This window comes from Anabrus simplex, chromosome 6 (genome assembly GCF_040414725.1).
Source record: "Anabrus simplex isolate iqAnaSimp1 chromosome 6, ASM4041472v1, whole genome shotgun sequence".
Taxonomy (NCBI): domain Eukaryota; kingdom Metazoa; phylum Arthropoda; class Insecta; order Orthoptera; family Tettigoniidae; genus Anabrus; species Anabrus simplex.
Genome location: NC_090270.1, coordinates 183,177,474 through 183,249,562, shown reverse-complemented (window position 1 = coordinate 183,249,562; position 72,089 = coordinate 183,177,474).

Genomic DNA, 72,089 nt, shown 5'->3' with positions numbered 1-72,089 from the left:
CGTACTGCTAAATTCACAGACACGAGACTGGTCACCTTCAAATACCATCGGACAGAGCTGGGATCGAACCCGCCAACTTGATCTCAGAAGGCCAACGCTCTGCCATAACGGCAACGGACTGTTTATAGGCCCTATGTGTACATACATACAGCAATTACTGGTTCATATTTAATACTTTTTTTTTTCACATTTCCGATCTTGACTTATCACTGCCTTTTAAAAGGTTATAGGCCTATGTTTAACTGTGCTTTTCCGTAACGACACTTTCCAGACTCTAACAAGGAGACGCTCAGACGTTCCGATCACCGAAAGTTTTGAAAATTCATGTATCAGCAGAAGTCTCCATGTATAGTCGCTCAAAAAAATGTGAATCCCTGGTACTGTATACATTCTTCGCAAACAATACTTTTTCTCAGAAACAATTAAACCTATAGGCCCTAGATATAATGTTTGCTGTGGGTACCTGCAAGAATTGTACAATATCTACATGGGGGGTAAATTATATTTTGATAATGATAAAATCTGATAAAAATCACTTAGTGCGAAGAACATACAATATCATGCGTTCATTCTTAATAATGTTATTTATTTTACGTCCCACTAACTACTTTTACGGTTTTCGGAGACTCCAAGGTGCCATTATTTTGTACCACACGAGTTCTTTAACGTACTGCTAAATCCACAGACACGAGACTGGTCACCTTCAAATACCATCGGACAGAGCCGGGATCGAACCCGCCAACTTGATCTCAGAAGGCCAACGCTCTACCATGTGAGTTACTCAGCTCGTTGCCCTCAATCTTTTTTTTTTAGCAACTGTACATCATCGTTTTAAATAATAAAGTGTATCTCTCAACCAATCATGAGAAAATAGTGATTCACATTCAAATAATACATTATAGGCCTATTAGCTTAGTCTAGTGGGTTCGAACTCCACTGTTGACGGCTCTGTAGATGGTTTTCCGTGGTTTCCCATTTTAACACCAGGCAAATGCCGAGGCTGTACCTAATTACGGTCGCGGTCACTTCTTTCCCATTCCTAGCCGTTTCCTGTCCCGTCTTCGCCTTAAGATCTATCTGTGTAAAGCCAATTATATAAGAAAAGTTTAGTATAGTAGGGTAGGAACTAGGTTTAGATTTCATGTTCCTTGCGTATTTACAGTAGTGATTAAGAGTAAGACAGGAACAAGCATCCCTAACTTCGCCAGCTAAAATAAACTATTTATTTATTTATTTATTTATTTATTTATTTATTTATTTATTTATTTATTTATTTATTTATTTATTCATAGTGCTCACGGCAAGTGCACGTTTGCGTATGATAAGCATTTTTGCCTGTGCATCTTGCGGTAGCTGGTTCGAATCGCGGTCTCAAATGTTTTATTTTAAATGTCCACTTGATTACAGCTTTGGTTCTATAAATGAATATGTACACACGAGTACAAAGAAATGAAATGTAAGAAAAAATCTTCCGCGACCGTGATGCGATCCCGTTGCAGCAAAATTCCAAGTTCATAGTCACGTCCCTGTGGTTGGATTTCCACAAAAAACTGAAGGTCCTGTGGATATGAACACGATATTATTAGTCTCGTAAAAATACAATCAGCGAGCTCGATAGCTGCAGTCGCTTAAGTGCGGCCAGTGTCCGTATTCGGGAGATAGTGGGTTCGAATCCCACTGTCGGCAGCCCTGAAGATGGTTTTCCATTTTCGCACCAGGAAAATGCTGGGGCTGTACTTTAAATAAGGCCACGGCTGATTCTTTTCCACTCCTACGCCTCTCCTGTCCCATCGTCACCATAAGAACTATCTGCGTCGGTGCGACGTAAGGCAGATTGTCTTTAGCAAGACATTCGCCTTTCCATGGATGCGACAATGGACCCTCTTCATGTTGCTCAGGATCTTCCTTTCTATATAAATTTTGTAACAAATCTTGTAATTTCGTCAATCGATCACATCGCATCGCATTTTTTTTGCTTCTACTAAGAAGCGCGCTGGCACAGTGGTCTAGTAATTCGTCTCCCGTACTAAGTATGTCGAACTTGAATACCGGTGACTTCTGGAGGGATTCTCGATAGAATAAATGCGTGGTGATAGGAAGGGCGTCCGACTTAAAAACACAGCCAAGTTCTAATGTAAGCCCAGGCGCTCCACTGATCCCACGAAAGCGTGGGAAGTTGACGTTCTGAGAAAATATAAAAACCCTACCACCATCCTAATATTGCTAGGCAAATTTCTCCCGAACGGCATGGTTTATGATTATCAGCCGCAGAGGGACGGATGTTATTTTAGCAGGCCTTTCTTATCCATCTTCTTCGTACCTTTATCACAAGTTATTGGTGTTGGCTTTCTGATGTGGATTTGGTCCTGTTTTACGGTGGAACACCCTTCCTGAAACCAACCGTGTATGGAGGAATGTATTTACTATTACGTGTTTCTGTGGTGGCTGGCAGTGTGATGTGTTTAATGTAAATGAAGAGAGAAGCTAGACAAGCTTGGTGCTATACTCGGGAATTAAATACGGCAATGGTCGGGGTAATTGTGCTTGAAGTGCTCATTTCTTAAATTTAGAGCTCTATAACAGATCTTGAAGGCCCCTTAAAGAAGACTACTCAAAGACTTAAGGAATGGTTCTATCGTTGTAAGGAACACGTCATCCAGGATAGCTGCCGAATTTCATCATAGCGGCCGGCTAAGGACTATATTTTTTATAACTTTCTGTATGACGCACCGACACAGACAGGTCTTATGGCGACGATGAGGTAGGAAAGGGCTAGGAGTGGGAAGGAAGCGACTGTGGCCTTAAGTAAAGTCTGGTGTGAAAATGGGAAACCACCGAAAACCATCTTAAGGGCTGCCGACAGTAGGGTTCGAACCCACTATCTCCCGAATTGCAAGCTGATAGCTACGTTACACAAACCACGCGGCTACCTGCTCGGTGCTACAGTTGGTAAGGCGTTTGCCGACTGTACTGAATGGCAGCGCACCTTGGCATCATAGATTGACATTTATGGGTCCTTAAATGCAAGTGAACTGTACGATTTCGAACGACAGCGATTGTTGTTTTAAGAAATGAAATAACAGACTTCTTAAAGAATCCATTTTCAAGGTGACTTAAAATCGACATTAGTTGAAGAAACTAGGAACTTTTAGCTTGATTGTAGAATTATGTCGCCATGTATTTGGTTCTAACTACTGTCGTACCACTAACTAGGTCTTCCTTAAACAACCATGGCTGCACTAGTGTTTGTATGCGTAAGTTTTGAATAAATATTTAACTAACACAGTCATACGACGTTGAGGGCATATGGGTCGTGTACTACATTCTCATACTGATTTTCAGATGGAAGCAATTAGATGACTGTTAAGATGAGCTAAACGTGGGGACAGCATGTCCTTATGAGCGAACACAGCCTCGCCATGGCAGCTTCCTGCTATCACAGTTATTATCCTGGTTACTTAACCCACTAGTAACCAGTAATTTAAATTTAATTAAGATTCTTTCAATACTTGTTTATTTAAAATATTTTCTTTAGCATTTTGATCAGCTATTCATTGATATGAAGTCACTTAAGCATTAGCCCGTAAAAATGAAAGGCCGAGCAAGTTGGCCGTGCCGTTAGGGGCGCGCAACTGTGAACTTGCATTTGGGCGATAGTGGGTTCGAACCCTACTGTTGGCAGTCCTGAAGATGATTACCGTGCTTTCCCATTTTCACACTAGGCGTATGCTGGGACTGTACCTTAAGGCCACGGTCGCTTCCTTCCCACTCCTAGGCCTTTCCTATCCTATCGTCGCCATAAGACCTATTTGTGTCGGTGCGACGTAAAGTAACTTGCAAAAAATAAAAACGCCATATAATTTGGAAAGGTTTGATTCCTGTACTAATATGAAAGCCTGTCTTCGACAGTCGAAATTTCTCCTTGAAGAGTAATTGAAAATTTGTATACGACCATGCTAATTTATTGTATCTTATAAATAAATCTTGCAATTTTCATGTTACATACACATCAATTGTATAGAATCAGAACAGGTAATATAACATATCCTTAAAAACATTTAGAGTAAAATTGTAGGTGGATTTAGCTATGCCGAGAGTACGCAGATGGACAAGAACAATGCTTATGTCTAGCTTCAGTACAGCCAATCTCGTTCCACAACCAGCTTTGGTATTTAAATAAGAAGAAAAATTACGACGCATCCAACCACTATGAGGTTTGTCTGAAGGATGAAGAGAGTGTGACAAATTCAACAGGATAATGTACTACCATTAACATCATCGCATTCTGCGGAATCAAAATGTTCAGATCTCTTGTTATTTGTTGGCATTAATGTAAAACTGCTGTTTTAGAAAAATTTAATTCTTGATTGGATCCAAAGAGGAACCTGATAAATCTTGTACAACATGAAATCTGATTTTGTGGAATTTTGATAATATATTTTTACCCTTATTCTCTCTGTTGTCGAGTTTCTATGTACTTCATTCTTCTTTAGTTTAAAAATAATTACGGCCGAAAAGTAGAATATTTGAAACTTGACTGAACAGAGTTCGAAAACAGCCTAGATCTAAAATTCTTCTGGCTCTGAAGTTTGAATTCCTTTGAAGTGGTTCAAAACTCGTGTAATTAATTTGATTTTCAGTGTCATTTTCCTCATTTATACATACATTTCTGATTTCGTTTCCTGAGTGCATCCCTTCACTTCTGTTCAAACTGATTTTAACATTTAAATAAACTCACATCACAACGTAGAATTCTCGTGTTAACTTAACACAATTATATAGATAGCAACCGGTCTCTAATGTTCTAGTCCAAGCAATATGGCGGCCACGAGTTGGCGGGTGTGCAAAGGACCGATGGCCACGGATCTACCGTGGTTCTACACCTCTGTATTCGGGAGACGAAAAGGGGTTAGTTCCCACCGTCCGCCATACTGAAAATGGTTTTCCATTCTCCTCCACCAAGGTAATTCCTAGCACAAGCCACGGCCACACCCACCTCACGCTTTTCCAAATCACAAATCACCGTACCACATCTCCTGGCCAGAGAGAGGACGGCACCCTCTAAGATGCTCGACGACATCCTCGAGTAGTAGTAGCAGCCACGCGTGTCCGTGGGCTTAGATTCTGGCAGCACAATGGAAACTCTTTAATTTCAAAGGTCGGGTTGAGGGACGGCTGAGTAGCTCGAACGGTAGTGTGGTGACCTTCTGACTCCAACTTGGCAATTTCGATTCTGGCTCAGTCCGGTGGTATTTGAAGGTGCTCAAATACGTCAGCCTCCTGTCGGTAGATTTCGGCACGTTAAAGAACTGCTGCGGGACAACATTCCGGCACATCGGCGTCTGTGAAAACCGTAAAAGTAGTTTGTGGGACGTAAAAAGAATAGCACTATTATTATTATTATTATTATTATTATTATGATTATTATTATTATTATTATTATTATATTCTAACTTCAAAGCAACCGACAGCATGGAGTTCACTCATATGCCAGTAGATGATGTTACTTTTGCCACCACGTGCAACAAAAAATTATACTGTAGTTTGACCTTGCTGAATGAGAGGTATTTTATCCAAAAACAACGAAATATGAGAAACTTCTACCTCACCCACATAATATATCTGAAATGGAAATATGCTACCTACAACGAATCATATACCATCAAAACTTGCTAGATGTCATTCCCCAATATCAACGGTAAGAACTCGATCTCTTGCTTATAGGCGGAAGTACTAGCAGTATCACTGTATACGTCAACACGACGAAGATTATTCATTCTCACTGATCAAGTGGCTGCGCGGTTTGGGTCACGTAGCTATCAGCTTGCATTCGGGAGATTGTGGGTTCGAACCCACTATCTTCCGGATTCAAGCTCACAGCTGCGTGCCCTTAACCGCACAGCCAACTCGCCCGGTCTCACAAGTTTCAAGACATACCATCAGTCACCTCTAAAGTTCCTGGATTTGACCTATCTTGCTGTTTCTACTATAGCACTGTAGGTCACTCATTCTTCTTATATATCCCGAAACCTGCCGACTTCTATTCTTCGGAACTTTTTACTAATCATTAGGGTCCGAATACTTATGTAATTACGTATTCCATTCCTTTACTTGTAGACAACTAAAAATAAAATATGTCAGCGAATTGTGGTTTTGATATGCTTATATCTCTGTTTCATTTTCATATTCTTTTACATATTTTGTGAGGAATGCAAAAGTTTTGTACATATTTACGTACCAGTAATTACTAAAAGACTTCAAAAATTATGCCAGATCGTTTAATTTTTAGACTAATAGCAAAATAATTGGCGAAATTAATTTCATATAGAATATATTTTGGTTGCTAAAATTGGCTTTGAAATTCCTTTTGAAGTTGGGGTTTATAACCCTTTGTGCGTGAAATGCAGTAGGTCCGAGTGTCTCAGCTGCATTCAACAACACTAACCCTTTATCAGAATCTGGGATAGCTAGGTGCCTTTCAATTGGTCAGAGTTTCTAACAAACTCTATGCACACACACACACACACACACACACACACACAACTGATCTGCATTTAGGGCAGTCGCCCAGGTGGCGGATTCCCTATCTGTTCTTTTCCTAGCCTTTTCTTAAATTATTGGAAAGAAATTGGAAAATGTATTGAACATCTCCCTTGGTAAGTTATTCCAATCCCTAACTCCCTTTCCTTTAAACGAATATTTGCCCCAATTTGTCCTCTTGAATTCCAACTTTATACTACTTTTTCCTACTTTTAAAGACACCACTCAAACTTATTCGTCTACTGATGTCCTACCACGCCATTTCTCCACTGACAGCTTGGAATATACCACCTAGTCGAGCAGCTCGTCTCCTTTCTACCAGGTCTTCCCAGCCCAAACTTTGCAACGTTTTTATAACGCTACTCTTTTGTCGGAAATCGCCCAGAACAAATCGAGCTGCTCTTCTTTGGATATTTTCCAGTTCTTGAATCAAGTAATCCTGGTGAGGGTCCCATACAGTACGTTGGAACCATACTCTCTATCTGCTTGCAAAATCATTAGTGTCGAACAAGAAGAGCCCTCAGAAGATATCTCACCCTGCTAGTTTTATTTTTTAAAATATACACCGGTGAGCTCCTGCAATGCTGAATGGTCCTTCTCAGCCTAAAATATTTTTTTTTATCGGATCAGCGTGAAACATCACAATGAAAATCATGGAAAAGTACTTGGTAACACACTGCGCATAGCGATATAAATGTTAGCGTACTATTTGTGTTACTTAATAGGGGTTTCAAGACAGATTCTAAATTAACTTTTTGTGTGTAATTTTCAGGGCATGAGGACAACAGGAAAATAGTTACAACAAATTGTGTAATATACTCCGCGATTTTGCATAGCACTATTTTTAAATACTGTATTTGAAGTATTTTGAATGTGCCTTTAATTTGATTATTTAATGCTGTCAAAATTAGAAAGCAGTAGATTATACACATTTTCTAAAGCGACAGCCGTAACTGGCATAAAATATGGAGATATTTAAAATTACTTGTATTGTATCATATCATAAGTCGTGGTCCGGCTCCATGGCTAAATGGTCAGCGTGCTGGCCTTTGGCCACAGGGGTCCCAGGTTCGATTCCTGGTAGGGTCGGGAATTGTAACCATCATTGGTTAATTTAGCTGGTACGAGGGCTGGGTGTATGTGCCGTCTTCATCATCATTTCACCTTCAACACGACGCGCAGGTTACCTACGGAGCTCAAATCAAAAGACCTACACCTGGCAAGCCGAACATGTCCTCGGACACTCCCGGCACTAAAAGCCATACGCCATTTCATTTCATTTCATTTCATATGTCATAATAAAAAGTATACGAACATTTTTGTAAATTTAATGCATTATTAATATTACATATTTTCTGAATTTCACATATTTCACTGATATTTACTACAGTTTTATGTAAATATTTCGTACTTTGGTATTACATAAAAATCCGGGCTCTCCTAATCATATATCCATCGTGGTGTGGGTTACTATAGTCGCATCCTAATACGTGAGCCATAGGAAATGGCTGAGTTGCTTGATTAAAAGGTCCTGAGAGGCGAGGTATCAGCAACTATTTTAATCATCATGAAGGCCCTGGGAGGGATGGAAAGTAAAGGCTTCCACTATCCGTAACCTCGGCATTCGGAGGAGTAGAATAGTTAGCTCTGCGCCCGGCCAACTTTGTCCCTAGGAATTATACTCATTTTCCACTTCCGGAAGTGGAAATCTCGTTTCTTAATTTTTTTAATTCCTGATGGGGAATCGAACCCACGTGCATTTTGTTGAGTCGAGCACGCATTAGTGCTTCAGCCAGTCAGCCCGTTTCATCACGTATAACACACAACACTTCATGACACGCCAACAAATTTCGAATAGGAAGTTACGTTTGCATGATTTCCTTTCAGAAACACACTTCTTGGAATAATTATTCTGATTTTTGCATGATTTCCTTTCAGAAACACACTTCTTGGAATAATTATTCTGATTTTTGCATGATTTCCTTTCAGAAACACACTTCTTGGAATAATTATTCTAATTTTTGCATGATTTCCTTTCAGAAACACACTTCTTGGAATAATTATTCTGATTTTTGCATGATTTCTTTCAGAAACACACCTCTTGGAATAATTATTCTGATTTTTGCATTATTTCCTTTCAGAAACACACTTCTTGGAATAACTATTCTGATTTTTGCATGATTTCCTTTCAGAAACACACTTCTTGGAATAATTATTCTGATTTTTGCATGATTTCCTTTCAGAAACACACTTCTTGTAATAATTATTCTGATTTTTATTTTATCGTAAAAGATGGAAACTACAAAACAGTGTGGGTGGGGTGGGGGATATTTTATCAGTGACCTATAAAGGGTTAAAGCAATACTCTCTACTACAGGCTCCGAAATAACTCATGTTATCCGCTTTAACTCTCTCGAGTACACAGGGCAGATGAAACACAATAAGCTATCGACACTAACTATAGAGTCTCTTTGCTCTGCATTGCGGCAAAATTCAAGTCGTATACAATTTCCTCTTCCTTTTTTCAATATTAGAGGAAAAGCAAAAGTCATTGATGACTGGCAGTTCTCTTTGGAGCAGACTGATGTCTCACAAATAGACTGTGTGACTCTGGACTGGAGCAAAGCTTTTGACCAGGTGTCACATCAAAGACTTCTGTTAAAACTTAGCAACTACGGCATTCAGGGTAAACTGCTGTCATGGTTGAGGTCATTTTTGGTGGGTCGAACGCAATGTGTTGTGTACGGAGGAGCCAAATCAGACCAAACCACAATTACTTCTGGAGTAATTCAGGGCAGTGTGATAGGGCCCCTCCTGTACACGATTTATGCTCTCGACTTACCGGATTGTGTAAATTCAACCATGGCGCAGTATGCCGATGACACAGTCATTTACAGAGCCATGAAAAACAGTGGTGATATTGTACAATTCCAATCGGATCTGGATAGTATAGCTCTGTGGTGTGAGGTAAATAGATTGTATATAAATATTAAGAAGTGTAAATATATAAGACTAAGCAGAGCTAAACAACCACTCCAGAACCAACCTACTCTATGTGGAATCCAACTGCCGACTTCTAACTCCATCAGACTGCTCGGTATTCACATTACGGACAATCTGAAATGGAATAAACACGTGGAGGAAGTGAGGTGTAAGGCATACCGGGCGCTAGGTTTCGTCCGTAGATGTCTCTCGGGAGGAAGAAGTAAAGCCCTACGAACGGCTTATATTTCCCTTGTGCGGCCCATACTATTATATGGCCTTCCTTCCTGGCATCCAACTACAACGGAAAATATGAGGAAACTAGAAGGTATCCAGCGACGAGCAGAACGTTTAATTAACAAACACATCCCCTTAAACACAGCCAGGTCATTGCCACCAGTGAACTCGTTATGTACACAAATAGATGTAGCCTTCCTTAGGAAATCCCTGACAGATAACACACACCTCTTCCCTTTCCACCGCCTGCAGCTCAATTACCGCTCTGTTAAAAGAGGCCAAGGAGTTACTCTTGTCCCTCCCTTCGCTAGAACAACCTCATATTTAAATGGGTTTTACTCAAGGGCTGCTCGTACGTGGAACCTTATACCATCTGAGGTAAAGCTACTTCCTCTTCCTCACTTCCTCCGCGAAGTAAAGAAAATGTATATGTAAATATAAACCTATATGTGATGTATATAACTTGTATAAATTAGAATTGCAAGAAGGATGGGTGCAAGTACAGGTGTATGTGGGCGAATGTGTATGCGTGCGCGTGTGTGAGTGGTTGTGAATGAGTGTGTACACAGGGGTCTGAGTGAGAGTAAAAATGGCTGGGTGTTCTTACTCTAATATTTTCAGGATAAATCAAGATAATTATTATTCTAAGGGTACAGTGTTTGTAGTGTAAATATGTAAATTTAAAATTGTCTACATAAGTTTGTATGTAAATATTCAGTAGAGTTTATGTACACATGTGGAGATGGAGGCACTTCCGTGTATGTGGGGCTTGCCCTTTCTCCATCTACCACCCCTAAATTGTACATGTACAATTTAAGGAAAATAAATAATAATAATAATAATAATAATAAAGTTTAGCAATTGCAACCAAGATAAACCAAGAGAAAATTTCTTGAAGGGCTGGCTACAAAGCGGTGGGGTTAGTAATCACTAGGGGGGGGGGGGGGAGCGCAGCTGCGCAATTGGTTTATCTTCGGCGCTATCGCTGGTTGGGACCAAATTACGCGCTCCACCCCGCAAAAGGGATTTCTCTCTTCGTTAAATTCAATTCTGGTAGTGCCTTGCTCCTCGAGTCAAATCACAGCTCTCTCTCGATACTGTCCCCACAACGGGACAAGTCAAATACTCAGCAGAGCAGTGATGCTAAAGGCCAACTAATTTTGATTCAGTTAAATAAAATGAACCTCTACACAAACTAAATTAGAACACCCATCCATCGCGTTGATGGAGGATAATTAATACCGAATAATGAGGGAATTAGTTTCTGAATTATGGCTGCTAATTAAAACAAAAGATATATTCAGATTAACTGTAAAAGCGTTCAGACATATAAAATAAATGTACGGCGCCAGGAATATAAATTTCCCAATAAACATGAATTCAAATATAAAATACAATTTGTCACAATTTAAAGTTAATATCTTAGACCTCAGGTCATGTCCATGATTCGGGAATCCATTTCTCATGCTGGACCTTACCTCACCCACACCTCAAACCGTGAGGGTCTCAGCGGGTGGGTCAGCTAGGTCCGAGTCTACCAAGAAATATGAGATTTTTAAGTATCGAAAGAAATGTAATACTAGAAAAGTTTAAGGACAATAGAAATCAGACAAAAGGACACTAGTACGATGATAATGTAACAATGTAATTTCACATTTTGGGGGTATATTCTGCAGAAAGGCTAAGCGCTTTTCCCAGAATACAGGTATACACTCTTGAACAATTGAATTAGAGATAACTGGCTAGTGGCGTGTAGCATCCCCTTTTGCCCTGATGACGGCGGTGATACAGCGTGGCATGGACTCAAGACATGGAAAGAGTTGTGAAAACATAATGATCCATGATCGGGTGCACAGCCTCCCATAATCCACGAAGATGGTTGGCGTAAAGTGCAGGGCACGCACGTTCCTCTCGACAGCATTCCAAATGTGCTCAATGGTATTGAGATCGCAGCTCGTCGGGGGCCAGGCAAGCATCTTCACATCCATGGTGCTCATCGAACAAGTCAACTACAATTGGGGAACGATGGGCTGGAGCATTGTCTTGTTGTAGGTACAGGTCACCTGCAGGGGGCTGGAGGCGAAAGAAGAGGTGAGCATGATCTGCCGACAGATTTCTGCAACGTTCTCCGGTGAGGGATGTTAACAGATATACCAGGGTTCCCATTTTATTCCACGTGGACAGTCTCCATACGAGGATTCCACCACCACTACAGTGACTAGAGTCACTGTAACCACCACCAGCCTGAACTGCACCCTGCTGGCAAGAGGGATCCGTTGTGTCAAGTGGTTGTCGATACACTCGTACCCAGCCATCGGCGTGCACCAACTGGTACCTCGACTCAACTCTCCAGGCGACCTGGTGTACCTTTGCCCATCTCAGTCGTTGTGCCTTGTGACAGGTACTGAGCAAAGGTACCCTCGTGGGACGCTTGAATTTGGACCGCATGGTGAGGAGATGATCCTGGATGGTATAGTTTGCTCACATGTCGTTGTCCAGCATTGAATTGACGACTGATCTGTTATGCTATGGCCTGTCTATCCGCTCTTGCGATCCGAGCTAGCCGACGGCGACCTCTGTCCTCAACGCGTCGTACACCACTGCAGTCGACCCTGGCGGTCATAGTTTTTCAAGCATCCACGTATTCACGGTACCCCCTTCACGACTTCTGAGATGGAGTAGACCATACGTCTGGCACCGACAATCAGGCCGCAATCAAATGCACTGAGGTCTCGTGTTTGACCCATCCTGTAATCAACTGTTACTCGTATAGCTCATACGAGATCTAACATCCTCGCCATACATGCCACGCCCACCATTACTTTTGCTGGGCCGAGCACAGCGACATTTCAATGCTACGAGTACATCCTGAAACAACTCCGCATCAAAACAAGGTTGTCGACATTTATCAGCCAGCTTGAGTGGAGCTTTTAAAAACTAGTAAAGATCGTTATACGAAGATCGAGTTAAATTCAGCAGGACAAACTGGGACAAGTATTCATTCATAGGAAGAGGAATTAGGGATCAAGTGAGATGTTTTAGAAATTTCCACCTTCTTTGAAAGTTTTTAAGAAAAGTCTAGATAAATAATTGAGAAAGAACCTGCCACCTGACATAAATGCTGATCGGTGGTAAATGTACATACTATACTTCATACTGAACCAAATGCCATTATTGACGCGTTCGCCTCATATAAAGCATCCCGATTTCACTGCACCATATCGCATGAACATATGAATAACAAATGTATTTCATAATTAATTTACATTTTTATAATACACCATAATCATATTATTTGTTATATTTTCAAAATTAAGCAATGTGTTATTTATAAATAATCTGAATCATTGTGTTGAATATTCGAACAACGTGAACACATTCATGCCATTTGGAATATTACAAATATTTTGAATATACACGTAACCTTAAGTATGCCCCACCCTCCCAAATATTTATCATCGACCGCCACTCGTCAGAATGTGCTTCTGAGGATAGGTAAACTGGTTTCTAAGCAAGTAAAAGCAACAGAATATCCACTCTACAGTTTATACAACAAAATAACATTGACTCGATTAAAGTGACTAATATGCTACTAGGTACTTGTGACTTGGTATGAAGATTTACAATACATAGACGGTAAATTAATTGTTCAGCTCCTTGGCCGAATATTCAGCGTTATGGCCTTCGGTTCAAAGGATCGCAGATTCGCTACTTGGTCGGGCCGAGAATTTTGACTGCGTGTGGTGAATTCCTCTGGCTCGGAAACTGGGGGTTTATGTTGGTCCTAATACCATATTATTTTACTTACAACACAGAACACTACCAACCACCACAGAAAAACGCAATAGTGAAGGCATACCTCTACATAAGGTTGGTGCCTAGAAGGGCATCTGGCCTAAAAATTGGGCCAAATCCATACGAAGGGCCGAGTCCAGTAAAACTGGGGGAAAAATTCCGAAAAGAAGAAGAGGTAACTGACTTCAGTTTCAGCGAAAATAACACTGGTAGTATTGCACGAATAGGAAACACATTTTTTCAATTTGTTTTACGTCGTACCGACACAGATAGGTCTTATGACAACGACGGGATTGAAAAGGGTTGGGAGTGGGAAGGAAGCGACCGTGGCCTTCATTAAAGTACATCCCCAGCACGTGCCTGACGTAAAATGGGAAACCACGGAAGACCATTTTCAGGGCTGCCGACCGTGGGGTTCAAACCCACTATCTCTCAGATGCAAGCTCACAGCTGTATGTCCCTAACCGCACGGCCAACTCGCTTGGTGAAATACTCTTTTGCATTTTTAAATATTATATTTAAAGTTCCAGTAGAATTGTAGCTTGACTTACAAATTGATTGTCATTTCACCACTTGATAATCTCGTTGTCTAGTAGCCAATCAATGATATGTTAAAGACATGTAATTATTGAACATTCACAGGCTGTAAGTGCTTGAATTTTTGCCCTTTAACACAGCATACGAGAAGTTTTCTTAATCTAGAACCTTAATAGAAATATTTCCGCGTACTTCAAGCAAGCACTAAGTGGTCATTCTCTCTACAGCAAGTGTGAGTGACCCAGATAAGATAAAGACTGTATTTCAGTCGAGTAAAAGTAACTATGATGAAGTTCTTAAAGTATGGCTTTTCACGTGAGCAGCATACCATAGTGATATTTGGGACGTGCGTACTCATGATGGAGTGCAAGGACCTGACCGATCTCCACCGTAGTTTCACATTTCGTGGCACCATGTCCCTCAAACTACGAGATAACGACCAGTCACTCGACCTCGTTTTCCGTTTCAGGAAATAATTTGGTCCCTTTTATTGTTTTTAACAGTAAAACTTTGTTCTAGTTATTTATTAACTTTTCATTTACTGAAAATGAATTAATTTTTTAAAAAGCTCTTTTAATCTAAATTACGCGTTAAGTCTTTAAATCCTTTAACTACGCTGCTGAAATAAAACGTGCAATATCCTCAAGGACAGTGTTCAGTGGCACCAGGGTATAATATGTGCATACTGAGGGGTTGTTGTAGTAGTGATTCATTTGTCACGGACATCGGCCTGTCTGTGCGCATTCCGTTTTGACTCTGCAGGCAGTAACTGTGCTGAGGTTAGAGGTGACCAATATCTGCAACATTCATTCTAGGGTACAGCCATGCCCCGCAGACGAGTATGTGCTCCTGTTGAACAACTGAAGCCATTTGAAATGGATCGCATTGTGGGCCTGCGGGAAGCTGGGTGGGCGTATCGATGGATTGCTGCACATGTTGGGCACAATGTATCGGGGGTGTGTCGCTGCTTTCAGCAGTGATCTGTGGAATATTCCCACACCCGTAGACCAGGCTCCGGATTGGTGGAGTACAGACGTACGTCAAGATCGACGCATTGTGCGAGCAGTGGTGGCCGACCGAACATCATCCAGGAACTAAATCCGGTCACGTAATTATTGCACCTGCTGTGTCACCAAGGACCATTGAGAACCGTCTGCTTGCAGTAGGATTACGATCACGTGTGCCTCTGGCCAGACTGCCACTGACACCACGACACCGTCAAGCACGGCTGCTCTGCTGTCGTGAAAGAGTCGACTGGAGTGGGGAATGGCGCTCTGTTGTCTTCAGTGACGAAAGTAGGTTCTGTCTGTATGCAAGTGATGGACGTACACATGTACTGTGTAGACCTGGTAAGGGACCTTTTCCAGAATGCGTTCGCCCACGACACCAAGGTCCCACCCCAGGCTTTATGGTGTGGGGGACCATCAGCTACAATTTGCGGTCACAGTTCGTGTTTCTACAGGGTAAAGTAACCAGTGCCCGCTACCTTGCACAGGTTGTTGTCCCCGTGCTACTGCCATTTATTCGAAAGAAAGGTGGTGTGCTTTTACAACATGACATATACAGCTGCTGCGACGCAACGTGCCCTACTTAGTGTACAACAACTGCCCTGGCCAGCAAGATCGCCGGATTTCTCACCAATTGAATACGTATGGAACATGATGAAGCGGAAATGTACGCGTTTTTCATAGCCTGAAAGAACTATTGCCGAATTGTATCAAAAGATGCAAGATGCTTGGGACAATCTATCGCAGGATGCCATTCGGCACCTTTATGATCGTTTGCATGCGCGAATACACGCCTACGTTGCCGCCAGAGGTATGTACGCTAAGTTTTTCAGGCAGTGTATTTTTATATGGACAAGTTCAAACCAAACCCCATGGTACTAAAGCCCTTCAAGGGCCTTGGCCTACCAAGCGACCGCTGCCCAGCCCGAAGGCCTGCAGATTACGAGGTGTCGTGTGGTCAGCACGAAGAATCCTCTCGGCCGTTATTCTTGGCTTTCTAGACCGGAGCCGCTATCTCACCGTCAGATAGCTCCTCAGTTCTAATCACGTAAGCTGAGTGGACCACGAACCAGCCCTCAGGTCCAGGTAAAAGTCCCTGACCTGGCCGGGAATCGAATCCGAGGCCTCCGGGTAAGAGGCAGGCACGCTACCCCTACACCACGGGGCTGGCGGAAAGTTCAAGTTTTACATTTTATTTTATCTTTTAACATTTTATAGTCTACTATATACGAGTTTTCTTTTACATCAATGTCTTACTGAACTGAACTTTTATTTTATTTTAATGAAAATAAGGCATTGGGAGTCTGATCCACTGATTATTTTAAATTCATATACATATGCATTATAGTCAGTCGTAGGCTATCAAGGAGAGCAAAAATGTGAAAGCAGATGGTTTAGACGACATCCGAATGGAACAAATTTTGCCCCATCAACAAGAGCTTTCCAATGTCTGCATGAGCAAGTGCCAAATACCGAAAATCTGGCGAAAGAGTAGAGCGATAGATGTCCTGAAACATGGCAAGGAAGCAAATCATCCCAATCACTACAGACCCATTAGTCTATAAACTGTTTGAGTGTATGATTCTGAATAGGATCCTGCCTGTAATCGACCCTCTACTCATACCCAAGTAAGCAGGAGTTCGGTTTAAGGAAAGCTGCACACGCCAACTCTTGAATCTCACTCAGTTCATAGAGGATGGGTATGAAACTCACCAGGTGACAGGGGTGAGGATCTAACAGCTTCGTATGACACTGTTAATCACCGATTATCCCGTGTCAAGTTGTTCTATCTAACCAAAGACTTCCATCTAATCAAATCAAATCACCACTCTACTTCAAAATCTCAGTTTTTTTTGTTGACTTCCAAGGTCAACGCTGTCATTGGAGAGTACAGAAAAATGGCCTATCTCAGGGGAGCGTATTGGCTCCAGTTCTCTTCAACATCTATGACAACGTCCAGGTGTTGACCCCATACACAGAAAGCCTTTTATATATGCAAATGATCTAGCTCTTAGTGCACAAGGCTCAAGCTTTGAATCCGTGGAGAGAAATCTGACAACTACCCTTATAAATCTGTCAAGGTACCGTACTACAATCAGAAGCAACTCAGACCCAATCGTTCTAAGACACAAGTATGTGCCTTTCATTTAAGGAACAGGGAAGCTTATCGTGAGTTGCGTCTAGAACGGTCAGGTATCCAATTGTAACACTGTCACACTATAAAATATCTGGAAGTGACCCTTGATAGAGCTTTTACATTCGAATCTCATTGTAAGAGTAAAAATATGAAAATCTCCACACGAAACAATCTTATTCGCAATTTGGCAGGGTCACAATGGGGATTCCATCCTCAGACAATCCGAACTTCAACAATGGGACTGTATTTTTCTGCTTCTGAATATGCTTCCCCAGTCTGGTACAGTTTATCTCATGCCAGACATGTAGATACGGTCCTCAATGAAACCTGCATGTTGATTTCAGGTCGCTTAAAGACTACTCCGACAGATAAGCTCCATTACCTGGCTGGAATAGCGCCACCCCTGCGTACGTAGAACAGTCACTTCTAACGGGGAGAGGCTTAAAGTTTAACAGAACAGCCCCCACCCGCTGTATGGCCGGCAAGAGCTGAGATTCTGTAAGAGCTTCTTGAGGACATCTGAGGTGCCTCTGTTTTACCAGAGATGGCAAGCTGGAGCGGTGGACGATGAAGATCCCTCACCTCCGCGAATGGATGCCAGCAGCTGAGCAGTTACCACCTGGACATAATGAAAGCTGGCTTGTGTGGAAGTGCTTAAATAGGCTACGATCAGGAGTGGGGAGATCGAGGGATAACTTGAAGAAATGGGTGTTCAGTACAAGTGATACAAGGCGTGGATGTGGACAAGAACAAACCACGAGCCATATGTTTAGTGGCCTCTGTGACCAAATTCTTGCACATAGGAATTGCCACTCCAAATGCGCTGGACATTTGCATGATACTGGGCGTGTGTAATATGAAGATCTCACATGTTATGTTTTGTGTACTTAAAACTGACTTGTAAATGTGTATATTTATGACTCGAGAAAATAATAATAACAATCGTAGTCATTGGATACATTTTTAAACTCTCATTTCCTGGCATCAGAAGCCGATGACCTAGAAAGGAACTATCATCATCATGACAGCTCCTTTCAGAGCACAAAGAGACGCCAAACCCTCCTAAATCTTATTTAATTTGATGCTACGCCACAAACTTCCCAAATCCTGATATAATCCATATCCTCAGAAGGCAGGATGTTTAGACCTTTACCGAGCTCGATAGCTGCAGTCGCTTAAGTGCGGCCAGTATCCAGTATTCGGGAGATAGTAGGTTCGAACCACACTGTCGGCAGCCCTGAAGATGGTTTTCCGTGGTTTCCCATTTTCACACCAGGAAAACGCTGGGGCTGTACCTTAATTAAGGTCACGGCCGCTTCCTTCCCACTCCTAGCCCTTTCCTGTCCCATCGTCGCCATAAGACGTATCTGTGTCGGTGCGACGTAAAGCCAATAGCACAAAAAAAAGTTTAGACCTTTCAACTGTCTTTCACTCGTTATTTGAGGATGGTTGCCTAGTTGTACTTCCTCTTAAAACAATAATCACCACCACCACCACCACTCACTCGTTATTTCCAACGAACGTGATTACTTCTACTCTACATTTCTTGTCCTTGTCCTTTGCGATACACCAGGGGTATTGAACATTCCTGTCTTAAAGGTTACTAAGCGATGTTTTGTTACTGAGACTTCGTTTTCTTCTTACTCGACAGGGTATTCGGGTACAGTACGGGGGCTTGTTGACCACAATAACATACAAACACAAAAAAGAAATAAAATAGAAACACACCGAGAGTTGCAGATCTTATTGCCGCACTATAACTTGGTAATCGACAATTGGTGTAAACTGATTTCCAGCATCAAATGTTATCTACGGGCCAAAAATTTCAGAAATGGATTCATCATATGCAAGAAAGAAAAATAAGTAATATTAATATGGCCCAGAAAATGCTTAACTTCTGAGTTAACAGTTTGCCAAGTATGAACTTAAGTGTTGCTATAGTAGGTTCGAATCCCACTATCGGCAGCCCTGAAAATGGTTTTCCGTGGTTTCCCATTTTCACACCAGGCAAATGCTGGGGCTGTGCCTTAATTAAGGCCACGGCCGCTTCCTTCCAACTCCTAGGCCTTTCCTATCCCATCGTCGCCATAAGACCTATCTGTGTCGAAGCGACGTAAAGCCCCTAGCAAAAAAAAAAAAAAAGTGTTGCTATAGTTTCATTGGCCGTAACCGTATATGAGACACTGATATAGTATAATGTGTATCTAATAATCATAGTTTTACGTCCCACTTCCTATATTTTTATGGTTTCCGGAGACTCCGAATTGCCAGAATTTTGTCCCGCAGGAGTTCTTTTAGTGCGAGAGAATCTGCCGTCACGAGGCTCACCTTCAAATACCACCGGACTGAGCCAGAATCGAACCTGCTGAGTTGGGGTCAGATGGCCACTGCTCTACCGTCTGAGCTATCCAGCCCGTCTAACGTTTTTCCCTCTTGGTTGAACTGAACGACGCTGTATCAGCCTTCCGGGAGTGAACTGCGAAGCCTTTCAGACAGTAAGAGCTTCGTGATGAATGAATGAGCTTGTTCGGAAGTCGATAAGGCGACAAACCGAGGCTTGTTTACAGACGATAGACATTTTGAATATTGGATTTAAGGAATGATACCGAGCGAGTAGCTGCGCTGTTTGGGTCACGCGCCTGTCACCTTGCATTCGGGAGATATTGGGTTTGAACCCCAGTATCGGCAGCCCTGAAGATGGCTTTCTGTGGTTTCCCATTTTCACACCAGGCAGTACGTTAATTAAGATCACAGCCGCTTCCTTGTCTGTCCCTTACGATTTTTCCATCCCCTCACAAGGTCCCTGTTCAGCATAGCAGGAGAGGCTGCCTGGACGAGGTACTGGTCCTCCTCTCCAGTTATATCCCCGACCCAAAGTCTCACACTACCGTTGAGGTAGAGGAGGGATCCCTTTCTGAGTCCGAGGGAAAAACCAACCCTGGGCGCTAAACTGATATAGAAAGAGAGAGAGAAAGAAAGAAAGAAAGAAAGAAAGAAAGAAAGAAAGAAAGAAAGAAAGAATTACTAATATATTTACTTTTCGTAATGATACAAAATAATAACATTTTTGTAGTAATGTTATGCACTTTGAAGGATGATTACATTAAGCAATTTTTGTGTAGCATCGTTGACTCGTTGTCATAATGTATATCTTCTTTATGTGTTTTATGGTGAAAATTTGTATTAAGGATACAGATACATTTTAAGTCGATTTTATTCATGCACAGTTAGATGTATAGGCATTACATATGATAACTCAAGAGAAGATAAGTGCCGCTAATGGTAGCGTGTTGCATAATTCCATAATATGATAAGTGTTCTTGATAAACGTAGGCCTTGAATTATATGTGCTTTCCCCGCTTCATACTATTGCTATTTTAAATACAAGGAAGAAACGCAAACACTGAAACTGATTCTCTTCAAAATACCACAACTCTTCATCGTAACTTCCTGTTAATAGCCCATTCACCTGCCCTGTAAGCCTACACCTCAATAATATTAACCCTTTATTGCATGGCTTATTTCTATTTGTGTTTGCTGAGAAATATTTTAGTTATTAGTATCTTTATCTTTTAACATTCAAAGATCTATCATCAGTGCCTACTGGCCATGGGCAGAACACTCTACGATGGAACGACGAAGTCAAAGTGGGTTGATTCGTCATCTGACCACGATGATTATCTGCAGTTTCATTTGAGTTTTTGAAATCCGTTTTATGGATATGCCGATACCATCTTATTTCAAGGCAAGGAAAAACCTTTAGTGACATGTCATTAATCTCATAATAGAACCGTATTGAAGATAGTATATTAAAATTATAAAATCTTATTTACAACCACCTATTCAATACAATACACTCATTTAATTATGAAATATTATTTAAGACACTTCATGAATATTTCATAATTCAATGAGTGTGTTGTATTGAATAGGTGGTTGTAAATAAAAGGATTTTATAATTTTAACCTTTCGTGACCTTATTTAGCATATAGGCCTGGTCCAAATAACACAATTATAAATTCTACTGTCGAAACCACAATGGTGTTGGTTAATGAAAATAATTCTACAGAGATTATTAATAGGAATATACCTTAGCCTTTGGAATGAACGAATGAACGGGCTTTAATGTTCTTATCCAGAGTTGTTCCTCAGAAAATATAGATTAAGTGCTTATCAGTCTCACCTGGACAATCTGATCTTGCGAGGTTCATGTACTGTATATTTTCCAGTGGTTAACTGGTTAACTCAGATGGTAAATTCAGATGGATACAATTAAATTGATTAATGGTTACAACTTTGCCCACCTCTGTGGTGTAATGGTTAGTGTGATTGGCTGCCACCCCCGGAGGCCCGGCTCTATGGTGTAGTGGTCAGTGTGATTGACTGCCACCCCCGGAGGCCCGGCTCTGCCACGAAGTTTGAAAAGTGGTACGAGGGCTGGAACGCGATCCACTCAGCCTCGAGAGGTCAACTGAGTAGAGGGGGGTTCAATTCCTACCTCAGCCAACCTCGAAGTGGTTTTCCGATGTTTCCTACATCTCCTCCAGGCAAATGCCGGGAATGGTACCTAACTTAAGGCCACGGCCGCTTCCTTCCCTCTTCCTTGTCTTGTTTATCCATTCCGATCTTTAAATCCCCCCGCAAGCCTTTGTTCAGCACAGTAGGTGAGGCTGTTTGGGCAAGGTACTGGTCCTCCTTCCCAGTTGTATCCCCAGATCCAAAGTCTCACGCTCCAGGACACTGCCCTTGAGATGGTGGGGGTGGGATGCCTCACTATGTCCGAGGGAAAAACCAACCCTGGAGGGTAAACGGATTAAGAAGAAGAAGAAGAAGAAGAAGAAGAATATTTAAATTTTATTCACTAAAGCCAACCCTACAATCTAGGAAACAGTATTAAATACTGTATTCACATTATTTAATAAGTCTCTTGATGTCTCAGTATGAACTATTATACCAACTCTTGTATCAATGTCCGTTTGCTCTGTATGACAAGGTCTGGGATTGAAAGGTGTCGAAGCCATGGATTCAATTTCCTAGTTCCATGTGTGGAGAAAATTCTCCATCAAATGCCACCTTATTATCATTGTAGCCTTTCCGGGATTCCTCCTAACGTACAGTATGTAGAACGCATTTAGAAGACTAAAACCTGCTACGTGTCGGGAACGAATTTCGAAGTTGGAGGATCTGAGCAACGAGATCCATAACCATCAAGAACTGGCACAACAGGCCCAGAATGTTTCATGATAATACAATAGTCAAGAAACTCTGTAAACTGTTCCCATTTCATATAACCGGACACAGAAAGAAATACTTATGTTCCAGGAAGCTTTCCAGTTGTCCCCTCATCACAATAAAAGGCGGTATGCTATTTCCTGCAGCAGAAACGCAAACCTTGACACTGACGGTTTCCCCAGTTGTCCCCTCATCACAATAAAAGGCGGTATGCTATTTCCTGCAGCAGAAACGCAAACCTTGACACTGACGGTTTCCCCTTTCTCACAGTTCGTTTGACAAACATAACCTTTCTTGCCATATTGAGATTTGACTTTCTTTCGCTAGTAGATTAATTGCAAACCTGTTTCATCGCAGTTGAAAGTGTGTCCCGGTTTATTTCAAAAATTATTGTCTTACATACGTTGTTAAAAAATCCGTTTCTCTTCTCCTTATTCATACCTTTCGCCTCGGCAACACGCGCGTTCACTTTTCTTACGACGAGAAATAAACCAGCGTTAACTAGTCATTCCCAGCCATTTGCTCTTCATTATTAATTAAACGGATGTCTAGTCCCATTTGTATGTATGTATGTATGTATGTATGTATGTATGTATGTATGTATGTATGTATGTATGTATGTATGTATGTATGTATGTATGTATGTATGTATGTATGTATGTATGTATGTATGTATGTATGTTCAGTCGTCAGCCCTAAGGTTGGTTGGATCCTTAACAGCTCCGCCATCAGCTATCATAGACTGCCTAGGCATCACTGAAGAGGTGTACTAGGGAAATGAGGAGTGAGGTAGTTTCTCGTTGCTTTCCTCACTGAGCCAGAAGTTGCTATTACATATCAGCCTGGCAAGCCCACTGAAATGCATGCATCAACTGACCCTATGAGCAACATTTTCACACCATTCATAGCAGGGACTGGCTGCATAAGGAATGGCATTACTAAAATCACTCATACCTCAGTCACTTTCATATTGTCAAAGCCAAGGATACGACTGAGACAGGTCAATGAAAGTAACAAAATTGCTCTAGCCTATACCAGAAGACACAGTGCACTGTAAACACTAGGTCCCGCCAGCAAAGGCATTAGTCCCATTTATAAACGCATAACGGTAAACCAAACGAATTTCTGTGTATTTAAGACCATGCCCAATTGAATCATGCGTTAGTGGTGTATATATGTGTTCAACTAGCTGTTCTTCAGTTACCTTACCGAACACAGTGCGTTGCGCAATATTAGGTATACTCATTTTTGACATTCTTCTTCTTTTTCATCTTCTTCTTAACGTATTCATTGTTTCAGAAAGTGTTTTTATTGCTGTAACTAACGGCATGCCATCAGTTATAAACACTTTGATTGCAGACTCCATATTGTCATTTGACCAAAAACAACAGCCTGTCACTCGTTCGCGGTAACGAACCGTCCTGAAATACAATACTTTAGATACACTTATCCGTATGCTTATACTGTATTACGCAATAACCGGGCGAGTTGGCCGTGCGGTTAGGGGTGTGAAGGTGTAAGCTTGCATCCGGTAGATAGTGGGTTCGAACCCCACTGTAGGCAGCCCTGAAGATGGTTTTCTGTGGTTTTCCGTTTTCTCACCAAGCACTGAGGGCACGGCCGATTCCTTCCCACTCCTAGGTCTTTCCTATCCCATCGTCGCCATAAAACCTATCTGTATCGGTGCGACGTAAAGCAAGTTAAGAAAATATTACGCAATAAAATATTAATTAAATTATCTTCATAAGAATAATTATAACCTGTACTAAATGAATTATCTTTACCTGGCAACACATTATTATACTGAAAACGTTTTCTTTTTGTTTACAGAAGGGTCGGTAGGACGGTAGCGTCCCTGAAGTTAATTCCATAAATTGTCCACAGATGACAGGAGCGTACAGACACCTTTATCACCTGCACGCTACGCCATGTCCTTGCCCACGTTCGTTGCACGCGTTTTTTATTCCTACACGAATCACGCTATCTCTCATTAATAAGATTTTTCATCCTGTTATTCACAGGCGATATGTAAGCTCACCTGAAATAGTTTTCACCGCAGATACTGCTTGCTTCTCTTTGAAATTTATCGATGTACTTTCCATCGACAAACCCATACACTAACCTTCGAGAACTAGCTTGTTCTCCAGCGATTAAAAAAAAAATGCTATTTGTTCGGGGCGTCGACCTAGAAGGATGTTTTGCCCCTACTTGCACCACATATTAGGAACCTGCGTGTATTTGGAAATTGCGGAAGTGTAAAGTGTTGAAAGTGAGGAAAGGAACGTTAAGGACGACACAAACACCTAGTCGCCAGGCCAGAGATATTAATCATTTACAATAAAAAAGCCCTGACCGGGCGGAATCGAACCCGGGTCGCCGGGTGACAGGTGGACTCGTTGTCCCCTACACGGCGGGGCCGGACTTCTCCAGCGTTACTAATCTTTGCTGAAAAGATACACTAAAAGGCATGTCCGTTTGATTCCGTGTCCGTCTGGGCCACTTTCACTCAATAATAATAATAATAATAATAATAATAATAATAATAATAATAATAATAATAATAATAATAATAATAATGTCGTATGAGTGGTTCAGATAGTAAAGCACTGGTCTATTGAATCTAATTTGGCAAGTTCGATCCTGGCTCAGTCTGGTGGTATTGTAAATGTGTCAAATACACCAACGTCATGTCCGTAGATTTATTGGTATGTAAAAAAAGAGCGGGACAATATCTGAAACCTCGGCGTCTTCGAAAGTCATAAAATAAGTTACGAAGACATAAAACTAATAACATTCTTATTGTCTTACATTCTGAGTTGGCTTATATGTTGCGATTTGATTTTATTATCTTTGTTTAATGTAACGTCCTTGTGGCAGTCAATTTCATCTGGGATCGAATCTGTCATCTTAAGATAATTTATCGGAAACTCTACAGCTGATCGACCGAGATAAATATACTTTTTTTTTGCTAGTTGCTTTTCGTTTTATGGAGACGATGGGGCAGGAGAGGGCCAGAAGTGGGAAGGAAGCGTCCGTGGCCGTAATTAAGGTACAGCACCAGCATTTGCCTGGTGTGAAAATGGGAAACCACGGAAAACCATCTTCAGGGCTGCCGACAGTGGGGTTCGAACCCACTATCTCCCGAATACTGGATACTGGCCGCACTTAAGCTACTGCAGCTATCGAGCTCGGTGACAAATATACTACTACTACTTTTAGTGGCTTTACGTCAATCAATCAATCAATCAATCAATCAATCAATCAATCAATCAATCAATCAATCAATCAATCAATCAATCAATCAATCAATCAATCAATCAATCAATCAATCAATCAATCAATCAATCAATCAATCAATCCTGATCTGCATTTAGGGCAGTGGCCCAGGTGGCAGATTCCCTATCTGTTGTTTTCCTAGCCTTTTCCAAATTATTTCAAAGTAATTGGAAATTTATTGAACATCTCCCTTTGTAAGTTATTCCAATCCCTAACTCCCCTTCCTATGAATGAATATTTGCCCCAGTTTGTCCTCTTGAATTCCAACTTTATCTTCATATTGTTATCTTTCCTGCTTTTATAAACGCCAGTCAGACTTATTCGTCTACTAATATCATTCCACAGACGCAGTAGTCGTGCTCCGAATGTCATCACTAGAGGGCGGATTTTGGCATACTTGTATATAATATGCCCTTAAAGGCCATTCATACCATTTCAAATCGAATGGCTAAGTTTTATAGTGCATAGAAATGCATATATACAGAATGCGAGCATATTCCTGACATACGTGCATATACATGTATAATTGCTGTTTTTATTATTATTTGGTATAAAACAACATATATAGTGATATTCAAATCGGTACAACAGTGCAAGGAAATGAATATGTAATAGAATCCATTCGCATTTACAATGTATTGTTGACAATCAACAATATTAACGAGAGGTTGACAATAGATATATTTTCGACTAGCAAATGTACCCGTGCTTCGCTACGGTGTTCAACATTGTATTCGAATATCGAAGTAAACAGTGTACATGCAGTAAATAAGATTGTTTTAAAATTGCATGTCTCTTAGCGTTATCCGAGAAAGAGCATGGGGATGTCCCCATACGTTGTTTCCAATGTAAAGTGTTTGTTACGGATTTGTGATATAACGGCAGGCTCACTTGTCTACTGCCATTCACAATCGAGTTGGGAAGTTTACATTATAATTGGAGGCCCCATTGCCTACTGCGCGGTCACAATCAAGTTGGGAGTGTTCGTTACAATGGCAGGCCCCATTTCCTATTCCCAAACAGATTACAGTCGAGGAGATTTTCTTATAATGGCAGGCAAATTCCCTACCACCATTAAAATTGAGTTGTGCCGTTATCATTATAATGTCAGGCCGATTTTCCTACTGCCAGCCAGCTTACTGCCAGTCACACCAAGTTGGTGAGTTTCCATCAAAATAGCAGGCCACTATGCCTAATGCCAGTCACATTTTAGATGAGGACATTTGTTTATAATGGCGGGCACCCTTGCCTTCTGCCAAACACAATCGGGTAGGGAAGTTTTACACAAAACTGCATGCTCACTTGCCTTCTGCAAGTCAAATCGAGAAGCGAACTATTCATTACAATTGTAGACCTTCCTTACTAATGACAGTTACACAGGAGTTGGAGAAGGGCCCCTTCATACAGCCAGTCAAAGTCGGTGTGGGGAGTACTCATTACATTAGCAGACCCACCCTTTCTCGATCGCTACAAATCGACATCAGTGAATATATATAGATCGACATACGAAAGTATATGCGTGTTTACAATATTGAAGACCTTCATTTACAGATTAACTGCTACTAAACGTACGTCATATCGACAAAGAATTATACTATAAGACACGCCGGATTTAGTGCCCTAAATGGCTGGTCCTATGATATGTCATCTATTCTAGGGTCAGATTGAGTTAGAAACGTGGAACAGGGTAACGTTTTTGTAAGATTATCTCACATTACATTACTTTTCGGATAATTATGTGACAGCTACATACATAGAATTTGGCTCACAGATGGCTACTGGGTGGGCCAATTTTCGTGAAGAGTTTGATGATTCTGTATTTCATATAAGTAATCGAAAGTATGAATTATGCTTGTGAAAATTCCAAACTGACTTAACATCGATTAATAGAGAAAAATCAAGCGTAAAAAGGATACAGATACGGCAAAAAGTCATAAGACCAAGGTTGTAGACCATTCCAAATTGAACGGAGATTGTGCAATCCGTTATGTGATAGGAATTTCCGAAGGTCTGCACCATCATTAAAATTGCCTGCATATTTCGATATTCTTCGGGGATAAAAAGTGAAAAATGTAATAATCTAGGATGTTTTCCGTTCGTTACAGGCTAAAACGTATAATTTTTTCAAATTTCAATTATCTTCTTTTTCTTCTGGCAGATTATGCCACAATCTGGATTTTGGGCGAGGCGGGTAAAAATTAGGACTTTCAGGAAACTAAACCAAAAATTATGGAGATGATCATTATTACCCCTTAAACGGAAAGCTGTACGAAAATTTCGCCAAAATAGTCAGTGTAGAGGCACACAGTCGTTACGATTTGATTTATATAGATAAGGAATCTGCTCCATGTAAAACACCCTTCGGGCTATGTGCGCTGGACTTAACATGCAAAAGTGACCATTCATGATATCTCCCTTATTAATCCTACTGACGAAAAAATGCATATGAAAAAAAGGGTTTAGAGGTGGAATTCTATCACGTTTGGTCGATTTCGTCAGGTTGGTCTTGTTCTGTATATATTGTGGAAGAGTAAAATAACCATTTCGGTTCCCTATAAACCGCCAGTCCATTCCGGAACATGAAATGTTATTTAAGTTTAAAACCTACCTTTGGACAGGTGGATGCTAAATACAAAGTTTGGTTCGAATGTCTTCAGTAGTTTTCAAGTTGTAAGGAATACGCTTTACACGCACCCGCTCGTGAGTTAAGTCCGATGGGACTTGTACAGAAAAACGATCCGTTAATGATATCTCCCTTATTAATCCTCGCATCGAAATGATGCACATGAGGAAAAAGGTTTAGAAATTAATTTCTACCAAGGTAGGTAGATTTAAATTAACGTTGGTTGTGTATATTTTGTGGAAGTGCAAAATCACTGTTTCGGTTTCGTATAAACCCCCAGTCAGTTCAGAGATTTAGAAACAATATTTGCCCAAAACCTATCAAGGACAGGTGTATTCTAAATGTGAGTCTCGGTGGAAATACATCCAGTAGTTTGTAGCACACGCGTACATACGGCGTAATTAAGGAAGAAAATAATACAGTTAAGAAAGTTGAAAGTAATAGAAAATGGATTATAACTGAGGACAGCCGGATAACGACAAATATGTAAATGCCAAGTGAATGTATTGGAAAATCAAATGCCCCTCAATAAATTATGCTAGTGTGAGTTATGGATATAATAAAGCAGTAACAGAGGAGAAATTTAGGTCCAGTGATTCTTAGGTAAACAAATAATAAGAAGATGACTAATGGTGTTATTACTTAATCTATTCGAGGGCGGTTATAACATCCAACGATATTCCGCCAATATCCCGCAGATAGGCCGATTGACGCCTCTCTTGCCTTCTACCCAAGGAACAACCACGAATTTAAAAGCATGATGAGGTAAATGGCAATACGTTACTTCCCTGCTGGCATGCAGTCAGAGACGTTGCCATGGTAACCTGTAGGTTCGTTGTCGGTCTGTCGGTCACTCAATGCAGAGCATGATACCAGCGGAAAATTGTAAATTTCTCCGTCATGTGAAGAGTAAGGTAAATTATGAACATAACGAAAGTTGTTTATAATGAAGAGACGTTTCACGTACGGTAAACTAAGTTTACAGAAAATCAATAGTATAAGAGAAAATGGAGGAAAACCATTCTGGTTTTCCTATAAACCCCCCGTCTATTCAAGGATTTTAAAATAATATGCATATCACATCCTTCCCCGGGATGAATATACTCTAAATATGAAGTTTCGTTGAGATCTATCCAGCCGTTTCGAAGTGATGGTGGAAAAACCATTCAGGTTTTCCTATAAACCCCCGTCTATTCAAAGATTTTAAAATAATATGCATATCGAAACCTTCCCCGGGATGAGTGTACTCCAAATATGAAGTTTGGTTGTGATCTATCCAGCCGTTTCGACGTGATGGTGGAAAAACCATTCTGGTTTTCTTATAATCCCCCGTGTATTCAAAGATTTTAAAATGATATGCATATCGAAACCTTTCCCGGGATGAGTATACTCTAAATATGAAGTTTGGTTGAGATCTATCCAGCCGTTTCGACGTGATGGTGGAAAAACCATTCTGGTTTTCCTATAAACCCCCCGTGTATTCAAAGATTTTAAAACGATATGCATATCGAAACCTTCCCCGGGATGAGTATACCCTAAATATGAAGTTTGGTTGAGATCTATCCAGCCGTTTCGACGTGATGGTGGAACAGACACACAGACAAACAGACAGACAAACAGACAAACAAACAGACACGAAACGTAAAAACCACCGATTCGGTCTTGAGTTGACCTAAAACGGATAAATATCTGAAAAATTGGCAAAACAGAAGAAATTACAGACAGCGGACCCCCTACAATTTTATTTATATAGATGGTGTTTTGGTATTCGGTTCGAATGTTGGAATGATTGAAACGTAATGTTTTATGACACCTGAAGTACTATACACGAACCTTTTCTTGAGCCCTGAGGCTCCCTAGTGCTGAATCGGTAGACCTCGGTTATCTTCGACATCCATATTGGCAACCTTTGAAACACAAACTATGAAGCGCTTATTCATCGCTGTGCGATATCTGGCGTACACTTTACGAACTAGTACTGTTGTTGTTTACACAGCAAAGCCAAACTATATAATTCATGCTAGTAATAAGATTCGCATCGAGAAATGTTATAGAATGTTAAATAATGTATGTGTGACACAGTTGTTGACGTAAGATAATAAATGTTTAGAAAATTCATATCGATCGTTCATATTATCGATTCAATTCAGATTTAATTTCCATCCAGTTGTCAGTATAACCGGAACCGGCAATGCTCCCTCCTTACCCCTCACCCCGTAAAAAACGGGCTCAAGAAAAGGTTCGCGTATAGTTGTAGAGAGGAGAGACCTTTCCTCGATGCTTGGCAGGGACCACCCTAATACTAATCTCATGGCACTATAGCCCTGAAGGGCTTTGGCCTACCAAGCGACCGCTGCTCAGCCCGAAGGCCTGCAGGTTACGAGGTGTCATATGGTCAGCACGACGAATCCTCTCGGCCGTCATTCTTGGCGTTCTAGATCGGGGCCGCTATCTCACCGTCAGATAGCTCCTCAATTCTAATAACGTAGGCTGAGTGGACCTCGAACCAGCCCTCGGACTCAGGTAAAAATCCCTGTCCTGGCCGGGAATCGAACCCGGGGCCTCCGGGTAACATGCAGGCACGCTACCCCTACACCACGGGGCCGGCTAGGAACCAACGCGCCCTCCCCTCAAAAATATATATTCTTATATAGAAGAATTTAAAGAGAGACAGCCTGATACTAAATAATGCCACCATTTTATTTGTTCCTATGATCTTGTCACTAGCAGGCCTTAATCCAGACCAAAGGTCTTGTCTTGCCGTTCATCTTGTTAGTATCTGTGGATAATGCGCCGACGTTGGCAAACCTATTCAGTGCATTGCGAGCTCGTCGGAGCCGCCGCTAGACCTATGTTGGATTTATAACCTATGCTTTCATTTCTAAGCACTAGACATCATGTCAAAAGGAAAAAAGAAACAGATGCGGTATATGTCTTTTACTTCAGCATTGGTTATTTGGAGAACCAACTTTATACATCGAGAAAAAAACACGTATTTTGCAAAGTATGCAATAGTGCATATATATATATATATTCCTGTTTTCTAGTGCATAGATGCATAGTTTGTCGTTTAGAGCATAAGAATCCGCCGTGTAGTCGTTCTATACAGTCACAGCCATACAGATTGACACTCCAGTGAAATGAAATGTCGTATGGCTTTTAGTGCTGGGATATCCCAGGACTGGTTCGGCTTGCCAGGTGCAGGTCTTTCTATTTGACACCCGTAGGCGACCTGCGCGTCGTGATGAGGATGAAATGATGATGAAGACAACACATACACCCAGCCCCCGTGCCACTGGAATTAACCAATTAAGGTTAAAATCCCCGACCCGGCCGGGAATCGAACCCGGGACCCTCTGAACCGAAGGCCAGTACGCTGACCGTTCAGCCAACGAGTCGGACGACACTCCAGTGGAAGCTACATATTGTTATAGCCTGTACCTAGAGACAGATGCAAAAATAAAGCATCCTTCGACAGAGCCACATGTGGAACTATGTACTGTACGTATAAAATTAAAATTCATTAAGGTCAATTAAACAGAACTCTAAGGGTCACATCCTCATTTTCATTCCTGAAAACATACGAGGAAGAGTGATAGACCACTTATGTATACATATACATAGCAAAATATAACCATTATCCCGAATGAGGTTAGTTCTAGAATATATTATATGCTCGACAATCAAAGTTGTCTGTACAGCCACTGAAACAATCTCTATCTGTGGAGAAAACAGGCTTTTTTGATATGTTCCGTTGTCTGATACGAAGTTCCACGATTGTGAGTGGCTAAGATCCAATCTGTAGGAATGATACACAGGTGAGGAAATTAGTCCTAAATAGGAGCGTATGGGGGATGTTGAATTGTGCCCACAGTCAGTGATCTCCATAAAAAGAACGGGTGAGTTGGGCTCATGGTCAGCTCGGAGTGAGGGTCCAATTGCTCGCATGAAACTGCCCCAAGTAATCACAAATTTTGGAAATCAGTTAAAATATACAGTTAAAATAAGTTAAAATAGAGCCTCTACTCAAAATTAGGTTAGGTTAAGTTATTAAGTAATGATTTAACCACAAATTAAAATTTTAACTTATTTCATATTTGTTAAAAAGACGTTTTAATGAAGACATTATGGTAATCATTAAATTGGGATGTAATAACTTCAATAACTGAGTGCCTCCGTGGCTCAGATGGCAGCGCGTCGGCCTCTCACCACTGGATACCGTGGTTCAAATCCCGGTTACTCCATGTGAGATTTGTGCTGGACAAAGTGGAGGCGGGACAGATTTTTCTCCGGGTACTCCGGTTTTTCCCTATCATCTTTCATTCCAGCAACACTCTCCAATATTATTTCATAGCATTTCGTTCGTAATCTGTTTAACCTCCGGGGTCGGTTTTCCCCTCGGACTCAGCGAGGGATCCCACATCTACCGCCTCAAGGGCAATGTCCTGGAGCTTCCGACTCTGGGTCGGGAGGATGACCAGTACCTCGCCCAGGCGGCCTCGCCTGCTATGCTGAAAAGGAGCCTTGTGGGGGATGGGAATTTTGGAAGGGATAGACAAGGAAGAGGGAAGGAAACGGCCGTGGCCTTAAGTTAGGTACCATCACGGCATTTGCCTGGAGGAGAAGTGGGAAACCACAGAAAACCACTTCCAGGATGACTGAGGAGAGAATAGAACCCCCTCTACTCAGTTGACCTCCCTCGGCTGAGTGGACCCCGTTCCAGCCCTCGTACCACTTTTCAAATTTCGCGGCAGAGCCGGGAATCGAACCCGCGCCTCTGGGGGGTGGAAGCTAATCACACTAACCACTACACCACAGAGTTCATAGCATTTATCAGTCATTAATATCACCTTGGGAGTGGCGACTCCATTGTAACACTAGTCTATATCTGGTTCATTCATTACATCCCTGACCCGGTCAAAGACTGGAACACAGGTTGTAGGTTTTTCAATTTCAATAACTGTCTTTAATTGATATTAAAATGTAGTTTTGATAATTGTTAATATTAAGGAGGACATTCGAATAAAAACGAGCAGCCGACATGAACAAATGGAGAAGCCTACCCCACTGAACAGGGGCGCAACTAGACTTCGACCCTTCGAGGATCGACCGTAATCCGCAGGGAAATGTCTTGACTGTGGACCCTACTTTAACGTGTCCCCTTTCTAAAGGCATATTTACGGTGCCAGCTGACCTGACGCCATGCCACATCTAAAGAAGACAGCATCTTGCCCTCGTTTCGGCTAATTGAGAGCAATAGATTATCTGCAGGAGGTACAAATTAGTGTCTCTTTGTCTGTTTACTAAAACAAGCCAGCTTGATGCGTAACTGTGTGATTTATGAGTTCAGAGGCTCGGTAAAAAGAAATAAATAAACACAACTCCTGCGGGTGAAGATGAAGCCCACACGGGCATGACAATTCAAGCTTCCGCGTGTTCAACACAAAATTAAAACTTAACGAATTGGCTGCGTGGTTCAGGTCACGTAGCTAGTTGCCCTCTGGGCATGGCGGGTTCAAACCTCATTGTCGGTAGCCTGCGGTTTCCCATATCACACCAGGCAAATGCTCGGGTTGTACCTTAATTAAAGCTACCGTCGCTTCCTTTTCAGTCTTAGCCCTATCCTATCGCATCGTCACTATAATACCTGCCTGACAAGTGAAGTGTATGGGCTGTAAGTTGACCAGCTATACGAAACTTTTCTTGTAGAAAGCAGGCACATAATACACTCAAAGGTGAAGCCCTATTCGACTGATTTACAAAGTATTATGCAATACTGCTCCTTAAATTTGCCCATTGTAGCTGGATAATGTGTGTGTGTCTGTATTATCCTGATTTGATTTTGAGTATGTAAATGAATAGCGTGCCCATGACTGTAATAATAATAATAATAATAATAATAATAATAATAATAATAATAATAATAATAATAATAATAATAATAATAATAATAATAATAATAATAATAATCATAATAAAATTATGATTATGGTTATAAAATGATCATTAGTCTGTTATTTCATGTGGCTATTGTTGGCCTGATTTATAGGAAATTTCGTCTTATTGTGGTGGAGGACAGTGTTGTGTGTAGTGTACGAGTTTCAAGGAGGTTGTGGACAGCACAGACAGCCAGTTCCCGAGCCAAGGGAATGAACTGTTTAAGGTTACAATCTCCGATCCGGCCGGAAAACAAGCCTGGGACTCTTTGAACCGCTGGCCATTCAGCCAAGGAGACGGATATGATTGTGATCATCACAAATAATCATAAATTAGGTCGATTTCACTCTCTTTTGATAGTAACAGTGATAACTGTGATATTTGTGAAGTTCCGGCCTTTGTATGATCTGCTCATTGTACGAATTCTTATTGTTATCATCATGCTGTCATTGATTTACACAATTGTAAATTGTAATTTAAAACTGAAGACATGCAGACTACTTCATTTTTTAGCTCATGTCCATATGAAGCCTTATAAATGATTCTTCGACGTATAGAGATCAGTCGAAGCAGACTTCGTTTTAGACAACCCACTTATGTGCCTGCTTTCCATGAACCAAGTTTCATTAATCTACTCAAATTACATTCCGTACACTGATTGAAGTAATAACATTAAGTTATTTATTAGACCACCTAATCAATACAAAATCGTCTTGGATGATTTACATAAAGACGATTTTGTATTGATTAGGTGGTCTAATAAATAACTTAATGTTATTACTTCAATCAAATATCATCAATACGGACCAAAAATGATATTTATTACATGTAATTCCGTACACTTTCCATGCGAGTCGATGCGACGTGAAACGTATACTAAAAAAATAAATACATTGGAAGTCCTACATCTCCATTGATTCCCTTTGTTCTTAAACACTCCAAAATAATTTTATTCACTGTTGAATTTGTCCACTACCTTGGCTAGTAATTACTTTCTTCTACAATGAGAGATTCCCCGTCGAAGTGATGGATTCCACAGCAATTAATGTAAGTATATGGCCATTGTCAGGTCTGCAGTCTAGAGGTAGCTGACGCTTGCTGGGACGCTCCAGCTTCGATTCCTAGGCAGGTCAGGGTTCTTTTCGGGATCTGAAGGCCGATTTGAGGTCCGCTCTGCTGACTCGGAAGCAACGGATGAGCCATCTGATGGTGAAATAGCGGTCGCGATCTAGAAAATCAATGAGGGGATTCATCACCGCTGACCACGTGTTACCTCGTAATCTGTAGGTCTTCGGGCTGAACAGCGATCGCTTTGTGGTCCAAGGACCGTCAGGGCTGTAGCGCGATAGGGTTTGGTTGTGGCTACCTGGTCTTCATTATTCTTAGTTCCATCGTGGCTGAGTGGCAGATGGTCAGCCTCAGGATTCAAAACTCGAGAATTATTATTATTATTATTATTATTATTATTATTATTATTATTATTATTATTATTAATAATAATGCTATTGGTTTAGCGTCCCAGTAACTACTTTAATAGTTTATTGAGACACCAAGGTGTTGAGGTTTTGTCCCATAAGAGTTCCTTTATGTGCCGGTAAATTTATCGACACGAGTTGACGTTATATCAGCACCTTCAAAATAACATCACCAGAATCAACAGGGATTGAACCCACCAATGTTTGCTCAGAAGGCCAGCAGTCTATCATCTGAGCTGCTGAGCCCAGCAAATTAAGGGTTCTAACTCGACAGAAGGTAGTGAGAATTTTTAAATGGCAAAGAAAGTTTGCACGGTGTCGACATATAAAAGACATATTCATGACAACGTTTACTGATACTCACCAATAGGTCGCCCACAAGGGTTCCTGTTCCTCTGCCATCTGGTAAAGTAAAACGGAACGTCTGTGTTGACTCACAGATAGTCTAAATGGGGTCAAACAAAATAGTCTGCACACTTTACCTAATCGTACTCTGGTAGTGCAGATGTACTGGATGCGTTCTACATTTGCTTTAAAGTTTAGTTTGTACATTCTTAGCGTGCTTTGTGTTTCTTCAGAGCTGACGCGATGTGGTTATTAATATGATCGACGTTTGTGGCTTGTATGTCCTTCTTACACAAACTTTGTCAGTCGCTTTTGCCCACTGCCCTGGTCTTTCCTTTGCACCTCTTCGATGGCGCGATAGCCGTGTGTTACAGTCATCAACGACTGTAATTCAAGTCTTGGCCAACGTGTAGGATTTTTTAAAATGAGAATTCACTTCCTTGTGGCTCGGATTCCACGAAAAACCAGATGTCCTGTGGCTATGATCTCGATATCAACAGCGACATAGAACTTCAAACTAGCTATGATTCGCCTTTGCACCCCTCTACTTCTTAACACATGGACGATCGTTGCCTACGTGCCTTTTGGTGAGACACGACTTTTCGTTTCAATTCTTCTGGAAGCTGGCACACGTCTGTCCGCCTCCACCAAGAACGTAAATTGGCACACGGCCTCTATTCTCCGAGCTGATTGTTTTGAGTATACTGCCTAGCTGATCATCAGTACTTCCTATTAGAACACGTCCATTCCTTTCCACTCTGGTAGCTGTTGATAATACCAAGGATCATATAAGAGAAATAGATCCGTCACTCCTGTATAATAAATTCAACTGAGGAAACAGGGTCATGGAAGCTATAGTGGCGTCCGTATCTCCGCCAACATAAGGAAATAAGTACCTCGTAATAAACTTGATAATGACAGTTGTTACTTTGTTAAAATTTTAATTGTGATAAATAGACAATGATTGCATTTCGGTAGGAAAGTTGTATCTAAAGCTTCTCTCGTGTATTTACTTGAAAAGTATATTGCAATTACCGTATTTGTATGTTGGCGATACTGTTATAACACTAGCTTGTATCGTTGTTTCACCGTTCGCATTTTAATGTAAATTTACACCTATTAAATAATAAATGAAACATTGATTACTGAAAATGTTAATGCAATTCATATAAAACCCCAAAACGCCCATACTTGCCTAAATCACGATCTAACATAACCTCATTCTTTCGTTCGTTGAACCCTTCCCACGACTTTTATGTATGGGAATGGAAAACACGAGAAGGAAAGGAAGAAGTAAAACACAGCATAATGCACACAGTTTATATTTTGAATTTATTTATTCCAAACAGCAGATAAGAAGCACAATCACACAGACGTTTACTCGCAACAGCTAGGTAGTTCAATGTGAAGTACGTTCATCATCAGAATGCTAATTATTCACACTAAGAACGCGTATAATTATAATTTCACACCATACTCTCAAAAAACTGGATCAAAAATCTCGTTCAGAGGGAATGAATCTCAATAAATTTTCGTCTAACCGTACGACCCAGGTCCCTTCGCGCGCAACGATAACGGTGTTGTGTTTTGAATTTGCTGTACCACACAACTGAATGTGTAATGCCAAACTGCCTTCTAAATTAACTCTCTAAAAGAGAATTTTAGTTCTCATTAGTTGGCGGAGATTGAGTGGCTCATCTAGGAACTGCTTCGGACGCTCCCTAAGTGTCACCCCCCTGGATAATACCTTACAGTACAGTACACTATGCACACATTCACTCTGGCACCTGTGATCTCCGTCATGTTTATTGTTAACACACAGCCCTCCGTCGTTGCTTGTTGTTCCATTTAAATCCCGCCCGTTTGTTGAACAGATTTCACACATCTTCAAGAGTACAAACTGAAGGTCCTCGTCTATTATTTTCCTAGGTATTCTCCTCCTCCATTCACTTCACATGACCCCACCACTGAAGCCGTTTCATGCCTACAGCTTCATCCATCGAGTTTATTCTCAACTCAGACTTTTATCTATTCATTCTGAGTGCCCTCCCACCATTGTTCTCACCTGTTTGTATCAGCAGTTATTCTCGTTACTTTCAGATTTGTTACTTCCAGTTTATGAAGACCGATGGAAAAACAGTTAGCTGACTTCTTTTTTAAAGCTACATTTGACCGCAAATGCGATCTCACTGCATCAACTTTGCTGCATCTTGATTTAAATATTGTACAGTTTTCAAATATGCTCTGTATTACACACTGAATTGAATTACCATTTGTGAACTTGTAAATCGAAATGTAAAAAAAAGAAGTACTGTATTAGCCGCAGTTTTTAATTAATTTAATCTGGCGTTAAATTAGCAGTTTAGCCGTGGGGAAGTATATCACGGCCAATTTTAATTATTTTTAAATCTCCTAGTCTTAACTAACCGATGGAAAATGCGCTCTGTATAAACCAGTTGGTGGTGGTGGTGGTGGTGGTGTGATCATTGTTTTAAGAGGAAGTACAATTAGAAAACCATCCTCTATTAACACTAATCAGAGAGAAAAAATTGAAGGGGTCCGACATTACGAAAAATGAAGGTATCGACCAAAGGCAAGAGCCTCGAAAGGCGTGAAAATTAAAGACTCCCTTGGCCTCGAATGTTCTACTACCGTCGAGGTCGGCAAATAACAAGAGTTGACCAAATGAAGTCCGATAGGATAGATGAAAGTGAGGAGCCTGGCACAAGTAAGTGGAAGCAATGCCAGGACTCAGCTAAGGGCCACATGGAGGCCAATCCACGCGCCCAAGTTAAGAGCCCCTGGGCCCCCTTTTAGTCGCCTCTTACGACTGGCAGGGGATACCGTGGCTGTTATCCTACCACCCCCACCCCAAGGGGGTTATGAACCGGTTAGGTCAACTGCTCGCAGTTGAAATTTTGCCTAATGCCCTGGAGGAAATTGGAGTAGTAAAGCTGTAACATCAAATTCCGCACATAATAATAACTTAATATTTGAGTAGCGATAATGGGTAGACTATTAATGGCGGGTGGGCGGTGTCTGCTGTGAGGTGCTGCGTGTGTGTGTTGTGGAGGGAGGTGTTACGTGCGAACTGTAAAGAAGAGTGTACAGCACAAACACACAACCCTCGCACCATAACAGTTAACACCTTGCGATTAAACCTCCACAGTCCAGGGCCTTATGAATTCTTTACTTGATTATTTTATTACTATTAGTTCACGTTTTAGTCTTATAATGTCAAATAATGACTCAAATACGGGTTTTAAGGAGTCTAGAAGTTAATCTGGAAATGTTATTTCGTAGTGATCAACCTTTTGATGACTCAAAAGCCGAAGAAAACGAAATGTTGGAACTGAGCCATATCTTGAGTATCCAGAACAGGATCAAATGCTCTGAGTGCCTCCAGAAATTCTATGTAATTTCCCTTGTTGAAAGAGTCGTCTGAATCATGACTTTACTTGATTAGGCAAGAAGCAAACGGTATCAGTTAATCTCTTTACACCGGGCGAGTTGGCCGTGCATCCGGGAGATAGAGGGTTCGAACCCCACTGTCGGCAGCCCTAAAGATGGTTTTCCGTGGTTTCCCATTTTCACACCAGGCAAATGCTGGGGCTGCACCTTGATTAAATCCACGGCCGCTTCCTTCCTATTTCTAGGCCTTTCATATCCGATCGTCGCCATAAAACCTGTCTGTGTCGGTGCAACGTAAAACAAATAGCATAATAATAATAATAATAATAATAATAATAATAATAATAATAATAATAATAATAATAATAATCTCCTTAGCATCTCTCTCCTCTTTTATACATCCTCATTGTGTTTATCTGCATTGGCTCTGTGGAGGGAATCAACAATAATGTCAGTTCACTGTTTCTCCAGAAATTTGCACATGCGGGCAAGGAACGCGTATGCTTGCTATTATAGACGTCCTATGCGATTTTTTTCCATTGTCGGATAATCGGTGTCGGTGCGGTTATACATATTATTTATAGACAGTCTGTACAGAGTTATCCTCCATTTACAACAGACATATTAATGGACTGAATAAGTGAATGAATTAATGGATTGAATGAATAATTGGTTAATGTTGCATGACTGAATTGTATTCTAACGGCAAACGGAAAACAGTTATATACATGTCAAGCCTTGGCTGAATCAGCGTGTCTTGTCGTCCAACTCGAGACTTGCAAGCCTCGACCTAGAACAATTCATCACCCCGTCCTTGAACCATATTTCACTGATTCTCGACAAGGCTACATGTTCCCTGTCCTGACCTGCCTCACTGTCATGCGCAGATCTCTGTCGTTATATAAGATCACTTGCTGATTCAACCAACTTCCCTCCCGTATGTTTGCTGAGCCTCGGTGCCCTATATGTTTCATTTCATCTTACTTTATTTACCCGGAACCAAAAATATCGAACAACAACATAAAATATCTAACAACACAAAACAAGAAAAATAAGGTGAAATTCTTAACGTTTCGCAGAAAACTGTGCTCTGCGTCCTCAGAAGAATTCTCGACTGTCCACGAGAAAGGCTTCTTAAATAATGACACTTTTGAATTTGGAACGTTATAATAGAAGTTAGAAGTGGAAATGGCACGTTCATTCACCACCAGATGGCCCCCAGGAGGTTGCATAACGCTTGTGTTCGAATCGGAAGCTGACCGAACCATCACAATCAGACTAAGCGGTTCACATAACGTGTTTGCGTAACATATGACAGGTGTAAGACATAGACATAAGCCTGGAATGAAACATCTGGCGACGAGGAACGTACGAATTTGGAAAACACCGAGAAGAAATAACAGTAGTGAAGGGGCAAGGAAGGGAACTACCTACGTAAATTCTTAATGGCTGGCAACCAGGTATTACTTAATTGATAGCCGGTGTCCCTGTTCTATTATAACGTTCCAAATTCAAAAGTGTCATTGTTTAAGAACCCATTCTCGTGGACAGTCGAGAATTCTTCTGAGGACGCAGAGCACAGTTTTCTGCGAAACGTTAAGAATTTCACCTTATTTCTTTGACATGGCCCAAGCCCAAAAGCCTATACAATATCATGTCTATAAGTACGGGCCTTGAAAGCATTAATGGCAACACAAAACAAACAGACCCCTAGGTACAAAGACAAAGACACCTCCGTACAGGCCGTGAAGGCCTCTGGAGGAGTGGAAGGTAAAGGCTTCCACAATTGTTAACCGCGGCACGTGATGGGGTAGAGTGGTTAGCTCTACACCCGGCCGCCTTTGCCCCCAGGAATTAACCTGGTACTCATTTTTTGTGTAGGCTGAGTGAACCTCAGGGCCATATGCACCTCCGGAAGTGGAAATCTCGTTTCCTAAATTTTACGACTTTCTGACGGGGATTCGAACCCACGTCCTTCCGGGCGAACCGAGCACGCCTTTACCGCCTCGGCCAGGCAGCCCCTTCCCGTAGGTACACTACCATTAAATATAATGTCATCACTGCATTAATAAAACCGCAGTACTCACATACGATAACTTCCCTCTTTGTCCAAGTGTCTCTTGCGTATTAATCACACGCCCATTTCATTTATTTTCTTTACACGTAGTTTCCTCACGGCACTTAAATACAAACTTAAATTACCTACCCTTTTCCACTCTTTTATCACCCACCCAATAATTTTCTGTTCATTACCAGGCTGTTTCAACAATTCCCGTTGATTCTCACTCAATATTTTCCCTCTCACATTTTGCGTTTCTTTACATATTGATAACAAATGCAGATCTTCCCTCACATCACCACACAGTATGCATAAGGTATTGTCCTTTTTCCGGATCCAGCCCTTGTTCTTGTGTAATCCCAACATCCACCATAATAAACCTCTTCTCGCAGCTCTATCTACATTACTAATACTTACCCTCGTTACTTGGCTTATCCTATTAAACATACTTAGGGTCGCTCTCCTCTGACATTCCTCCATCTAAGTTTGCATTTGGATGTCCTTTACCCTCTTTATAATAATTCTCCAAAACCTTCTTACCCTTTATCCTAATCCTCGTACCATATGTACTCTAGTCCCAGCCTTTCCACATTCGTTTTGACCTTCATCAACCAGCTCTCCCCATACATACTTTTGAGCTGTTGCTGATAAGCAGCTTGTAGCAGTATGCCCCCTTCTCTTCTTTTTAATATCCAGTAATTAAGTACTCTTCTAATCTCATCCAGTAATTAAGAACTATCTTCACAAATTCCACTTCCATATACTCCCCAGACATTACTGTCGCCCCCGCGTTAGCTATGGACTCAGGAAGCCACATCAACGTCTTAATAAATTTACTAGTTCAGAGTATCCCTTCCTTTCTCCAAACCCCACAATTCAGCTCCGTAGAGTACTCTTTTTAGCACCAAGGTTTTGTATACCACCTTTTGTATGTTATAATTTATTCCAGGGTATTTGTTCTCCAAAATCTTAACAAACTGACCGCCATCCCCTTCCATTTCGCCCTCTTAATATGACGTTCCCATCCCCTTTTTTGTATATAAGAACCCCCAGATATTCCAACTTTTCTGTCACTTCAATAATCTCCCCCTGGACCACCCATTTCCTTATTTTCTTTCTCGTTCTGTTCTTTCGGCCTACCATCACTTTCATTTTATTAGAGTTAATTGTCAGGGACCACTTACTCTCATACTCTGAGAACGCATTTAGAACTTTGTAAACTCCACCCTGTTAGTCATTATCAGCACATCGTCAGCAAAAGTCAATCCTGGGATCCCTTGATCGCCTAAAACCGGGCAAACCCATTTATCCCCTCCATGTCCTTACAAAATATCATTTATAAATTATAAAAATAGAATCGGAGATAGTTTACAACCCTGCTTCAAGCCAATCTTGCATTCAATCAGGTCGTTTACTACACCTTCTTCCAGTTTAATACAACAGTAAACTTTATCATATATGGCCTCGATCGCAAAGATCATCTTTCGTGAAACCCCCACCCTTCCTTAATTTTGCTACTAACGCGCTTCTACTCACTGTGTCAAAAGCCTTTTCGAAATCAATGTCAACTACACTGACTGACAGAGCAAATGCAACACCAAGAAGGAGTGGTTCGAAAGGGATGAAAGTTGGGAAAAAAACAGAGACGGCACGGACGAATAATTGATGTTTATTTCAAACCGATATGCAGGTTACACAATGCGCATGGCATCGACTCAGTAGGATATAGGACCACCGCGAGCGGCGATGCACGCAGAAACACGTCGAAGTACAGAGTCAATAAGAGTGCGGATGGTGTCCTGAGGGATGGTTCTCCATTCTCTGTCAACCATTTGCCACAGTTGGTCGTCCGTACGAGGCTGGGGCAGAGTTTGCAAACGGCGTCCAATGAGATCCCACACGTGTTCGATTGGTGAGAGATTCGGAGAGTACGCTGGCCACGGAAGCATCTGTACACCTCGTAGAGCCTGTTGGGAGATGCGAGCAGTGTGTGGGCGGGCATTATCCTGCTGAAACAGAGCATTGGGCAGCCCCTGAAGGTACGGGAGTGCCACCGGCCGCAGCACATGCTGCACGTAGCGGTGGGCATTTAACGTGCCTTGAATACGCACTAGATGTGACGTGGAATCATACGCAATAGCGCCCCAAACCATGATGCCGCGTTGTCTAGCGGTAGGGCGCTCCACAGTTACTGCCGGATTTGACCTTTCTCCACGCCGACGCCACACTCGTCTGCGGTGACTATCACTGACAGAACAGAAGCGTGACTCATCGGAGAACACGACGTTCCGCCATTCCCTCATCCAAGTCGCTCTAGCCCGGCACTATGCCAGGCGTGCACGTCTATGCTGTGGAGTCAATGGTAGTCTTCTGAGCGGACGCCGGGAGTGCAGGCCTCCTTCAACCAATCGACGGGAAATTGTTCTGGTCGATATTGGAACAGCCAGGGTGTCTTGCACATGCTGAAGAATGGCGGTTGGCGTGGTGTGCGGGGCTGCCACTGCTTGGCGGCGGATGCGCCGATCCTCGCGTGCTGACGTCACTCGGGCTGCGCCTGGACCCCTCGCACGTGCCACATGTCCCTGCGCCAACCATCTTCGCCACAGGCGCTGCACCGTGGACACATCCCTATGGGTATCGGCTGCGATTTGACGAAGCGACCAACGTGCCCTTCTCAGCCCGATCACCATACCCCTCGTAAAGTCGTCTGTCTGCTGGAAATGCCTCCGTTGACGGCGGCCTGGCATTCTTAGCTATACACGTGTCCTGTGGCACACGACAACACGTTCTACAATGACTGTTGGCTGAGAAATCACGGTACGAAGTGGGCCATTCGCCAACGCCGTGTCCCATTTATCGTTCGCTACGTGCGCAGCACAGCGGCGCATTTCACATCATGAGCATACCTCAGTGACGTCAGTCTACCCTGCAATTGGCATAAAGTTCTGACCACTCCTTCTTGGTGTTGCATTTGCTCTGTCAGTCAGTGTGTATATACTTTACCTCCTTCCTTATTCAGATATTTCTCCAAGATCATCCTAAATATTAAAGTATCAGACGTCCTTCTGCCCTTTCTAAAACCACCCTGGAAAATTGACACCATCGATCGCTCTTCAGCCCAGTTCCTCAGCCTGTTCGCTAATATAACCGTATAAATCTTACTCAAGAAGCCCAGTAGAGTTATTCTTCTATAACTACTCGTTATATTTCTCTCTCCTTTTTTATTGTAGATTGGGTATATAATCCCAATTTGCCACTATTTTCTGAACCTACCACACTCGAAACTCTTGTTCAGCAACTTTACTATGTCCTCCATCATCTGTCTATATTTTCCTATTTGTTCCCCAAAATAAATTATTAATTCCATTTCTTCCTCCAACTGAACTGGTCCTCAGTTTCCGTATCACCTCCATTACCTCCTCTCCTGATATATCTTTATCCAACTCATAAATACGTACATCTACTCTCCTCTGTCTGACCTTCTCCCCCCTTGTTTCTCTCCACCTATCCCTCCCTCCTAATAATTTGCGAAAGTACTCCAACCATGAATCATGTTTAATTTTCGGTTTGTTAAACCTCCTCATCCCTTGCTAATTGTATTCAGTCTCTCCTACACCCTTTCAGGTTGCTCCATTCTACACTCCCTATTTATCGCCTCTGCTTGCGCCTCAGCGACAATTTCTTTCTCCCTGCAATTTTATCCCTATATTCTTTCTTTAATCTACAAAAATATTATCTTTTTGCACTTCCTCCGTGCTTTTAGAGCCCTTATGACTGCTTTCTTCATTTCCTTGGACTCTTTATTATAGCATCCGTCTTCCGCTCCCTTCTTTCTTTTCTTAAATATAGCTATCTCAGCTAACCTCTTTATTGCGTATTCAATTAACTCCACCACTCTATCCACATTATCCTCCCTTAAAGCTATCTCCCATCCTGACGAAATACATTGCAAGTTATTTTCTATAAGAGTGCCTAATTCCAATTTTACTTCCTCTGACCACTTATATTTAATATATCTCCTACACTTTTCTGTACCCCTCCTTTTCTCTCCTTCCTCTTTCCCTCTCTTCTTCCTAGCTTAACATTTACCGGGGCATAATGGGTTTAAACACAGTCCGCTATTTCTATCCAACATGTCCTCCCAACTAACTACAAAGTCTATAACACTCCCCCTCCCCTGAAATGCAATACACGTCAGTTTCCCTTCCCTATTTCCATCCTACCAGCCGTCTAAAATATATAGGTTACCTGCTGCACCTAATTCTAGCAATATTAACCCATAACTATTCCTTTTCTTATATTCACTACGCCTCAATCCCCTAAATCAATCAATCAATCAATCAATCAATCAATCAATCAATCAATCAATCAATCAATCAATCAATCAATCAATCAATCAATCAATCAATCAATCAATCAATCAATCAATCAATCAATCAATCAATCAATCAATCAATCAATCAATCAATCAATCAATCAATCAATCAATCAATCAATCAATCCTGATCTGCATTTAGGGCAGTCGCCCAGGTGACAGATTCCCTATCTGTTGATTTCCTAACCTTTTCTTAAATGATTTCAAAGAAATTGGAAATTTAATGAACATCTCCCTTGGTAAGTTATCCCAATCCCTAACTCCCCTTCCTATAAATGAATATTTGCCCCAGTTTGCCTTCTTGAATTCCAACTTTATCTTCATATTGTGATCTTTCCTACATTTATGAATGCCACTCAAACGTATTCGTCTACTAATGTTATTCCACGCCATCTCTCCGCTCACAGCTCGGAACATACCACTTAGTCGAGCAGCTCGTCTTCTTTCTCCCAATTCTTCCCAGCCCAAACATTGCAACAATTTTGTAACGCTACTCTTTTGTCGGAAATCACCCATAACAAATCGAGCTGCTTTTCTTTGGATTCTTTCCAGTTCTTGAATCAAGTAATACTGTTGAGGGTCCCATACACTGGAACCATACTCTAGTTGGGGTCTTACCAGAGATTTATATGCTCTCTCCTTTACATCCTTACCACAACCCCTAAATACCCTCATAACCATGTGCAGAGATCTGTACCCTTTATTTACAGTACCATTTATGTGAATTCCCCAATGAAGATCTTTCCTTATATTAACACCTAGATACTTACAATGATACCCAAAAGGAACTTTCACCCCATTAACGCAGTAATCAAAACTGAGACGAATTTTCATATTTGTGAAACTCACAACCTGACTTTTAACCCCGTTTATCAACATACCATTGCCTGCTGTCCATCTCACAACATTATCGAGGTCATTTAGCAGTTGCTCACAATCTTGTAACTTATTTATTATTCTACACAGAATAACATCATTCACAAGAAGCCTTACCTGTAGAGGCGCGCGGCTGTGAGCTTGCATACGGGAGATAGTAGGTTCGAATCCCACCATCGGCAGCCCTGAAGATGGTTTTCCGTGGTTTCCCATTTTCACACCAGGCAAATGCTGGGGCTGTACCTTAATTAAGGCCACGGCCGCTTCCTTCCAACTCCTGGGCCTTTCCCATCCCATCGTCGCCATGAGACCTATCTGTGTCGGTGCGACGTAAAGCCCCTAGCAAAAAAAAGCCTTACCTGTGATTCCACTTGTTTACTCATATCATTTATACATATAAGAAAACATAAAGGTCCAATAATACTGCCCTGAGGAATTTCCCTCTTAATTATTACAGGGTCAGATAAAGCTTCGCCTACTATAATTCTCTGAGATCTATTTTCTAGATATATAGCAACCCATTCAGTCACTCTTTTGTCTAGTCCAATTGCACTCATTTTTGTCAGTAGTCTCCCATAATCCACCTTATCAAACGCTTTAGACAGATCAATCGCGATACAGTCCATTTTACCTCCTGAATCCAAGGTATCTGCTGTATCTTGCTGGAATCCTACAAGTTGAGCTTCAGTGGAATAACCTTTCCTAAAACCACACTGCCTTCTGTCGAACCAGTTATTAATTTCACAAACATGTCTAATGTAATCAGAAAGATGCCTTCCCAAAGCTTACATACAATGCATGTCAAACTTACTGGCCTGTAATTTTCAGCTTTATATCTATCACCCTTTCCTTTATACACAGGAGTTACTATAGCAACTCTCCATTCATTTGGTATAGCTCCTTCGACCAAACAATAATCAAATATGTACTTCAGATTTGGTACTATATTCCAACCCATTGTCTTTTGTATACTCCAGAAATCTTATCAATACCAGCCGCTTTTCCAGTAATCAATTTTTGTATCTTATTGTAAATGTCATTGTTATCATATCTAAATTTTAATACTTCTTTCGCATTAATCTCCTTCTCTATCTGCACATTATCCTTGTAACCTACTGCTGACTGAATACTTCTGCCTTTTGAAGATCCTCACATACACACTCCCCTTGTTCATTAATTATTCCTGGAATGTCCTTTTTGGAACCTGTTTCTGCCTTAAATTACCTATACATATTGTTCCATTTTTCACTAAAATATGTATGACTGCCAGTTATGCTTGCCATCATGTTATCCTTAGCTCCCTTCTTTGCTGGATTCAATTTCCTAATAAGTTCATTCAATTTCTCCTTACTTCCACAGTCATTTCTGTCTCTATTTCCTTCCAGTCTGCACCTCCTCCTTAGTATCTTCATTTATCTATTAAAATAAGGTAGGTCTTTACCATTCCTTACCACCTTTAAAGGTACAAACCTGTTTTCACATTCCTTAACAATTTCTTTAAACCCATCCCAGAGTCCGTTTACATTTTTATTTACCGTTTTTCACCGATCATAGTTACTTTTTAGAAACTGCCTCATGCCTGCCTTATCAGCGATATGGTACTGCTGAATAGTCCTACATTTAAGACCTTCCTTTCTATCACATTTATTTTTAACTGTGACAAAAACAGCTTCATGATCACTAATACCATCTATTACTTCAGTTTCTCTATAGAGCTCATCTGGTTTCACCACCACCACATCCAATATATTTTTCCCTCTAGTTGGTTCCATCACTTTCTGAATCAGCTGTCCTTCCCATTTTAATTTATTTGCCATTCGTTGGTCATGCTTCCTGTCGTTCGCATTTCCTTCCCAATTGACATCTGGTAAATTAAGATCTTCTGCAACAATAACATTCCCTTCCATGTCGTTTCCCACATAGCTGATTATGTTATCCAATAATTCTGAATCCGTGTCTGCGCTACCCTTTCCCGGTCTGTACACTCCAGATATATCAAGTTGCCTATTATCTTTAGAAATGAGCCTCACACCTAGAATTTCATGTGTATCATCTTTAACTTTTTCGTAGCTTACAAAATCGTCTTTCAACAGAATGAATACCCCCTCCCACCATTCTTATCCTATCTCTACGATACACACTCCAGTTCCGTGAGAAAATTTCTGCATATATTATATTATTTCTCAGCCATGATTCAACTCCTATTACAATATCTCGTAAATATATATATTAAATTACTTATTCTATTCCTTTCTTTACAATACTTCTGCAGTACAACACTAACAGTTTTATGTCATCCCTACTTGATTTCCGGTTTCCTGTTCCCTTATCATCGCTTCCTACGCTACCCCGTTTCCCTGAATGTACATCCCTATTACCCTTCCAAACATATTTCCTAACTTATACTTACCACTGCGGTTTAAGTGAAGGCCATCTGAGCGCAGATCCCTATCTCCTACCCACCCATTAGGATCTAGAATTTTCACTCCCAGTTTCCCACATATCCGCTCCATAGTCTCATTCAAATCCCCAGTCACCCTCCAGTCAGTATCCCTCCTACACAGTATTCCACTAATAACAATCTCCGCTTCCTTAAACTGCACCCGTGTTGCATTTACCAGATCCCACACATCTCCAACTATGATGGTTCTTATATCAGCTTCCCTTATGTTGTTCGTACCAACGTTAAACACTACCACCTTCTCCTTCCCCTCCTTCCTCTCTTCTACTTTCCTCAACATCTGCTTCAAATTAATTCCTGGATAACACTCTACCCTGGTTCCCTTTCCTCCACACACTTTCTCCACATGTCTAAAGATGGAATCCCCCATGACCAGAGCCTCAATCCTACCCACCTCATTTGATCCCCTCCCCTCCTGGTCAGCCCTATCTTTCCTGATAGCTGCAGGAGCTACTTCCTCCTCCCTTTTCTCCTTCCCATGACCCTGTACCACCTGTCTTTTCCTATCCTCTATTCTACATTTTCCTTTCCTACCTTTTCCCTTCCTCCTACTTCCACGCATCTCACCAACAGTTCCCTGTCCCTCATCTTCCCTCTGTTGTTCTACCTGGAGCGACTCGTACCGATTTCGCACACACACCTGCTTCTGATCCTGAATAGAGCCCTTAGCCTGCAATCTCCTTCCCCTTTAAACGTTAGACCACCTGTCTTCTACAACTCCTCCCTTTCCTTCCCCTCCCTCTTGTACACCTACTGTAACCTGTACATTGTTTGAGGGAGTCCTATCTTCCTTCCTGTCTTCTGTGAGAATCCTAATTATCTCCCTCAAACTTTCCAACTCCTCCCTCATACCCCTCAATGCCACGCCACACCCACAGTAAGTATACTCGCGCTCCTTAGTCATTCTTTACGAAAAAAATGAAATGAAAAATAAAATAACTTATTTGCAAAAAATAAATGAACGGAGGGATATATTGTCTGGGATAGTACTCAAAGATCACACGACAATAAGATAATTAATATACGACTACACTACAATACTACTTAGTCGTGCTCTATTTTATCCTACAATCTTTAACAAGATGAAAACTGCTGTTAATTACTGAATACCGAAAGGAATACACAAGAACTGCACATTCCAAACTGCAATTAAGCCTATCCTAATTACAACGACAGAATTTCAGTAAGAGATTCTACGAATACCTCTACTACACCGGTACTACACAAATATGTTAGAATAATAAAAATAAACACACTAAATTCTAATAGGATATTACTCGTATACTACTGTAAAGTACACTACAATAATTTCTAAACTACGTTCAGACGTATCCTAATTACAATACCGGTACCGTATGTCACTGCTAAGCACAAACAGAAATGAAATTTGCAAGAACTACCGTACTCAAAGATTACCAACAAAGCTAAATGCTTAGACAGATTATTATTAGTACTACGCTCTAATAGATACACACGAATATAGCAGGCAAGGTACGGTATACTGTATCTACACTACAATTTTCAGCTGAAATGTGGTTATATGAATTTTTACCGCTGGTGGATTACTATTATCTTCTCTTCTCCCTGGGACGGAGAATAAGTGTCATCATCATCATCATCATCATCATCATCATCATCATCATCATCATCCTACCTTCGTTGCTATAAGTTGGGCATAGGTCACCTCTTGTAGCATTCCAATCACCTAACAACAACATCCCGTCTTCCTCATATTTCCCACGAATGACACTTATTTCCAATAATAGATCCTCAAAACATTTTTCATTAGTTTACGGTGAGGCCTTAGGATGATTATACAGAAAAGCCAAGCATTCCTTCTTCTCTCTCTCTTTCTCCCTCTCCATAGTAAACCTGATCCAAACCACCTCGTCCCTCTCATTTTCAATATCATCAATTAATTCACTCATTCCTTCCTTTATTAAAACTAGTATACCCCCGGAGTCCGAACCTTCATCTTCTCTTTCCTTTTTGTTTTATTCTTGACCACAAACCCCTCCACGTTAACACCTTCCCTATTTCTAACCACGTCTCTAACAGGGCCAGAATATCGAATCTCTCTACTAGTTGTATCTCTTCCTCATTCCCCATTTTATTTAAACAAGTCTTCAATGTTTACAAAACCTATCTTCCAATTTAGTTATAAGATATTCTCCCCTGCCTCTCCTCTCCTCCTTTATTTTACCCCCCTCTGCTACATTGATTGATTTACTTCTTGTTATTATCGCCCTCTCACTTTTCACTTCAATTCCATCCATTTTAGACATTTTATTACGCTGTTTATCCGCCTTTTCCTCCTGACCTTTATTTTTCTTACCCACAGGTCTTTTAAACTCAATCTTCTTCCATTGCCCAATGCCTTGCTTCTTATCCATACTTATCGTTCTCCCTCACCTTTTCCATGTACCTGCACACTGTCGACAGCACTTGCTGATTCATCACTTTCCCTTACCACTAGTGAATGCTGACTTTTCGTATCCGCACTTTCGCTGTCCTGGACTGTGTCCTCTTATGTGCCACCACTCCCTGTCTCATCATGGCCCTCCGTTCGCTCTGCGACCTTCCTTTCACGTTGTCTCGTCACCCGACATCCTTCCTGTTTATACTTATCAGCTATTTCCTGTAGCTTATCCACTAAACCAAGTTCTAGACTATCTTCCATCCCCCATCACCAGCTGTTGGTCCAAGTTGTATGCTCTCAGTCCTTGACTCCTGGCTATCATTAGGTGCTTCCTTCAAATTATAATGTTCTTATTTCCTTCACTCCCCTTGTCTCTTTTCACACACACGTTCTCACCTTGAAGAATCCCTGCGTTTCTCACTACAATATCGGCCATCAAGGTAGATAATAACCTGACCTTTATTGGCCTATGCCCTTTCACTTTTCCTACCCTTTCTACATTGTCAATGTCCATTTCACTGAAGTTAATCTTCCTTTCATTTTTAATCACCTCCCCCACCTTATACACTAATTCCACTTTATTGTCTTTTGCTTCCTCTTTAACACCATAAATAGATACATTCCCTCGTACGTACCTGACTACTAATTGCTTCATCTATCTTCATCTTAGTCAACTTCTCTTCCAAGTTATTCACCTTCTTCCTCAGTAGCACTATTTCTTCCAAATTAATTTCCACCTTTGACGTTGTCTCACTCATTTTTCTTGTATGCACTTCTTCATATTATTTATCTCCTTCGATTTTTCCCGTACCATTTTCTTAACTTTGTCCATTTGGAAAGCTTCTTTAACCACCTCCTTAATCGCTTGTGTTTCAACCCAACCGATGGCACCACCTGGACTAGGGCCAGGGTTAAGTTCCAGGCACCCAGTGATCAGTAGAACTGTTGCCACCAGTGCCACTTCCCTCATACTTTCCATATCACCTTTGTCTTCCATTCTACTTATTACTTTCCTCTTCATACTCCTCTGCCATCTTCCACTTACTGCTCGATATTATTCCACTGAAATGCCCAGTTCTCGACACTAACCGCTCAGCACATCCGCTGCCTCTGCTTGCTTAAGCTCAATTGTGGATACGGTTGTACATTCATGACACTCCAAATTGTCACCAAAATATATATAAACAAACCGTCAAAACACTAAAATCACCACATTTGGCTTGATAGTGCCCCTGACCGGTTAAAAAAGCTTAGGAGGATCGTGCATTATTGCTACAGAGAGGCAGAGAGCTCCGCGGTACGAAGCCGCACGCAAGGCAGTGTTATTTCTCGGCATCCCCACCATTCGTTGAATGCTCTCTCCCTACCACTCTCATTACAAACATTGAAGTCGAATGCCGGCTAAGCCAGCACACACATACTCAGCGCTGTCCGCAACTCCCAACTGCGGTTGTAGAACACAACGAGTTTGTTCTCAACTCACTTTGTAGTTTGTTAGAACGCCTTTTTTCATCTTAATAACTGTGTAAAATAATTAACAGAGTACAATCCTCTGTGTTAAGTATCAAACTATTTCACGTTAAACGTAGCATCTTCTACGGTACTTTACTTGAAAGCGTGCGCCGCACGCATCACGCCTTAAGGCCGTGCGCGCCTGATGGAGAATTGTGTCACATCTTTGTCTTTTACTATTGTAAGATTTTAGCGTTTGGTAGCATCGGTACACGTATGTTTTTCAGTTTAGTTTTTCATTTTTCTGGTAGCTCTGGACGCAGTGTACGGACGCGTGGAGAAATACATTCAGAAGTGTTTTAAATCTAGTTACTATTTCAACACACCGAAACGAAGGTAGCGGTGTCATGCAAAGATGAAAAGTGAGTTTACTTTCATCAGTGGTAGGGTAGAGACTGTTGAATGGCTATGGTCTAATATAAAACTGAAAGAAATTTGAAACAGTTAACTCTTATGAGAAAGTTTCAAAGGAAGCAGTACATTTTGATAAAGTACACAAAGCAGAAAAGTGCGATGACACAAACACATCTAACTTTGCTGAATGAATAAAGAGGAAGCAGATATCTTTGGGATAATTTTAATACAAAATATGAAGGTAAATGTGAATGTTCAATAAATAAAATCGATAGAATTTCTCCTTGTTTTGTAAATATCCCAAGTTTTTCCTTGGTCCGATTTCGTGGCTGAATGATCAGCGTACTGGTCTACGGTTCACAGGTTCCTGGGTTCTATCCCATTTGGGACGATAATTTTAACTACGTATACTTAATTCCATTAGCTTGGGGCTGAGTGTTTGTGATCGTGTTAATACACATCTACGTAAAACACATCATGCTTACCAAGCCTTACGGAAACATGCAACAGTAAATACATTCCTCCACATTGGGTTGACACCAAGGAGGACATTCAACTGTATAACTGGAATTAATGTACATTATTGCCGACCCTAGATGAGTGGAAAGAGGCTCAGAACAAGGAATAATAAGAATAAGAATGATTCCCGTGTATTTCCATAAACTTCTTTGTAAATGTCCTTCTTTTTTATAAAAGCAAAATAGACACCCAATAGGTTTGATAAACCACTTCGGATGATTAGTTGTGTAACCGTTCATGCAAGAAAACATATGGAACCATCACGGTATACAGATATGATCGTCATGAATGGTTTACCACAGCGAAGGAGTTTAATTTTGATTTAAAAGGAGTGAACGTCAGTGTTGAGTACGGTTACTTTTTCTTCATTCACTCATGGTGAAAATGAAAACCTACAGCCTGTTTTCCAGTCAATGAACGGGTCAGGGATGGGATGAATGAAGTCCCCAACTTGCGGCGAGGATAGGAATTGTGCCGGCTACCGAGGCCTGTCGCACTCCTCTGGGACAATGATTAATGACTGACAGATGAAATGAAATGATAGTGGAGAGTGTTGCTGGAATTTAATATGACAGGGAAACAGGAGTACGCGGAGAAAAACCTGTCGCGCCTCCGCTTTGTCCAACACAAATCTCACGTGGAGTGACCGGGATTTGACCTCTGACGATCACTATTTTGTGTTAATGTAATTCCTGTCTTCAATCGAACCTCTTCCTGTTAGGAGGCAAATGCTTTCTACATAGCTTTCCTGTGGACCAGGTTTTCTGTTGGAAGCTAATATTTCACTTCCAAACGTGGCTCTTTGTGGTGTTTTCAATAATATCAACAACGCTGTGTTGACGATATCAAAGTAAGATCTGTCCTTTTTGAATGGTTTTTCGTCAAGGAGCCTGCAGTTCGAATCTCGAACATTGTGTGACCACGTCCTTGTGGTTCAGATTTCACGTCAAACTGGATATGTTTTAGCTACAAACGCTATTTTACTGGTAATGAATAATATTCTTATTAACGTTTCGTCCAGCCGGCCCCGTAGTGTAGGGGTCGCGTGCCTGCCTCTTACTCGGAGGCCCCGGGTTCTATTCCCGGCCAGGTCAGGGATTTTTACCTGGACCTGAGGGCTGGTTCGAGGTCCACTCAGCCTACGTGATTAGAATTGAGGAGCTATCTGACGGTGAGATAGCGGCCCCGGTCTTGAAAGCCAAGAATAACGGCCGAGAGGATTCGTCGTGCTGACCACACGACACCTCGTAATCTGGAGGCCTTCGGGCTGAGCAGCGGTCGCTTGGTAGGCCAAGGCCCTTCACGGGCTGTAGTGCCATGGGGTTTGGTTTGTTTTTTTAACGTTTCGTCCATTCGTTTCCTTGTTTTAATGGTCAGCATCGCTACCTGCGGATCAGTGTTCTGGGTTTGATTCTCCGCCGAGTAGGTGACTTTAGACTTGTCTGGGTAATTCTTCTGGCTAGAGGACTGGGTGTTTATGTTTGTATCAATGGGCCTACATGCCACTTCACATAAAAAATCACACCCCACTACCAACCACCTAATCATGAATAACGTACAGCTCTCTACATAGGGTTGGTGTTAGGAAGGGCAGACAGCTGTAAAACAGGACCGAGTCCTTACAGGGTTCACACCTGCGACCAGATCAAGTGTGAGAAAAGTGGCAGAAAACTAATTACTTTTACGGTTTTTGGAGAGAGTGGGTTCGAACCCCACTGTCGGTAGCCCTGAATATTGTTTTCCGTGGTTTCCCATTCTCTCACCAGGCAAATGTTGGGACTGTGCCTCAATTAAGGCCACGGCCGCTTCCTTCACATTCCTAGCCCTTTCATATCCCATCATCACCGTAAGACCTATCTGGTTTTTGGAGACGTCGTTATTTTGTCTGGCATAAGTTCGTTTTCTTGCCGGTATGTCTTCCAACACGAGTCTGGCGTATGTGAGCAGTTTCAAATAAACCACCAAACTGAGCTGAGATTGAGTCCACAAACTTTGGTTCAGAAGGCCAAAGATCTATATATTGTCCACCAAAGCTCTACTGTCTGAGCCTGAGGCTATTTAACTGCGGTTTACGATTTAAACTGATAGCCTTAATAGACCTGATTCCATCATATTTTATGCCTATTGATTTGACAATACGAAGTACTCGTGTGTAATTAGACCATCAAGAGGACCGTAAATAGACAATATGTTCACCTGTAAGCTTCTCATCAGCCATCAAATGCAGTGTTTATTACAGCAGAATTAACAGCTTGGAGATACACAGTGGAAATAGCTCCCAGGTATTAAAGGCTTTGTCAATTACCAGTTCGCACTTCTGATGAACTGTCCTATTTGCCTTCGGCGGACCGACATCGCGCAGAGCCTTGATTCTTGTATTATATACTGCCTTTAACTTCTTAACTGAAAACCACTTATATCTCAGGTACTTAATATTTTACCAAAATATGAAACCTTCAGAATACTGGAGAAACTAACAGCATAAACTTAAAACTCCAAATATAAACGTATTTTTCATATAGCCAGTTTAGTAGGTACTGTATCTAACAAAAGGTCAAGATCAAGTTAATGAACTCCTCGTCCTACATTATGGTACGAATTGATCTGCAAATATTTTTGACTTGTTCGTGTTGATATACTTATGAAAAAGAACCGTTGGAATATCAAATGAATTTTCAGTTACAATTTTTAAAACATTTTGAGAACCTCTAAAAATACCTTATTTTGGGGGTGTAGAGGCTACACTGTTCAAAGCTACAGCAGGCATTATGACTACTTAAATTTTTCTAAATACCTGTCCAGTAAGAGTGTATATTTCCGTAAAAGCCGAAAGATGAAAGTATGTTGAAATATCGAATGAAGTTTCTGAGTTACAGTTTTTGAAACATTTTAAGAACCTCTAAAAATACCTTATTTTGGGGGTGTAGAGGCCACCCTGTTCAAAGATTACAGCAGGCATTATGGCTACTTAAATTTTTCTAAATACCTGTCCAATAAGAGTGTATATTTCCGTAAAAGCCGAAAGATGAAAGTATCACAGGGTCGTTTATTGTACATTTTTAACGACACTCACTCTCCAGTTCGGACGGTAACTGTAACCTGGAAAGGTAAGACGCCAGTCAGCGATAAAATTCTTTATCTGTAACATGTATCGACCCCTGCGATCTGTTGAGCGAAGCCTGTACTACGGGAGGAGTGCAAGTATGGTGACGGTAGTTCATTTCAAAGATGTTTCAAGCATTTCTAAATACGGTGTTAGGTTTTATTAAATAAGTGCAAAATTAAAACACCCCCCCCCCCCAACAAAACTTCCGTGATTCTTTCATCTTTTGGATTTGATGTCAATATACACTGCATTGGATAGTTATTTAGGAAAAGTAAACTAGCCATGTGCATTCTGTAGTTTAGTGAACAGGATGATCTTTACATCCCCCAAAAAAGGGGTATTTTTATAGGTTCTCAAAATGTCTGAAAAATTATAACTCTCAAACTTTATTTAATATTTCCATAATGTGTATATTAACAGGAATAAGCTACAAAATATTTTGCAGACCAATTCGTACAATAAATGTAGGATCAGTAGTTCATTTTCGCTGGTGGTCTTAAAACTTTTGTTAGATACTGTACACGATGGCATCACTTTTCGAATCCTCAAACAAATTTTCGTCAATTGTGAAAACTTTGACGCACTGTAGCTCTGCGTGTGTATTGTTCCTTACCTCACGGCATGTCATACGGCAAAAAAAAAAAAAAAAAAAAAAAAAAAAAATTGTAAGTGATGTATACCGAATTATGACTGAAGATTTGTCTGATTTCAAGATGGATATGGTTTTGGGCTGGGGAGGGAGTCTATCTGGAACCAGGACAGAAAACCGACACGATGTAACTATGGCAACCAGTAATCATTATCTATCTACCCTGTCTTCGTGTTCTTCCTCACATTACTACCGTGTGCCACATTCACGGTCGAAAAAAGTGACTCCGTGAATTCTGGTTCGGTGTCACCGTCGAACTTCTGTGGTCAAGTGTAGTCCAGTGCATTTTCTGTAGCTTGGAGACAGAGCTGCAGTATGGGGCCACGCATTGTCGTGGAGGTGGATGACCTGTCGAATCGGTTGTTTTAGTCATTTGCGGCGCTAGGTCCCATGGCAACTGGTTAGTGAAATTGCTTGATTCAATTGGTTTGATTACATTCGAGTTCGCGGCGTCAAAATGTCGCTGCAAAGATGAAGTATGCCCTGTTTTTCAGGTGTTTTCTGGAAAAGGAGCGACAGCTGGGTGGAGCAGTTGAAGTATGGTTGTGGATGGCGTATATTAGTTTGTACTGATAGATTTGAACGAGGTTTTGAGAGAGTGGGGCTGTTAGCGCACGTTCTGGCAAGCTTGTGATGTGCGATGCTCAATTTTGTTGTTAGGGGATGTAGTAATTATTGCTTGTAGAGATGATTGGGGTTCCAGAACTCGGCCTTCTGTATACAGTGGGTACAAATGACGCCGTGTTTTAAACGAGTTTCCACTGTCTTTGACTGGTGTTTCCTCTAGATCACAGCAAAGCTCCTTACACACGGTAACATTGCTCAAGGTAGCATAATTTTTTTTATGCAAGTGTAATTGATTAGTATAACTTATAACTTGGAAACAATTCTCTAACCCATGGGTAAATAATGAAAATATGGATCTCGATTATTATTATTATTATTATTATTATTATTATTATTATTATTATTAAAATTATTATTATTATTATTATGAGTTCTGATGTGTGGCTATGAAGTTGTTTATTATTATTATTATTATTTATTTATTATCGTTCAGGCCATCTATGGACCACGTTTTACAGTCTTTACGTTATTTTTCACCAGTCCTGACTTCACATTCTGCCAGTACTTCTTCATCCTTGCACTGACTTCTTTCTTCTGTTCTTCTGTGAAGGTTCTCTTCTTCTTCTTCACAAGTTCTTCCCCAGTCTCCTGGAAACCCTTGAACTCCTTCACTTTTTGTCTAAATTTGTTTCTGTCCAGTACGTCCTCTTTTTCTACTCCTATCCTGGCCAGGTCGGCCCTTACTTCCTTAGGCTGAAGAAGCTGAAAATCCTTTTTGTCAGTCCGTTGGTGTCCATTCTCTGTAGATGTCCATAAAATTGAAGCCTTCGCTTTTTCATCAATACGACGACTTCCTCTGTCTTCTGGTATAGTTCTTTGTTAGGTCTAAGTCTCCTCTCCCCACCTTTCATTTTCGGGCCCAAGATCTTCCGGAGCATTTTCCTCTCTTTCTTTCTGATGTTCTCTAGATCTCCCTTTCCAATCATGTCCAATGTTTCTGCTGCGTATAAGCATTCAGGTCTGATGACTGTGTCCAGATGTCTTAATTTGGCTCCATATGACAAAGCTTTCTTGTTGTAGGTGTCTCTAGTGAGCTGATACGCTGTTTCCATTTTTCTCGCTCGTTCTATCAGAGCTAGCTTCTCTGATCCATTCTCTTGAACTATTTCTCCAAGATACTTGAAGCTCTTTACTCTTTTGACTTTCCCCTCTTTCAACTTTAACATTTGGGGAGCCTCTTTGATGTTGGTCATAAATTCAGTCTTACTGTATGATATTTGCAGTCCAGTCATTTCTGCTATGCTATGGAGTTGTTCCACTCTTTTCTTTGCTATTTCTATGTCACTGGCAAAGACTGCGATATCATCAGCATATGCCAGGCAGTCTATCCGTATAGCACCTGCCCCTCTTCCAATACGGAATGCTTCTTTGTCTGGGATTCCTTCTTTCCATTTCCTTATCACCTTTTCCAAGACACAGTTAAAGAGAATTGGTGAGAGTCCATCCCCTTGTCTCACACCAGTCTTGACTTCAAAGGACTCCGATATTTCACCCATGAACTTGACCTTTGACTTGGTGTTGGTAAGTGTCTGTTTGATGATATTCCTTGTTTTACTGTCCACACCAAATTCTTCCAGTATTCCGAATAACGTCTCTCTATCTACCGAATCGTAGGCCTTCTTAAAATCCACGAAGACTACAACATATTTGCTTCGTCCCAGCATCTTGTACTTTATAATGTTCTTGAGATTAAAAATCTGTTCAGCGCATGATCTGCCTTTCCGGAATCCAGCTTGGTACTCGCCCAGTTCTTCATCGAGTCTTTCTTCAACCCTGGTTTGAAGGGCTTTAGACAGCATTTTATATGGGACCGAAAGCAGCGAAATTCCTCTATAATTATTGACATCCTTCTTGTTCCCTTTTTTGTGTAATGGATGTATTAAAGCAGTTAGCCAGTCTTCTGGAATTCTTTCCGTTTCCCAAATAATTTTAAATAAATGGGTCAATGATGAGATTAATTCTGCATTTCCCATTTTGAGCAGTTCTGCCACAATACCGTCTTCACCTGCTGCCTTGTTATTTTTTAGCTCCTGGATGATTTTGGATACCTCACGTTCGTCAGGTGGCTTTGAATCTGGCATTGTTACCTGCGGTCGCTTAATTGCCAGTCTTTCTTGTGGACCGTCGCAATTCAGTAATCTTTTGAAATATCTGGCGAGAATTTGACAGTTTTCCTTATTGTTCATTCCTAGTTTACCCTCTTCATCCTCAAAACATAGACCAGGTGATTTATATCCTTTTAACCGTGACTTAAAGGTCTGATAGAAATTTCTGGTGTTATTTTTCTGGAAATCTTCTGAGGTCTTCTTCAGCTGATCTGTTTCATATTGTCTTTTCGCTTGCCTGAAAGTTTGTGCTGTCAATTTTCTTTGATCTCTGAAGGCAATCAAGTCACAGTTCCTTCTGGTGGAACTCCATTTCTTCCATGCCTCCATTCTGCGCAAGAGTGCATCTTCACATGTTTCATTCCACCATTCACGTTTCTTTCGTTTCGCCAAGAGAATGGTTTTACTTGCAGCATGTTTAATATTGTCTCGAATGTCATCCCAGTTTACTGAATTCATGTTTTCCAGCTCTTTTTGGTATTGATGCTTTATTTCCTCACTAAGTTTTAACCTTCCCACATCGTATCTTGGTACTCTTTTCCCCTTTCGTCTTTTCCTGACTGGGAGAAGTCTCATCTTTATTTTGGTTAAATAATGATCAGAATCAACTTGGGCACCTCGTAATACTTTCACGTTCATGATTTCTTTTTGCGCTTGTTTAGAGATCGCCACATGGTCAATTTGGAATTCACCCAGAATCGGATTGGGAGATCTCCACGTTTTTTGTTTTCTTGGCAAGTGTCTGAATTTAGTTGACATGAGTTGTAGATTAAAGGCTCGGCACAACTCAATAAGCCTCTCTCCATTCCTGTTTGTCCGCCTGTGTGCCGGATATTCCCCTACTATTTTTCTGAACTTTTTCTCTCTTCCTATCTGAGCATTGAAGTCCCCCATTAATACCTTCACATTTCTTTCGGGAATCCGGGAGATCTGATCTTCCAATTCCTCCCCAAAACTATCAACTTTGTTTGCTTTTTTGCGGTTGTCTTCATTGGTCGGGGCGTGGGCATTGATTAATGTGTACGTTTTGTTTCCACATCCTAAATGCAGAAATGATAGGCGTTCAGAGAAACTCTCGAAACCTACAACGGAGTCTATTAAACACTTGTCTACAATGAATGCTGTTCCGAATAGTGGGAGAGATTTAGTTTGGTCCACTATGATGGCTGGTTTTCCTTTAAATATCCTAAACTTTCCAGTATCGAGTAAGTCCTCGTCTCTGTATCTTGTTTCTTGAACAGCCAAAACTCTTATTTCCCTTTCTTCCATTGTCTTTGTTAGTTCTTTCAATTTTCCGACCTTAAGTAGTGAGTTTACATTCAGAGTTCCTAGCCAGAACTTGCGTTTCATCTTGAGTCTGTGGTTCCCAGGGGACTCCGATTTCCCCTCGCGTTGTGGTGCAGGCTCTCCAGAACCCTTTGGCCTGCTTGCGCCACTTATCGTGGCGGTGGATTTCCCTTTTGGGCTGCCACCTGGAGTAGTTTCATCAATGCACTGGTAGTCCATAACGCGTTAACTGTCTAATCATTAGACGTGGCGAAGCAAGAATTGCTTCGCAGATATAGAACTGAGATTGTAAGTCCCAGAGCTTCCATTAACAGCCGCCCCTAACATGGGATAACAGACGCTGACCAGCAAGCCGCCCGATGCGGGAACAGACACCATAGCTGGATTTGTGGTTCATTGCCCCTTCCGCCTCACTTGCCATACCGAAGAACTTCTTCTCTGCCAAGACAACCGTTGAGGTCTTCACCATAACCCCGGCAAGGGCTCTCCATACTTATTACCCCTGGAGAGAGGGTGTCCCAGTATTATAAAGCCCACAGGAACTGGGCTGCCTATTGGTCCGAGGGTTCCTTTCCGTGGTTTTAGAACCAGCCCACATTTCTGTGAGCCCCTTATCCGCCACCTTGTTGATGTTAGCTGGTGGGCGTGAGCCCGGGACGGTTGAATCATTCATTTTGATTCACCCTCACCGTAAGGGTTGTTAGTCCAAACGGGTAGCTGATGTTCTGCTATGATGTTTATTATTATATTATCACAGACCACCAAGATGGCTCCCAGCAGTAGGCTAAGATCTGTTGCCTTAGAGACGCCTCAATGGAAGAGTGGAATGATATATCTAGTTGGTAGTATCTATGGAGACGAAGAAAATTTAGCGAGTGGGTGGTTGTTAGGGCAAGGTTAGCAGCCAATATACACTCTTGGTAAGTTATCTATGGAGCAATTGTAGTTAAATCCAACATGGAGGCGTTTATGGCAATAAAATGAAATAAAATTATGCCCTCAAATCAATTAAAACAAGCTCTAGATTCCCAAGATAACACGTTCACACAACCACCACACCAATCAAATGCTCAAATACTCCCTGATACCCACCGACACTACACAGAACACGAGAAAAGATGTCAAGATCGCGGAGCTCCACTTCATGACTCCAGCTTGGCGGCCATAATAATATATTATTATTATTATTATTATTATTATTATTATTATTATTATTATTATTATTTTCGTAGTTATGTACGGACTTTATTTGGGCGTATTATTGGTGTGTAACAAAACATGTGAGGTTCTGTCACGACATGTCTGCGACATGTATATTGATATGATTTTATTTAATTAAAGAACACGTAATTAATAATATATGAAATGAAATGGCGTATGGCTTTTTGTGCCGGGAATATCCGAGGACATGTTCGGCTCGCCAGGTGCGACCTGCGCGTCGTGATACGGATGAAATGATGATGAAGACGACACATACACCCAGCCCCCGCGCCCTGCCGGGAATCGAACCCAGGACCCCTGTGACCAAAGGCCAGCACGCTAACCATTTATCCATGGAGCCGGACATTAATAGTGTACCGGGAGGTACACCCCAACGCCGTGCATTCAAATTCAGCGCCTAAACGAACCCCTCTGTTGGTAAAACAGTGTACACCAACTTAAAACTTTACTCAAAAGATGTCACCACAGAAATATGGTGCAATTTTGTTATTGTGCAGTTGCCTAAACTGAGTGAATTTATCCTTGTTTTGTTTGCCATTCATCAAGAAGTTTGGACATTCTTCCACAGATGACATTACTAAAAACTATGATCATGCACCGTGGTGCGAGGTGTAAGAAGTTATAATTTAAAGAAGTTTTGTATTTCTAGGTTTTTGTAACTGAATGATGATCATTTATTTTTGGTAGGCAATATTTCTTTTTTCTTTCCCCCAGGTTTTGAATCTAGTCGATCCCTAATTTCTGTAATTAATTTTCAACCCATCACAGGCTTCTTGTTCGATTCTAAGTGTAACTTTGAAATTCATCCAATAAAATTGAGAGAGTGTGACTAGTTTAGTCTTGATTGATCTCGAACCTTCACTGAGGGTTTATAAACTGCGGATTTTCTCGTTTCTTGGCCAATTGATAGTCATCTTACTGAGTGTGTGTGTCAAAGCAGGAGGCGGGCGGCCTCTTTTGTCGGTCAACAGAACATCTACAAGGTAATGCCCACATAACTTCATTCTTTCTTGCTACCTCCGCAGTTTAACCAGAGGGAAAGGTCCGAATCGTCAACTATGTAATCTACTTTTCTAAAAATGTAACTTTCTACCGCCTTATGTAAAAACTTCACGAAATCTTTAACTGTAAATCGGGGATAGAGAGTGATGTACCCTCTCGAGCTCCCCTTCATCTTGGTTTGAGGTGACTACGTTTCGTAACTGTTTTTCCTTCTGTAATGTGTTAAAGTAATTTTTTTAAAGTAAGGCCAACAATAATGTATTATAACCGTGCTAGTTATTATTTTCTAGTGTCGTTGTTAAATTCAGTTTGAAACTGAACGTGGCATTATTGCACCACTAAACAGTTATTTCATTAACTATAATATTCATTATTATTTAACGTCATATTTACGAGGGCAAGTCAATAAGTAACGGCAATTTTACTCTAATTGTCTTTAGGTTGGCTCTCTGGCGTTGTGTGCTCACCAGCCGCAAGACGACACCGTTGTCTACGTCTGTGGTAGGTTTCAGCGTTATCAGATCAGTACAGCTTGTACTGTTGCGACGTACAGATGGGCGCGCCACTCTCTGCTTGCACCAGGAGTGAACAGCGTTCCGTAATCCATTTTTTGTGACCTGAGGGTGTACCAGGAGCGGAAATTCATGGAACAGTCACTCATCTGTTATTTAGGATCATATCACGCACTTGTTCAATATCGGCATCAGTTACGGCTGCAGATCGACGCCCGGATCTTACCTCATCCTTCACGCTCGTGCGACCCCTTTTGAACTGTTCAATCCACTAGTAAATACTTTGCTGTGGCAAAACATTGTCCCCGTATTGTGCTGGAAGTCTTCTATGAATTTCCGCTCCTGGTACACCCTCAGACCACAAACAACGGATTAGACTACGGAATGCTGTTCTTCCTTGGTGCAAACAGAGTGTGGCGCGGCCATATTTACGCCGCAACAGCGCAAGCTGTACTGATCTTATAGCGCTGAAACCTACCACAGACGCAGACAACGGTGCCGTCTTGCTGCTGGTGAGCACACAACGCCATTAGAGGCAAGCTGAAAACAATTGCAAATACTTATTGACTTGCCTACGAATATTTCACGAGCGATGAGCGAACGGCTTATGACAGAATCATTGCGTCCTTCTTACACGACGATAATAATAATAATTATGTTATTGGCTTTGCATCCCACTAATTACTTTTACGGTTTTCGGAGACTCCGAGGTGCCGGGATTTAGTCTTTCAGGAGATCTTTTACGTATCAATAAGTCTACCGATGCGAGGCTGACGTATTTCAGCACCTTCAAATGCCACCGGACTGAGTCAGGATAGAACCTACTAAGTTTGGGTCAGCGCTTCAACCGTCTGAGCCACCCAGCCCGACTTTACTGGACAAGATCCGCATTGTGTCGTGAATCCTTGGCTATTCATTAACCTTCTAAGTTAGTAGCACCGGGCGAGTTGGCCATGCGGTTGGTTGTGAGCTTGCATCCGGGAGATAGTGGGTTCGAGCCCCACTGTTGGCAGCCCTGAAGATGATTTTCCGTGGTTTCCCCATTTTCACATCAAGCAAATGCTGGGGCTGTACCTTAATTAAGGCCACGGACGCTTTCTTCCCACTCCTAGACCTTTCTTATCCCGTCGTCGCCATAGGACCTACCTGTGTCGGTATGACGTAAAACAAATTGTAAAAAAAATAAAAAAATAAAAAAACTTAGCAGTGAAGGGAACGTTCATATGTGAGTATATGTACGTGTTTTCAAGCCCAGTATCTCTTGCGGAGACCTCCAATGATGTGATTGACACGGGCTTCCCCAACACCTGGAAAACAATATGACTGCGCTTCTGTGACCTAGTGTGACTTTCTCAAGATGTGCCACTGAGAGTTGGATAATAACGAGAAAACTCAAAAATACCCAAGGCAGCTATAATAATCCTACGTATAGATGAGTCCAATGAGGCTGGGTAACCGGTTCGTTTGTTGTTGATTTAGTTTAAAGACTCATTTACATGCCATTTTGTGTAGCTCAGACGACTAAACGCAGGCATTCCACCTGTTTTACTTTTTTTTTTTTTTTTTTTTTTTGCTAGTTGCTTTACGTCGCACCGACACAGATAGGTCTTATGGCGACGATGGGACGGGAAAGGGTTAGGAAAGGGAAGGAAGTGGCCGGGGCCTTCTGTTTTACTTTAACCGAACAACATATCAGAAATACCTTCCCAATTTATTAATATAACTTTCTTTTGCATAATCTAACTTGGAATTTGCATTACTCGTATTTATTTACTACTCTTGAGTAATAGCCTCTTCAATGCAAATTTTCTCTCGCTTGTTTCGAATTTCTCCGTATGTGGGGAATTTCACTCTATATGACCACACTGACCTCATCAATCATTGAGCCATGATTGATGACATACTGTTGTATCCCTGATACGGCGGATAGCTGTTTAACTTTCGGACTGGGTACTGTAACTAGGTCACAGAAGCGCAGTCATATTGGTTTCCAGGTGTTGGGGAAGCCCGTATCAATCACATCACTGCAGGTCTTCGCAAGATACACTGGAGCACTCTGTAATGTGATGCAGGCTTGTAAAGAGAACACTGCAACGGCCATGTAGGGACACTATTTTAAATGAGATGAGACAGTCACACAGGGAGACTAACTGAAATTCTTACCCGTAACAAGTTTATCCTTCCACTCACAAGTTAAGATAGATGTTAATAGATCTAGAAAATTTCTGCAATTGCACGTTGTCTTTAGAGCGGTTTTGCCGGGCTGACTGGCTCAGGCGGTTAAGGCGCTGGCCTTCTGACCCCAATATGGCAGGTTCGATCCTGGTTCATTCCGGTGGTATTCGAAGGTGCTTGAATACGTCAGCTTCGTGTCCGTCGATTTACTGATACGTAAAAGAATTCATGCAGGACTAAATTCCGGCACCTCAGCGTCTTTGAAAACCGTAAAAGTAAAGCAAATAAAATTATTATTATTATTATTATTATTATTATTATTATTATTATTATTATTATTATTATTATTATTATTATTATTATTATTATTTAGAGCGGCTTTTATGATTCTTAGACCGAGTCAAATCTTGGGTTTAACAGGCTGTATATTTTCTTTACATATTTCTTCTGTTTGCAGATCTAAGGAGTATAATCTGCTGTACATGTTGTATTGATGGCAAATCGATCGATCGCTTACTTGGTTTATTGATTGATTGATTGATTGATTGATTGATTGATTGATTGATTGATTGATTGATTGATTGATTGATTGTGGTCTCTGGTGAGGCCTGGTGCAGGTCTTTCTATTTGACATCCATGGGCGACCTGCGTTCCTTGGTGTTAGATGACGATAATGAGGTTGAGAGAGGGTGAGACTGGGTGTCGGCACATAGCCTACTCCTATTGAATAACATCAAGGCATGTGCTCAGTTTCGGGAAATAAAAAATCGTTGCCATGGCCCGCCTGATGGCCATGATTGTTAATGCGTTGAAGACTAAAACGGTCCGACACCGTGATTATCTGGTTCGAGTCCCGTTGGTCGAAAAAATGTTCACCGTCAGAATGTTGGCCGGCAGGGTAGGGGAGTTGGTGGTATACAATTTGTAATCACTAGAAACTTCTCCGCAGTGCTGATATGGAGTGAGGTCATATGACGCTGTTGGTGCTGGTTTATCCGTCGGATGGGGACGTTAAGCCTTGAGCAGACCCCTTGGTGCTATTCGACAGGAGTAGGCTATGCGCCGGCACCGGTTCACTCTCTCCCTTCCTACTATCGTATATCATGTCATTCACTTCATCTCATTAACTCCTCTGATGAGGCTGACTTCAGGAAGGGCATCCGGTCATGAAAAACCGCCACGACAGATTTATCTTACCTCATACCCGACACAATAGTGAAACGGGACAAGACAAATAAAAAATCGTTGCCATGACTTCTGAATCAACTAACGTATATCCAGCCACTGGACGTTTTTCTTTGACAATCCGAGCTGCAGTTAATTACAGTTGCATATATCAGTCATCCCCTTAATTAAGGTCACGGCCGTTGCCTTTTCATCTTTGCGTCGCCGAAATCCTTCGATGTGTTTAGTGCGACGTTAAGCCACTCCAAAGACAGGTTCGTGTCGGAAGATTTATCAGCACGTACAATAAATCCTGTGGGACAATAGTTGACCCGTCGGCGTCCCTGAAAACCGTTCAAAGATGTTAATGGGATGTAAAACCATTATTCTTATTCCATTTTTGCTAGTGGCTTTACGTCGCACCGACACAGATAGGTCCTATGGCGACCATGGGACAGGAAAGGGCTAGGAGTAGGAAGGAAGCGGCCGTGGTACAGCCCCAGTATTTGCCTGGTGTGAAAATGGGAAACCACGGAAAACCATCTTCAGGGCTGTCGACAGTGGGGTTCGAACCCACTATCTCCCGAATACTGGATACTGGCCGCACTTAAGAGACTGTAACTATCGAGCTCGGTATTCTTATTCGTATTCTGTCCGGCTCCATGGCTAAATGGTTAGCGTGCTGGCCTTTGGTCGCAGGGGTTCCAGGTTCGATTCCCGGCAGGGTGGGGAATTTTAACCTTAATTGGTTAATTTCCCTGGCACGGGGACTGGGTGTCCATGTCGTCTTCATTATCATTTCATCCTGATCACGACGCGCAAGTCGCCTATGGACGTCAAATCAAAAGACCTGCATCTGGCGAGCCGAACTTGTCCTCGGACACTCCCGGCACTAAGAGCCATACGCCATTTCATTCTTATCCTTATTGACAAGACTTCCTTCAGAAGAAGAAGAACATCCTGAAACATTTTTAAATTATTTTTTCTTATCTTTTCTGTTTCGCTGCTTATTTCATTACTTTAAAGCATATTTGAATGCATATTCGAGACTTTTAAGGTTTCATGAAATTAGTGAAACAAAATCAACAGTAACAACAAATATTTAAGGGGCGTGATAGCCGAGTGACATTGTTGCATACTTCTCACCAAGGCAGCCGCAATTCGAACAATGGTGAATGCATCTGGGACTTTTGAAATCCCAAGGTTCTTTGGTTATGATCACGATATCAGCTGTCATAAAGAATTAAATTGGGATGGAAGACATGTGATCTGACGCATACCCGCTGTGTACTTTTAGTCCGCTAAACGAACTCGAACGTAAGCCGAATATACGTGCTGTTATGTAGTATCTCTGTGGTAAAGGAAGTCCCTAAGCTCCCTGGCGTTGCAAAATTAGTGCCATGGTGATTTGCATATAAATAGAAGATAGCAACAAATCTGTAGGGAGTTTATGGGGAGTTTGATTACGGCACAACAAAGAGGATAATACCATTCTATAATAGGGCCTTGGAGGAATTCATATGAGCGTGCTGGTACGTGATGTGCTCTTCTAAAGGTTAACAGAACGATTCTCGCTTTCTCTCAACTTGATGTCAGAGAAATAACCTATCAGCCAAGGCGATTATAGTTTGAAAGAAACGAAATTACTGCTTATAGCTATCTCTTCAAAGGGATTTTAAGAGCGTACATGAGTCTGACATATTTATTTCTACATGAAAGTAATTCTGACAACTTATGAGTGGAGTTCATAAGCTAACACCTAAAAATTGCACAGATGTATAAGTATGATTCAAAATCTGACAAAATATGATTAAACGAATAACAGATTCTTGTTCTACTACTACTACTTCTACTTCTTACACTTTTCCCACAAGTTGTGGGGTCGCGGGTGCGAAGTGTCACACTTGTGGATTTGGCCGGATGCCCTTCCTGACGTCACCTGTACGTGGAGGGATTTATTCACTGTTACGGGTTTCTGTGGTGGTTGGTAGTGTGGTGTGTTGTCTGAATATGAAGGGGAGTGTGTTGGGATAAACACAAACAGCCAGTACCCAAACCAGAAGAATTAAGCACAGGTGATTAAAATCCCCGACCCAGCCGGGAATCGAACCCGGGACCCTCTGAACCGAAGGCCTCAACGCGCAACGTTCAGCCAAGGAGTCGGACTCGTAAATAACAGAATGTTACCCAAAAATGAACTAACTGCGACTTCTTTTAAAATATATCAGCAGAACTAGATACAATTTGGCATTTTATTCTTAACCTGATTTCCTTTTTTAAAAATAATACCGGGCGAGTTGGCCGTGCGGTTAGGGGCGCGCAGTTGTGAGCTTGCATCCGGGAGATAGTGGGTTCGAACCTCACTGTCTGCAGCACTGAGTATGGTTTTCCGTGCTTTCCCATTTTCACTCCAGGCAAATGCTGGATCTGTACCTTAAGTAACGCCGCGGCTGCTTCCTTCCCACTCCTAAGCCTTTCTCATCGCATCGTTACTCTAAAATCTATCTGCGTCGGTGCGACGCAAAACAAATTCTATAACATTCGTTTTTAATACATACATACATACATACATACATACATACATACATACATACATACATACATACATACATACATACATACATACATACATACATACATACATACATACATACATACATACATACATATATTATGTATTTCAGCGTTCAATCTGCAAGTTCCTGTGAATGGACTGTCTTCACAACCATCTATTTGCTAGTAGCCCTTTGGCCTAATTTAGTTCTGCACCTCTAATTTTTAAATCATTATAAACAGAGTCTAACCATATTCGCTTTGGTCTACCTCTGCTCCTTTCACCTTCTATGGATGAGTCCTCTTTTCTTCAGGGTAACCTGGCTTTCTAAGAGCAAGATTGCGGTTTCGATCCAGGTTCAACCCGCTGGTATACGGTGCCTAAATACGCCAGCCGTGTGTCGTTAGATTTACCGGCACGTGAAAAAGGGACCCCTACGGTGCAAAATTCCCGCTCGTCGGCGTCTCTTCAAAACCGTAAACATAGTTAGAGGGCCATGAAATTAGTGTCATTATAATTACACAAAAACTCTGCGTAACACTAATGGAAAGACAAGAGAAAGGAACTCCGACTTCTCCAACAATGAGGGCATCCGATAAAAAAGGCGATGGTTCTTGATGAGCGCGACTATAAAATATAATCGCTTTTGATCATGGATACCTAACAATGTCGTATGGCCGGGCGGAGTAGCTCAGACGGTTGAGGCGCTGGCCTTCTGACTCGAAATTGGCAGGTTCGATCCTGGCTCAGTCCGGTGGTATTTGAAGGTGCTCAAATACGTCAGCCTCGTGTCGGTAGATTTACTGGCACGTAAAAGAACTCCTGCGGGACAAAATTCCGGCCCTTCGGCGTCTCCGTAAACCGTATAGTGGGACGTAAAGCAAATAACATTATTATTATTAACACTGTCGTGGGCAGAAACGAACAATGGAGAACGCACAGCATTGGGGAAGGAGCCTTGCCAAAGTGGAAGCAATACAGTTCCAGCTTCAGCTAAAGGGCTCCGTGGTCACCACTGAATACTCATTGCTGTGAAACTCTAAGGAAAATGCGTTACTTACCTGCCGGTATATTAGCGTTGCTTACGATTGTCCCTGGTTCAGTTCCTGGTTCTATCATAAATCTGAAAATGGTTTAAAGTATTACTACAAGATGTACTCAGCCTCAGGTAACTTTTGGCCCTCTTATAAAGAGCTTTACCGTAATCTCCAAACTTCAAAGAGGGTGAATGTTCGGATAGAATTTAATATACGAAGGTTGATTCGGAAATAATGAAAACTATTTTCTTCTCTCAACAATCTTCAACAGTTAGTAAATTTGAAAGTGTACGACAAGGGCTATTTTAAAATTGACATTACATGGGGTAGAGATGCAGGAATTTCTGGTAAAGTAAAAGGAGAAACGCGGAACTTTGAAATCGTAGCTTTATTTGTTTTACAGTCTGAACCTGCATACAATTATTTTTACGTATCGTGCTGGCTGTTTAACATCCTTCAAAGTAGTCTGCTTGGTTGTCCATGGTTCGTCGCCGCTGATGAGGAAGACGGAAAATACGATCGGATGCATGAGATTCGGCAA